Below are 72089 nucleotides of genomic sequence, written 5' to 3' on the forward strand. Positions count from 1 at the left end.
CTCTTACTATTCTATACAAAGTCACTTTATTAAAAAATTTATCTCTATTTCTCTATTTTCTCCTCCATCCAAAGTCCTCCCGTCCCCTCCCCTCCCCTCCAAACAAAATCTAGGGTGTGTTTGAATGAAGTAATCAGAAATTTTAAGTAACTCAAATGTCACAATTGAATTTTCTATTTTTATAAATTTTGTTGTTTGAGTAGAATAAATGTTTATTTAAAGTTGGGTTATTTTCATAAATTTAGGGTGAAAGTATAATTATCAAAAGAAAAGTGTTCACATTGTAAATTGAAAAGTAGGGTCAAAACATAAATTTTAAAAAATTTAATGGACCAATTTACAAAATTTAAGATCCATTTGAAAAATTATAAAGAACCAATTTGCAAAATTATAAATATTATAGGGTTAATGTGAAAATTTTGAAACACATGGGAGTAAAGTTTTTAATTTTGACAAAAATATAGACACGATTTTAAAATTCATATGTTATAAGGTAAATAGATAACATTAATAAGTTGTTCAAAATAGTTTGATTATTTAATTTTTATTCACCAATATTAATTGGGGCTGTTGCTTTATTACACTGAAATAGATACCTCAGTCTCTAGAGAATGACAGGCTTAATAATATTAGGGAATGTTTAATTGAAATAACTGAATTGGATATACACATATACTTGCACATTAATGTCTTAGTCCCGAAAGATACTCCTAAAATGTTCTAAGCCACTATTGGCATATAAATTTGTTATTCTTACATATATCCTTCCAATAATATTTCTTGTGATTGTCTATCTATTTATCAAAGAATATGGAAGTGTCATTTAATAACTTCCTGCTGCCTTTTTTGACATATGTTCCCTTAATTTCATTGTAATTTGCATTTTTTTATTTTATTTAAGAAATAATATTTATTCATTCAAATTAGAAGAGCACATTGATAAAAACATAACATGTGGATAAATTCGTTATAAATAAAAAAATGAATTTATGAATAGACACTCAACATTCGAATTAATAGCATAAAACGTTAAAATATTTATATATTTGACAAAATTAAAGTGACCAAAATACTTATGTATCTGAATCTGCAACATTGATAACGCTGAAGTGATTGATTGAATCTGTCAGCATTGGACCAAATTAAATCTAAACAAAATGAATACCACAATTAAACAGGAAAATCGAACAACGTCACACTTTAATTGGCGAGATAACAGAAAAAACACGAAGAAAAAATTGGTTTTTGTGAAAATACTTTATTTAGGTAAAATGATAAAGGAAAAATGACGTGCATAGGTAATTTCAAAAGAAAAAATTGTCTTAAATCACCATTTTTTATAATGAAGAAGATAAAACCAAAAGAGAAATAGAGAGCATATGACGGTTAAGCATAAAAAAGAAACACTAACATTTTCTATTATAAGAGTAATTTGCGAGATTTTTAAGAAAGAATACATGTCTTATTTAAGCCATCAATAATAACAGTATTTATTTTAAAATAGAAAAATATCTAAAAAGTATTTTTATCCCAAACTATTATTTACAGAGTTTTTCTTTGTTATGTCTATTGATCATATATAATTAAACATCATTTACTCTCAATATAACGTGACACAAACGATAAATATTTTAATTGTTTAATTAAAAATTTGATTTCTAACCAATAGAGAGGTTACATTCTTCATCTTTTAAAGTAACTATTTTGTAATCTTTTTAATCTTATATTAAGTATTGTAATTATAGAGAAATAACATTTACATCAATTAGACATTAATAATATTTTTTTTTACATAATAACTTTAAGGAGGAAATTTATTCGGAACTTCCCTCCAAGCTCTTAGTTTACAAACTAAAGAAATCCATTTACTCTTAGAGAAACTAATAGAATTTAGAATAATAAACTCACTTTTGTCAAACAAATTCAGCCAATTCGTCTCAGCATCCATCAATACACACTATACATCAAGCAGCCACTTGCATCATTCACTATTTCAAGAGCAACTTGATTTGATTTTAAGGGAAAATTTAATTTAAATGTGGTTTTACTAAATTATAAACCAAGTTGGAGAAAATATCACAAACGAACCACGAAAAAAAATTAAATTACATAAAGATATAAATTATAAAGTAGCCGGAAGCTATATAAAAATGCAAAGAATGTTATGTTTAATCCAATTCAGAGGGAACAAAGTAAAGTGCCCAATATGCTTGTTTTCATCTTTAATCTAATCTTAACATGAACAAATGGAACTACGATTATTATTAAAAAGATATATTGATTGTTATTTATAATACCACATTTAGTAACCTAAGTTTCAGATAGATGCTAACCTAGTTAATAAAGATTTTTATTTTATATAGTTCTTAATTTAGAAATAGAAATATGTGAACCGGTCTTATATAAATGATATATATGTGGGCTCCTTAACCACTAGGCCTACAACTGAAGATAAGACTTAGGTTGCAACTATATATTCACACCTCCTTTTTCACTATTTCTCTTACTTTCTCGTCCTAATATTTTTTTTCTCAAAGTAACTTCATATAAAAGTCACAATACAAACTAGGAAAAATTGGAGCTTATTGGTAATTTAAATTTAAATTTGTCATTCTTATTGGTAATCCATGTTGGAGCTTAACATATTATGCGTTGCACTTTTTCAATCAAGTTTCTAATGCGAGAGTTGAAATCAAAAGTGAAATGATCAAATTAAATCAGTATAGTGTGGATTATCGTACCCACACTTAGAGTTGTTAATAATGTCTAAAGTCTTGCTTAATATTTTGTTAATTGAGATTTTTTTTTGAACAATTTTAAAATTTTATTTTTTTGAAAAATATCAAAAAAAAACCTAAAATATTTTTCTTGAAAATTTTTGCAAGAAAAATAAATAAAAAAATTCTTTAAAAAATTGATTTTTTTTCTCAAACTAAAAAAATTTCGATAAAAAATTATTTTTTATTGAATAATTTTGAAGAAAATTTTGAATTTTTATTTCAAAAATATTTTGAATTTTTTAAAAGTGGATCTGTAGACCCTACTAAGTCTACAATAATTAGTTTTGGAGATATTTTTAATTATAAATTTTTTTAATCCCTCCAACATGTGGGCTTGAGCCAATAAGTAGTGGGCTTTAGTTCAAAGAAAAAATAAATTAAGTGCCTATTTAAGTAGTGATACAAAGTAATTATGGTACTAATTATGACAGTTTGTTTTAGTTTTTTTTTCTTATAAATAATCAATTTCTCTTACAAAAGTAATCACTTTTATCCACTTGTTACGGCTTCTTAAAAAAAATTGAATTTTAAAAATAGTTTTTGATATTTTTAAATATCAAATCAAATCTCTAACCTAATTTTTAAATATTTTTAATTAATTTTTCAAAAAATATATTTTGAATAATTGATTTTTTAAGATATTATATTTATTATAATAGATAAACACAAAACGAATTTTATTTTTTTAATTAAAAAAATCTATAACAAAAAGACCTATATATGAACAGAAAACTAACACTTGTTGAGATAAGGGTTAAATAAATGTGAGTTCTTTATTTGATCGATTTGTTGTTATTGTTGTTAGAGAAGAAAATATGAGTTTATTTAAATTTTGGAGTTATGAATTTTATTGAAGATGATAATTAATTTTCTTAGTTATGTTTGAAGATGATGATGAATTTTATGTGTTTATGTAAAAAAATGATAATATTATTGACATTTTAAGACATAAATGATTAATTATTACTTAAAATTAAATAAATGATTAAATAAAAAAATTATTTTAAATTAAATTAAATAATTACAAAAAATGTTTTACTTAATAAATAAATAAATAGAGGCTATAACTTTTCGAAGAGCTTGTAAAAGGTTGAAGCACTTGAATTCTTTAATATTTATTTTTGGTCAACTAAATTGAATTATTTAATATGTTTCGGGACAAGATGGTGTTCATTGTGACAAATAACAGGGCAAAGTCCAAAAGTATGAAAGTAATAACTTCACTCTGAAGTTTGGAAACATTACAAAAAAGCAAAATAATGCACTTGGACCCTATTTTGGCAGAAGCTGACCTTTTTAAGTACCACTCAAATATTTCAGAGCATATTAAAATATTCGGTTATTTTTATAATATATTTGGTAAATTTTGATCAACAAAATTACTAAATTTTAATTTAACTATTTTTCATAAAAATAATTGAAAGAAATATTAAAATTAAATCATGATTTTGGTTTTTAGCTGCTATAAAGAGTATTGAGAAAATTGAAACTCCACGTTTGAAAATAAATTACAAAGAGATACACTATTTATTTTATACATCGATTATGTAAATATATGTTAAGATTTAATATACATTTTTTTTTATGATATAAGAGTTTGTTGATTTCATAAAAAAAAAATTATCAATTTGGGTCACAAATCAAACATAGATGTGAAAGGGTAATGAGAAATATAAATTATTTTAATAAATAATTAAAGGTATAATATAAATAAGATAAATAATTTTATCTCAAAAGTAGCAATATTTGAGTAAAAGAAAAAAGAGTAAAAAATAGCAAAACTTAATGATTTTTTTAGTTTGTATAAATAATTTTAAAACACCAGTTAAAAAGAAACAAATGTAAAAGTTTTATTTTTTCCAATAACTAATATAAATATAAAAACAATCGTAATATGACATATAAATACATATAATATCAACTATTAATTAATTAATCGTTATATTTTATACTTTAATCACTCTAAAATAGTTAAATTGTTCAAATTGAATTTTTAAATACACATAAGTTTACCTCTAGTGGGTTTCTTTCATCATATGATTAAAGATTTGAGATTCATCAACCACTTTAAAACAATTTTTATATTTGAATACCTTTAATTTTCATACACATTCAACATCTAAATTTTTTATCTCTTTTTCTATCACATGGTCAACATATCATATATATATATCTCATTATTATCTCTCTCTCTCATGATGTTAAATGAATATTTGAGTTCGAAAAATACTTTACGAGTTTAAATGAAAACTTTATGTAGACTTTTACAATACATTTACAAATTGAAGTATTGTGGTATATTTGTTTTTTTTATAAATCAATAAATTAACTATTATTTCTATAAATCAAATAATTATTTGTTGACTTTTTTATTTTTAAAAATATCATTTCATAAAAAAATTATTTTGTTATTTATAAATATTATACTAATTTTTTAAATTTTATTGTAAAAATATTCAATGTTCACTATTATAAATAACAAAAATTAAAAATAAATTAAATTTTATTTTGCTGATATTTTGATAAATAAAATTTAATTATTATAATTATATAAATAATAAAAAATATTCATTTTAAAAAAAATTACTTAACTATTAATTTAAACACTAAATATATGAAATGATATCTAATTGACTCGTGTATAATAGAAATTCACCAACAATTATAAGCACTTTTCAATTCACCCAACAAAACTTTTTATTTATATTCCATGGTATCATCGTGCACAGATGATGAATCTTTATGATGAAGACATTTTGATATAGAAAATAGATTCTCTCTTTTTAGTTATTGAAAAAAGAAGAATTAGAAAAAGCTATATAGAAACAAAAAAAAAAAATCTCTTGAAAGCATGGAGGCATCATTTCATAAGCCATGAAAATAAATGGATGTGACTATGAGCAAAATCATTGCTTCCACTCCCCATATTATACAGAATCAGTGTGGGTCAGTTTCTCCACTTCTCATGATGCTTTTAATTATTTGCTCTTAGGATTGATACACCAAATACAATTATATAATTAAGCTATCAAAGCTTGATTATATGGTATTGAGAAAAATCTAAACCAACATTGAAAAGATATAAAAATTTATAAAAGTTTATAAAATATGACACTCTTCATTTTATAAGTTGGTTTTACGATGATGAATTAGGTCCAATATAAAAATATAAAATAGTTGGTATTGGAGTTTATAAATAGGCAAATTAGAAATAGAACTCTATAGGTTTTATGATCTTATTATGAAAAAATTTATTAGAAATTGTGATATTAAATTCGTAGAAGACCAACATTGATATAGAAGAAGTTTCATAGTGTAAAATCAAATAGTGCAAATATTTCTTTTGAGCCAAGACAAGAATTAGAAATAGTTGAAGTTCTAATAAGCCAAGTAAAGTTAACGCTGATGATCCAACTGATGGTGAAAATTGTTTCGACGAACATATCCAATCAGATGTTTAATACACTACTAAAAGGTGTGATGTTGTGATTAATGATGAAACATCTACATTGATAGAAGATACAATTGATAATGATGTTGATTTGTTGCTTTGGTTGATAAGTTCTATTCAAAATTTACAAGAAATAGTTGATTTCACAAACTACAAATATTTTGTTGTGTGTTTTGATCTTAACAAATCAAACCACTTTTTTTATTTATTAGATTAGACTTTTTCTCTCAAAAATCTCGAATCAAAGGTTCGTTACACACCCTAAATGTTTGTTTAATAGACTCAAAACTTATTGAAAAAAATGTAAGGATGGATATATTATGATTTGATGTTTGTTTTAAGTTTTAACAAATTATATCTAAATACTTTTTTTCTTATGACAATGATTTACTCGTACATTGATGACTTTTCATTCCAATGTCAAATGATGAAAATCTTACATTCTCCTGAAAATAAAAAATAATCAACCATAACTAGGGATGGACAAGAAATCCAAACCTCCTGATCCGCATTGCCCAGGTGCAAATGGGCGGGGTTAAATGGAGTCAACAGGTTTGGTAGGCAAAGTCAGCAGATTTTAATTCATACATTATTGACGGATGGGTGTTGGTGAAATATTCTTGACCGTCAGTAACTGAACCAGAAACATTGTTATAGTGTCATATTAATACAAGTCATCTTACTCTACACAATCTAACCCAAATCCATTACAAATGAAAGGAGACCAAAATACAAACCCAAAATGTTTTTTTCCACTATAAATACGTGTCATGATACAAATAATAACCAAGAAAAAATTATTGGCCTCTAGGGTGACATTAGTCTCCTACTATAGAGCGACTTTAGTTTCTTTTTTATTAAATAAATAAATAAATTAAGGTTTACATAGTATAAATTGTGGTTAAATAGTAATAATAAGGTTCAGATTACAACAATACCTCTAAACTATACAACAGAGAGCTATTGTCTTCGGCACCCCCTAGTTGATCTAATAACAATCAGTTGAGTTAAATCGTCCACTTAATACTACCAATGAGCCATACTCAACAATTTCTAAAATCCTTGAACTTATTTTTAAGATTCTTAAATTACATAAAAAAAAAAAAAAAAAAAAAAAAAAAACTATACCCCATACCTACACATTTAGTATATTTTTCATTTATATCATTTTTTTTTCCTTTAAAATTCTCTGTTACACCTTTCAATGAAACTTATATATCAAAATACTTTACTCTTTTGATCTTCAGAAGGTCACAAGACGGAAATATTTTTTTTCTCGCATTCTAGGGATATAGCCATTTATTGTCATTTTTTTATAACAAATTATTAATTGACTTTATTAATATAATTTGTTTTTTTAATTATTTTATTATTTTTTATTTATTAAATTAATAATTAATTATTTGTTATAAAAAAATAAATAAAAAATGACAATAGATGTTCGCATCTCTATGATGCGACCTCTTGAAGGTAAAAAAAAAAGTAACGTATATATAAATGTCAATCTGGGATATACGAGAGTTTTAAATGAAAAGATTATATAAATGAAAAATATTAAGACATTTATATCTTTACCCACATTTCACCTAAATTATTCATTTTACCATTTCATTTTTTTTAAAACAAAATAACTTCCTACCTCGCCAAATTTAATTTGGGTTTTAGAACACAAAACTATTTTAAAAAATTCAAACAATGTGTTCTAGAAAATTTAAATTTATGAAATAAAAAATGTGTACCAAAAAATTTAAAGTTTGAATTTTTTAGAACACAAATGTCTACCAAAAAAACTCATACTTTAAGGTTTTTAGAACACTTTATACTCCAAAAAACATAAATTAAATTTTTCGGTACTTCAAAAAAAATTCAAATTTTCCTTCCCAGAATCATGTCCCAAGTGTATCAGCTACATAGTTTTCTACCGTATCAACGATGATTGAGGGTGTTTTTGTGTTATTATTTAGTTTAAATTTTTATTAAATAAAATAATAAAATATTTGAAAGAAAAATTGGTCGGCATGGAGCATTGACTTGCATAGTCCATATCGGACGGGTTAATTTTCATAAATTGCAGTCCGATAACAAAGTGAATCAAATCAAACTGACTCATTTATATGATCATGTCCTTCTGACCTGAGTAGGTCGAACAGGCCAGCTCATTTGCCTCTCTTTCTCTTTTGTGTTATTGTGTATAATGTGAGACCAACTATTCTTCTAGTTTGATTGATTACTCGAAGACATATACTCTATTCGTCTTAAAATAATTGACTTATTTGCAAAAAAAACAAAATCTTAAAATGAATGACTATTTCAATTTTTAATTGTACATTTTAATTAATACTATATGTGTCATTTTTAATGCGATATCTTTGACTATGCATTTATGCTATTGATAATGTATCAATACCTAACAAAGATAATTTGGTAAAAAAAAGTATTATTTTCCTTTCATTTATTCATTTTTCTTAATATGTGTAACATGATCAAACTCAATCATTTTGGAACGAGGGGAGTAGTATAGGCCTGTTTGTTTAAGATTTTAAAAACGTGATTTTGACTTTATATTTTTAAAAATGATTCTAATGAGAACTTATTTTAAAATAGTAGAAGTTGTTTTTTTAGTTATTTGTTATTGATAAAAAATAAATTGACATTCAATAACTTAGACATTGACTATTAGATATTTTAACATGATAAAAATCACATTTTTTTTCAAAAAGGTATAGTTCAAAAATGATTTTTATAAAGAATTTATCAAAATAATTTTTCATTTTAATCATTTTTTAAAAAATTTATCATTCAAAAAAAGTTATAGCAAATAAATGAAATATTTAAAATAATATTTTAAGATAAACTAGTGAAATTAATTTTTATTTTTATTTTTAATTTTAATTTTTTTAAATAAACGGACCAAATATATATATATATATATATATATATATATATATATATATATATATATATATATATATATATAACTGTATATTATCTATAATAATAGTTATTTCCTCTCTAAAAATAAATAAATACGTAGAAGTTATGTGGTTGAGAGGTGTGGATGTGAAACTAGTTTCTATCGTTCAATAATTGACTTCGCAGGTAGCAACAACTAGCCAGGACAATTATTTGCTTGAAACAACGTTTTCTTGAGTAATGTTATTAAATTTGACATAATATAAATATAATATTTTGTTATATTAAGAATAAAATGTGATTATATGATATTGTATTTGTGTTTTATTTTATGCTTCAATAATATTATATTTCTTATATATGGGGAGTACATCAAATGAGAGGATGAATTTTATAATGAGATGATTAAATCTTGACTACACAACAACATATATAAATGATCAAGATTAGAATAAAAAGTCATGTGACTTTTTTAAGTGATTATGTGTCACTTAAATAATTTTTAATTATAATCATCTAAGTTATTCAGTTTAATAATTTAATATAAACGATGAACTTTATTATTTCATTGATGTTATTATGCATATTAAAAATATATTGAGTAAATTGCGGAATTCAATATTGATATTTAAGGATTGCATCGGAGCATGAAATGTATCCAATTTGAAATAATAAGGGATTGTTAATAATTAAAATAATTTGATATGAATCAAAATAAATAGATTTTTTTTTAATTCATTTTGAATTGGCATAAAAAGTTATGGATATAGAATGATTGAATAATTAGTCTTCATCGTGTGCGAATATTCGTATCTAAGTTGGGTGTCAATAGTTTAGCACACTTTTGTTATGATTAATTTGGCTAATGATTTAGCTAGGAGTGTCATTCTCAAGGACATAGTTTTTAATTTTAGTTTTCTATTTCTCGTGTAAAAAATAAGACTACTTAATAATTTTTTATCCCATACAAATATATACACCACTTGATGACCTCTTTTTTTTGTTTATATGATCAATAAATCAACACTTAATTTTCATCACTTTTGTACTAATATGTTCGCACAAAATAATTGTGATTATCAAATGTAACATCTCTTAAAACTAATTCTTCAAAGACACTCTTAATTTTATTTTTATTTTTTCAGTCTCTTACCAACAAAACAAAAATTATTCTTTGGCATTGTACAAGTCTGAAGTTAATTTCATGTGAAAATGACTAGCAAATGTCGTCATGCATTTATGCCTCAATTAAATTTAGTAGTTGATTGTTATTAGATGAATGGTCATGGTCATATATGTCAAACTAACTTAATCCATTATATTTTTTAGGTGTGACGAGTGTAGTCACTTTAAATAAACTCGTACGTATGGCCACGTGTTTGTATATACATTTTATGTAATTATATTGGTAAATTCTTTAGTAAATAATAACTTGATATCATCACGCCAAAGGTGAAAATAATTTAAAATTTGATTCGTATGGCCATGTCCCAATATCTTGTGCTAAGAGTCCATTGATCATCATTTATAGATACGAGGCACTTGACTTCTTATTTGAAAAGTTTTTATAAATTGATTTTAAAGATGTTGTCTTTTCTTTTAGTTGTGAATAAGATGGAATGATCATTTTATTTTTAACCACATTATTGAAGTATATATATATATATAACTAATTTATGTTAAGTTATGCTTTAAACGTTCAACAAAATAAAACATAATTAATAGCATGTAAAAAGTTTATGCTAATATGTTCAACTCCTGCTATGTTACATTTCTATTAAATCTTTAAAAGTGGAAGCTTTACATTTTGACCTTGAGAGCAAGAGATTTGTTTCTCTTTGTAGAGCATCATCTTTGTTGAGCTTAAGATTCACAAAGATATCAGTAATTATTTAAGTTTTAGGATATTTAGATATTTTGCTTCTTCTATTGGTATGATCGTAGATCTTCATTTTCTAAAAAGACTTATAATTTTCTCACTTTTGTGGAATATTTATTTTCATTTACTTGCAGAATATATAACAATTTTAGAATATTTCAAACACAACGTCAATAGATTTATCTTTTTCCATTTTGAACATTTCGTATATTTTACTTTTAATTTTTTTTACAAATTATTAATATCATCCTTTTCTCATGGTACATATCAAGTAATCTCCAGATTTTTGATCTAGTGTGTATTGCCCATTTTGTTCTTTGTTGAAATATTGTGTAGAAATAGTTGTGTCATGGGTTGAGTGTAACCATTTTCAACTATTCCCCAAAGTTCAAATTGAATGGACAATAGGTTTTTATTTTATCCTTCTATGTTCTAATAGGCATAGTATATTTTGTAAATAATGGTGAACATTGTATACTATTATTTGTTTAGGTTGAGTGTTGATTTTGTTTGTCACGATAAAATGGATCTTTTCTCTGACACTATTAAGTGTTAAACTCAAATATTGGACATTAGTATCAACTAAAAGTGAAGAAAAAAAAAATACACACATTAAGAGGAGATTGAATTATAGTTTATAAAATTTGTCTCAAAAACATTTATAAAAAGTTCTTTTCAAAAGATTAAGTGATGAATCCTTAATTTAGATAAAATAATATTTTTAAAGATTTTAACAAAAACAACTTTATTGAAAAAACGTCTTAGTAATTAATAAATCTACATGCAGAAATAAAAAATTAGAAAGAGCATAATAGATATGCACATCGATTCATACTAGTTCACATAGTCAACCTAATAGATACCTCTAATCTCTTCTCTATTCTAGAAGAATTTTTCCACTATTCAATTTTGATTGTCTCTCAACCTATACCTTGCACCTACTAAGAAACTTGCCTTCACTGGACAATGATATAATTATTACATCAAAAAAGATTATTTAGCTTCTTAATTTGTTTTAAAACTCTCAACATGAGTTGTTTTCAAACAATCAGAAAGTTTGTTCAAAATTTCTAAGAGTTTTTTACATTTTACATGCTTTAAGATGAATTTCAACAAAGTATTATTTATATGCAATTGATGATTTTGAAACATCAAGTCTTTAGTGGTTTTTAGACCCTTTCCAAGGCAATAATAATATTACTCACAACGTCCTTGTTTGTCTTTGATTTTGTCTTCATTAAAGTAGTAAAATCACAATTTGTACAAATTTACATAATGTGGTTGTATGAAGTAAAAGTTGTTTCAAGAAAATGGACTGTGATAATTGAACACAAGCATCAATTAAACAAGTTGGAGATGCTTCTTTGAAACTTCATTAATCTTAATGTGTTTACTTCTTCAAACCAAATGGTTGTTCTTTAAAGAGTCTAAGTCTACTGCCATGTCTTCTATCACAAGCATGCTTTTGTTCTTCATAATAAGAGGAAAGATTTTGTTCTTATTAACTTGAGGCAATTTTCTTTTCTTCTTAACCAAAGGCAAGCATTTGTTCTTTTCTTGATCAGATGAATACTATGTACTAATTGCAAAGTGATTATTTATTTTCCTTTTTGCTTGTTTAGAAGTTTTTGTCCTTCATGATTATTTTTTCATGGATATGACCATCATATGCAAAGTGATGGTAATCATTGTCCTTCATGATTTCTTGAGGATCTTCTCAATTGATATGATCATTTATACACTCAAGGAAATTTCTCACATAACATATGATAAATTGTTCACTTAAATATATGAGTTATTATTAAAATTAATTAGAGGCTAGAATATCAATTCTCTTTGATTCTAACATTGTCTTCATCTCATATTATGTGTGTCATGTAGAGTGTGCACATTTTTTAATAAAATAATTAGGTAATTTACATCTACCAATTTTTAGTACAAAATAATATGTCTAAACTAAAATATTATTGTACTTTATTTATTATTTGTACACCATTTCCTTGCTATTACTTTACTCTATTACTTTTATTCTTTCAAAGTATCTATTATAATAATTAAAACAATTAAAACAGAAGCTTCCAAAAAAATTTATCTTGGATAACTCAAGAATATATAAAGTTGAATATATGGTACTAGTACTGGTATATGTCTATTTTTCACTCTTTCAGCAAGCACCAAGTGGCCACATTCTAATGGCAATTAATGTGGGTATGCTAGGGACAGTTGAAGTCATTAAAAGTATCTCAAATTTGGTAGTCAGTTGGAATTCAACCATACAACCGACTATATCTATAATTCATTCCCCCAGTTCCTAATAATTAAATAATAAAACTATCTATATAAATTATGTGTGAGGCCACTTAGGGATCTTCATTCTATCTTGCTTTCCTATAGTTCGCTAAATTACTTTCACTTACCATTTAGTTGGAGTTTTTTTTTAATTTCCACTATGGAATTTCCTTATCTATCCATCTTTATATCACTCAATGTAAGCATCAATTTCCAAACTTATATTCTAGCATATGCCTAATATTATTCCTATAGTTTCTTCTAAATTATTATTTCTTTTTTTGTTAATAAAATATTTTTATTATTTTATTTATTAAATATGATCGTATGAAATATGTTATATTGCAGCTTGCACTTGTAGCAACCCATGCTGCCATACCCCCTGAATTGTACTGGAAGTCCAAACTTCCCACAACTCAAATGCCAAAATCCATCACAGATCTCCTTCACTATGGTTAGTATATATTTCATCCTTTTTTTTTTATTTTAAAGAAAAAAATTTATTTCTATTTACTTGTCATTTTTAAATTTCAAGCTTATATAATAACTACTTTTTTCTTTGTTAATTTTATCTTACTTTATCAATTATCTTGAACAAAAGATACTTTTGGCATATAAATGAACATAGGAACTACTAAAAGAATTCAAATAATTACACTTAATTCAAATAATCTAGAGGGTTCATAAACCACTCATATTTTTTACATAATCAAGGTTATTTTATAGTTTAGTTATGTTAAGTGACTTATGAGGTAGGAAAAATTATATCAAACTCTTAAATTTTTATGAAAAAGTTATAACAAATGTTATGTCAAAAAAATACTAAGAAGGATAATTAAATTGGTAAAGATATAAATTTGATTCTTAATGTTGATGTGAAAATTTTATTGATAAATAATATGTAACTATTTATAAAAATATTTTTTGAATCGTGGGATTTTGCTTGACTATATAACGTATCTATAAGTTTGCTTTAACTTTTTTTTCATTAATTTATGCTACAAATACATAAATGTTTCTTCTTATTCTTTTAGAATTATAAAAATAGATAACACATAAGTATTTAAACTACATGCACTTCATAACAATTGTTTAATCAACTACCTATTTGGATTGATTTATTTTGTAGGATAACCATTTCTAAGATTGTTTGGGACACCTTATATAATAATTTTATCATATGCCCTTAAGCTAAATAGAAAGTTGCCTATCAAAATATTAATAATTTTACTTTACTTTTTTTATTATATAAATTGCTTATACATAAACACTTTTATAATATATCTTTATGTTATTAGTATTTAATTAAGTTGGTTATCTAAACAAAATCTAACATATTTACACAATTTAATTTGGCATATTATACTTAGGGGTGCGAATAGGTTAGTCTTTTCAAGTATCATAGGTCCATTTTTAAGGTCTACCATGGCATTTTTGAAAACTTGACAAGGCCTAAAAACTTATTTAATAGTCTACTTCACAACTTTTTTTCTCAGAATCTACACCACTCATGCAATAATCGGTGTAGGCTCTAGTAAATAACTAACAAGATGATAAGTCAATGAAATTAAATTCTATTTTGAAATTTAACATGACCTTTCAGATAAGCTAATTTTAAGTTTAGATGATATTCTATTTAAATATTATTTTATACTAATGCATTTAAATATATCAAAAATTGACGTAACTCAGTATGTTTAAATTACATAAAATGTTAATAAAACTAAAAGACTTTTTCGATGGTATGAAATCTGAGTTTTTTAGTTAAATAAAATTCTAAAAAGTTTTGATACAGTATATTTTAAAATAAAATTGGCCAGATTTAGGCATTATGCAGGCTAAACCGTAAGCCTCTATCCGTCGCCACCTATTTCTGCCCCTATTAATATAGAATGATACAATATGATTTGGCTTATGATGATCAACACAAACTATATGAATGTGCAGATTGGACAGAAGACAAAAGCACCTCAGTTAATGTAGGAAAAGGTGGTGTCAATGTTGATGCAGGAAAAACAAAACCAGCAGGCACCTCGGTTAATGTAGGAAAGGGTGGAGTTCATGTTGATGCTGGAAAAAGAAAGCCAGGAGGCACAGCAGTTAATGTAGGAAAAGGCGGTGTTCATGTAAATGCAGGTAAAGGTAGAAAACCTGGTGGAACAACAGTGAATGTTGGAAAAGGTGGTGTAAATGTACACACAAAAGGAAAAGGAAAACCAGTACATGTTGCAGTTGGAAATTCACCCTTTAATTATAATTATGCTGCAAGTGAAACACAATTACATGATAATCCAAATGCAGCCTTGTTTTTCTTGGAAAAGGATTTGCATCAAGGAACAAAATTGAACATGCAATTCACAAAAACATCAGACAATGAAGCAAAAATTTTGCCTAGAGAAGTTGCTAATTCCATACCTTTTTCGTCAAACAAAATTGAAACCATCCTTAACCACTTTTCCATCAAAGAAGGATCAGAGGAATCTGAAATTGTGAAGACCACAATCAATGAATGCGAAGAAACCGGTATTAAAGGAGAGGAAAAGCTTTGTGTAACATCATTGGAATCAATGGTTGATTTCACTACTTCTAAACTTGGTAACAATGTTGAAGCTGTTTCAACAGAAGTGAACAAAGAAAGTGATTTACAACAATATAGAATAACACAAGGAGTTAAGAAATTGGGAGAGAAGAACAAAGCTGTTGTGTGCCACAAAGAGAATTACCCTTATGCAGTTTTTTACTGTCATAAAACAGATTCAACTAAGGTTTACTCTGTGCCTTTGGAAGGTGTTGATGGAAGCAGAGTTAAAGCTGTTGCTGTGTGTCACACTGATACATCACAATGGAATCCTAAACATTTGGCTTTTCAAGTACTCAAAGTTCAACCTGGTACTGTTCCTGTTTGCCATTTCATCCCACAGGATCATGTTGTTTGGGTTTCCAAGTAAAAACAACAATTTCATCCATAGTGGTATCCTTGAATAATAGCTACTATATAGTAGCTACTTCAAACCTTTAAATTATAATACTTGCGTTATAAGTTAAGTTATTTAGTGTATCCTAACTAATATAAACAATGTTTAATTATGTTATATGGTTATAAGTTTGTGATGTCCATGATGTATTATTATATGGACAACATGTTTTATGGTTTGTACGACTTGATGTAACGGGTAGGAGTTTCTCTTGAATTTTTTTTAATAAAATTTTCTTATAGAAAAAATATGTGGAAAAAATCTTGTGTGCTTATTATATGTACATATAGCAGCACTATATCTGTTCTAAATGGAATACAATATGCAATAGTGAGACTTGCCTCAGTTGCTTTAATTTGATGACATCTCTGTGTTTTAGGGTGCAGCTAGGTTAAAACAAAAGAGGGAAGGAAATTTTTTTATTATTATTGAAACTGAAATAGTACAAACATATACATATACATATATATATATATATACAATGATGTCAGCTATCTAATGAATGCAGAGAATAAAAAAAATTAAGAAATAAATCAAATCAGAGTCATTTGATTCTTTTCCAAAATACAAACAAACTTAAATAGAAAATCAACTAATAAACACAATCATATCATATCTAATTACTCTATGTCAAACTCAATAGCAAGAGATGCCTTCAAACTTTTTATTTCACTGGAGTCATCCCCAAGGATAACAATATAGCCATTTTACGTAAACGGTCAATATAGCCATTTTACCTTCAAAAGAATGTTTGACAAACATGGTGTGATCGTTTTGACACTGAGAATATCCCTGCTTCTTAACAAATTGGGTGAATTTTTCAAACCACGCTCGAGGTGACTGTTTCAAGCCATAAAGAGACTTCTGAAGCTTGCAGACCTTTTGGTTGAATTTAAAATCAAACCCCAACGATGAATCCATATAGACTTCCTACTCTAAATCTCCATTTAAAAACGCATTTTTTACGTCTAGCTGTTGTAATGGCCAATCCAAGTTAACAGCTAAAGATAAAAGAACTCTAATGGTGTTAAGTTTTGCAACAAGAGCAAACATTTCGAGTAATCAATACCATAAGTTTGTGTAAAGCCTTTGGCAACTAATTTGGCCTTATACCTCTCTATTGATCCATCAACCTTGTGTTTTATGGTGAACACTCATTTACACCCCACAGTTCTCTTTCCTCTAGATAGATCCACCTCTTTCCAAGTTTGAATTTTTATAAGAGCACCCATCTCCTCCAAGACATCTTCTTTCCACTTAGGAACCTTAGAGCTTGTTGTATATCTCTTGGGATCTCTATTTTTGTCACTTCACAAGTAAAAGCTCTAAAAGTGGGGGACAATTTGTCGTAAGATATAAAGTTAGAGATAGGATGTTTTGTACAACATCTTATCTCTTTTCTAACAGCAATTGGTAGACTAGAATCATCAAAGGTAGGTTCTAAAGGGACAAAATCATTGGGAACACGTTCAACAAAAACAAGATTATTATGATCAGAATTTTCAGAATTTTGAAAGGGTACAACAGAATTAGAAAGACTCTGACCTGTTGGATCTTTGGATGTTTGGCAGTGTTGAGGTTTTCTTCACTGAGGCACTTTCTTCCTTAAGTATATGTGGTCAAATAGTTGGATACCTTTGTTACCAATCTCCAAGACATTTTCTTAAATATTATGTTCATGGCTTTCTTGACTAGATTCACCCAAGGATTTTGTTTTGTAACTTTCCTCAATTTCTAGTAGTTTCAAATAGGATTCTATTATGTTACTTTTCTCACAATCTGTTTTTTCCAAATTGTTTAGAAAATCCAGATTTCCAATTTTAAATATTGAACATTATCTTCTTCTAGTATCCCCCCTTGGAGATGATTACCAAAAAAAGGAGTTTTTCCAAAAAAAGTGGCATCAATAGTCTCAAAAATCTTTTCGGAAAAAGGTTCAAAACATTTGTATCCTTTTTTATTAGATGCATAGCCAATAAAAACACATTTTCTTGCTCTAGGCTTAAGTTTTCCTTGATTCGGAACATGAATATGAACAAAAATAGTACATTCAAATATCTTTAAGGGTATAGTGTATGAAAGTTTATTATTAGGAAATAAACTTGTGAAAACATCAAACGGAGTTTTATAATTTAAAATTTTGGTAGGTATCCTATTTATCAAATATGTTCCAGTGAGAATTGATTATCCCCTAAGATACTTTGGAACCTTATTTTGAAACAACAATGTCCTAGCAACTTCAAGGAGATGTTTATTTTTTCGTTCAGTCACTCCATTTTGTTGTGGAGTATCCACACATGAACTTTGATGAATGATACCTCGTTGTAGGAAAAACTCATTTAAGTGTTTATTAAAATATTCCCTTCCATTATCACTACGAAGAATTTTGATTTTTACTTGAAATTGGGTCAAAATCATTTGAAATATTTTTTTGAAGATATTTTCAACTTCAGATGTTGTTTTCATTAAGTAAACCCAAGTTAATCGAGTGTGATCATCTATGAAGGTAATAAACTATCTTCTTCCATTAGGAGTAGGATCCCTACAAGGTCCCCAAACATCACTATGAATTAATGTGAATGAACTAGATGGTTTATACGCCTGAGGAGAATAGGAAGAACGATGATGCTTTGCAAATTGGCAAACTTCACAGAAAAACTGATCTAGATTTTTATTCTTAAAATAATCGGGAAATAAGTGTTTCAAATACAAAAAAATTGGGTGTCCTAGCCTATAATGCCATAACATTATTTCTTCATTATTATGAACCAAAACTGAATTGAGACAATTACTATGAAATTCCTCTTTAAGATCAGCCTCATCATCGAAGAGATAGAGACCATTAACCTCTTTAGCTCTGCCAATCATCCTCCCTTATTTCAACTCTTGAAATTGACAATTAACTGGGTTAAAAATAACCAAACAGTTAAGATCTTGTGTTAGTTTGCTTATGAAAAGCAAGTCACATGACAAATTTGAAACATGGAGGACATTGTGAAGAGTTAGAGTTTTAGAAATAGAGATATAACCAACTCCAGCTATGGTGGAAAAAGTACCATCAACTATCTTTACCTTTTTATGACCTACACAAGTAAATGGAAAACAATTTTGAGCAATCTATCATATGATTAGTGGCTCCAGAATCGATGGTCCATGGAGTTTTTTAATTTGGTTTGGAACTCGAAAGAGCATAAGCGAAAGGTCGTCTACAACAATGATTTCCAACAAGTTTCCTTAGTGTGCCATGGTCGTTTACAATGATTACACCAAGGTCGTTTTTTTCTTTCTCCATCTGTTTCATATCCCTTTGCAACCATAACAGAACTCTCTGTTTCTTGCACCCTTGTACTATCAGAGTTTTATAGCATAACTTTCCTTCTGGATTCCTCCCTCCTTACTTCAGAAAATACTTCTCTCAATGAAGGCAAAGGTTTTCTGTCCAAAATTTGACCATGGACGTCATCAAGTTTTAGATTGAGTCTTGCTAGAAACATATAAACCCTATCATTTTCTTTTTTTACCTTAAATTTATTTGCATCTTTCGAATTCTCCCAATCATCCTCATAACATTGGTCAAGCTCCTACCAAAGGACAACCATGACATTAAATAATGTTGTGACATCTTTGTGACAAACGAGTCTTAAGTTCATAAATCTGTGAAGAGTTCTCCAAATCAGAATAGCAATCGCGTACAACTTCCTACACCTCTTTTGCAATGGAAATGAATAGGTAGGGCTTTCCAATGGAAGATTTCATTGAGTGGATCAACCACCCAATTATTAGGGAGTTCACTAACTTCCATTTTTTGTAGCCTGGATTGGTCTTCTCTAGTTGAGGATTGTCTCCAGTCAAGTAGCCAAACTTTCCCTTGCCATCCAAGAGCTAACTTTACAGTTTGGGCCTATTCAACATAGTTTTTGCCATTCAGCTTTTGAATTAGAAGTTGTAAACCAGAGTTTATGGATATCGGATCATTTGTGGTAGAGGTTGACACGATTTTAGGGTCACCAGAATTTTTTTCTGGTATTGTAGTAACGTAGGAATCATTTTTTTTTCAATTTATTGTCAGGACATGATGAGTTGAAACTAAAACAGGTAGGTTAAAACAAGAGACGGAAGGAAATTTCCTTATTATTATTGAAACTGAAACAGTACAAACACACACACACGCACACACACACACATATATATATATATATAATGTTGCCAGCAATCTAATGAACGCAGAGAATAAAGGAAAAATATATTAAGAAATAAATCAAATCAGAGTGATTTGATACTTTTCCAAAATACAAATAAACTTAAATAAAAAATCAACTAATAAACACAATCATATCAGATTTGATTGCTATATGTCAACACTCTCAATATGGTCAGTTTACAAGTCGATTTAGCATAAGCAAAACAAGTTTGCTTAAACTCTCGATTTTGCCAACCTTGATCGAGAGGATAGCCACTCAAACTCACCTCCTACCTGAAGATCATGTTTGGATTGCCAAGTAGAAATAAACAAACCCCATTGGTGACATCCAAGAATAGTTATGCAGTTTTAATAGCATAAAATAAGCTATGAAACTGATTCAAGTATTTTATCTCCCACTTTGTTTTACTCTCAGTTATAGATATGCTTATTTGCTATGATGTATTATTACAAGTGTGCTATATGTTTTAATTTTACAATTTTATGTATGCTATATTTTCTATGATGTGTTACAGAGTGTACTATTTCACTTCTTCACTATAGTGAAGCTGATTTTATTTTATTGGAAACAATCACATCTCAAGAAGCCAGTATACCCTTCACAGATTCAGAAACTCTTGTTCCTATGGATTAATTATTTGTAAAATGACCAACCTTCAAATGTTTCTGATGGTATTTCAGTTTAACTTTACTTTTTTCTTTGATTGAAACAAGAACAATAAATTTTATATCTTAACTACAACTTTAGATGTAAGGTCTACGAATCTTCCCACTTACATATCCCCCACTGAATGTTTTACTATGCTTAACAAATTAAACAAAATTTTGAACCACGAATTATCTACAATAAAATTCCAAAACAACTCACTAACAGATCAAGTTAAAAAAATAAACCTTTTCCTCCATTTTTTTCCATTGGGAGATCCCGTAGAAAATTATGAAATAATTTGAATAAATTAATTTAAATGGAAACTTAATTTGTTATTTACATTATAGGAAGACATGACCACATACGTCATTTTTCTTTCCAACACAGCCTTACAAGCCAATTGCTCGAACAAATATATACAGCAAATCCCAACAAAATTTTGGTTTTCCTATCCTATATATCAAATTGCATCAGAAAAACTATATATAAAAAATGGTGTAAAGAATGGTAGATGATAGCAGTATTGCACCTTGTTATGCATTGAAACTTGTTTCGCTTATTACTTAACGATGACTCAGTTATTATAAACCACATGCCTCATCATCATGATTGAGTCTTCCGGGCGCACTTAATATTTCCACTGCCTTCCAAGATTCAATTCTCTAAATCAATTATGGTGAATGCACCACCCAACATCAGCAAATATCTTTTTACACTGTCATGAACAAAGATAGTCTGGGTGCTTCAGGATTCAACTATGGGAGTGTCAACCTTGAATTTATCTGGTGAAAATGATTCCAAAGATCCCCATGTTCTTCCAACCTTTATTTTGACATTCAGAGGAACTGCAGACGCATACATGTAAACAACGAATACGTGATTTGACCATACAGTCAGAACCTCAATTACTTTAACCAAACTATATTTTCAACCAGAAAGAAATTCTCAAGAATACTTTGTTTATGGAATACATACCAAGAAGTGAGACTGCGTTCTCCATGCCGGTCTGCAACAGTAGTGCAGCTTCTTTTATTACAGAGGGGTCGACTTCAAGCACTAATTCATCATGTACCTAGTTAACATTCACTGAAATGATTAAAACAAAGAAACAAACAAAAAGTAATAAGAGAATACAAATCCTCTAAAATTATTAACCTGTAACAGAATCCGGCAACGATCTCTAAGCATGTGGAACTTGGTTGGGACTGAAGAACTTGAATCCAGGCTATCAACTCCAGTAACAATTTCAGAGTAAATTTTAATCATTGCAATTTTAATTATGTCGGCAGCAGATCCCTGGGAGGGAGAGGGAAAGGAAACAACATTAAAAATGAATACTGATAGCTCTGAAGGAAACGTATCCCGATCTGGAAGAGAAAGAGCAAATATATTACACCTGACAAATGGAATTGACAGCTTGCCTCTGAGCTCTTGATTTTTCTGTACTACTGCCAAATTTTATTTTTGACAAAAATCGTTTTCTTCCTTTGAGAGTCTCCACATATCTGGAACATGTATACATTGACGTAAATTACGCGATCCAAGAGACCAAAACTAAAGCCCACAAGTAAATCGAGTTTAGCAAGAATGCATTCATTAGCACAGTTTTCTACATCATTAAATATAGAGATCCCAATATAAAGAAGAAAAAAGCGGTGTCATTTACAACAGAGACAGATATTTAAAAACAATCAACTCGTCAAAGAAAAAGACAAATACTTGTTCAAAACAAAGAGTGTCCAATGCTTAGATAATCTTCATCATTCTATCATTGCTAAAGGAATATGAGTTAGGATGAGCAAAGTTGGCAAAAGGTCTCCTCACCCTTTACTAGGAAAAAATGCAACTGATTCGTGAAGCCAAGAAGCAACACCAGGAAAAGTGCTTTTGAAAAAGATAAATTATTTTTCAAAACAAAGAGTGTCCAATGCTTAATCTTCATCAGTGCATCATTGCTAAAGGAATATGATTTAGGATATGCAAAATTGGCACAAGGTCTCCTCACCCTTTACTACGACAAAATGCAACTGCTTCATGAAGCCAAGAAGCAACACCAGGAAAAGTGCTTTTGAAGTTACCAATCTTTTCAGCAGCTTCATCAGAAGTGCAATCCAACTGTTCAGCAAGGCTATTTGGTCCCATGCCATAAAGAATGCCGTACACCATCTTTTTTGTATGCTCTCTCTGCTGAGAACCCACAGAAACCTCGGGACACCCAATCCATCTTGCTGCTATCATTGTGAAGACATCTCCATCCGGCTTACTAAGAAGTTCAATAAGAGAAGAATCTTTAGAGAAATGTGCCATCAACCTCAATTCTATCTGAGAATAATCTGCTGTTAACAGTAACCAATTATCCTGCAGTCAAAAAAGATAAATAAGAATACAACACAAGTAAGCAAATACAACACATAAGACAAAAAAACAATCAAAAAGAAAAAGAAGATAACAGAGCTTCTGAATGAAAAATTCAAGAATCTAGAGTAGGTTTACATTAGGAGGTGAAAGTAGAATCCAGGGATATTTTGTTAGCATGTGTGACAGGTGTCAAGTTGTTGGTTTGTGGAGAGAATGTGTCAGGTTATTATTGATGATTATTTGATGATACAAAAAACTAAGCACTAAACCTAATTTATACTAATACAAGACACCAATCGAAATTAAATAAGGAAATAAATCATGATTAATAACTACGAAATATGAAATAATCTATAGTGTTCTAAGTTAATATTTAGATATAAGATATTTTCATACCTTCTAACATAACCCTTATATTTAAAAAAATAAAATGAGCCCTATTATTAATATTATCAACTTTGTATAGATTAAATAGACCTATTTGAAAACTTAGATAAACATGAGCTGCAATAACTTTTTGGAAGACAACATAGTTGAATTAGTCTTTATTCTTCATTTGAATTTGAAGAAATGATTATATAAATTGATAGAAGTTAACAATCATTGGGGATTAAAAAGTATGAAGACTCTATTAAAAAATGTTAAACTGTGAGGACTTAATTGATGAAAATCCGATGAAACAGTTGGGATTACAGTATAATTCAACCTGAAGTTAAATTTTGTTTCAAAGATATGCCCCAATACGCATTTGGTTGGCATGACATCAAGAAAACAGCTTTAAAATAATAGCAACCATCAAATAATTAAAAAACCAGTGTTAAAGGCCTATGTCACCTGAGTAGGAACAAAGAAATCACGAGCATTGATTCTACAACTCTCATCAGAATCGCCTTCATTTTTGTCTCCTTTCATTTTGAAGTCCACTGCGTGCTCAACACACTGAGTTGCCCAACAAGATAGTACATGACATTACATTTAGCAGTTAGCTAAGAGAAAAATAAAACAAAATAAAACATATGATAAGATAACCCTGATAGAAATTGAATTAACGCAAACCTGAAGATTAGGTTCCTCCATTGAAAGTCGACCAGTTGCTGTGGATGTTTGAAGCCAACGACCATGTAATGTGTACTTTTGTGTGCTAACAGATAGCCTAGCCAAAGAACAAATTGATCCTAGTGTAGAATTCAGCAGCTTTGCCAATGTTCGATGCTCCTTGATGATTGGAACAATGGGATGTTCGTGCCTGAAATAACAGTCAATTATCCAAATATCTCAGAACACATGTTTGCAAATAAAGAATATTGTATAATATTAATACGTAGACCTACTAATTTTAAAACTTTAACATTGTACAATAAAAACTTGTGCAACATCCATCTTAGTAAATATACACTATCTGATCCAATATATCAACATTGCAGCTATTTTAAGATATAATTTAAATATTAAAAAGGAAATTAATTATCTTTCTACAGGTATAATCAGTAATGAATTGTTCGGGAAAATTAGAGAAGGCTCAATGTAGTAATCAAATTAGAGATAGCGAGGCACCAAACTTTTCAATCGTATTTTTTTTGTTGCTCTCTTTTAATATTTTCTGTGGTCAACAGTTTGAATGATATTATACTTAATAATCTTACTCGAGAGGTGATTTTTGTCTGCAAGTAATTTTCTTAAGGATATGAAAACTGGTCAAAATGCTTCTTATAGATTTTTTGCATTTGAATGTCAAACACTAGACTGTAATTTCTGGTTGTTTAAATGAAGAACGCCTATTACTCCATGAAAGGGAAGGCAGAGATATGCAGAAGTTTCTGTATCTAAAATGTTTCTCAATCATAAATGATCTAGTAAATTCACTCTTGAGGATAGGTATTATTGAGATCCCCGATATCCGACCTGCATTTTTCCACGCTTTATAGTCCTTTTGAAATAACTCAAAAAGGGCAGTAATTGTTCCTGTAACTTTTTTTTATAGTAAAAGAAAATATACACAAGAGTGAATATACTCCTCACAATCAGCAGAATACCAGTTAAAAACTATGTTTTCCCAAAGATCCTTTCTAAAGGGAGAGATCCTTTATTTACAGGTTCTCTGTACACTTGGGATAAGAGGGGAAATGACCAATTCAGCAACAGCCCTATAAAACAGGAAAAGAACTAACATCCCTTATAAAACAGGAAAACAACTAATAGCCCTATAAAACTAACTAACACAACAATCAACTACTTTAACTACTCTAGTATCTACTATTATATATCCTAACACATTCACCGATGTTAAAATGGATTACAATGTAATACTTATTAATCGCTCAGAAGTGGTAAGTGCAGATTTGAAAATAGAATTGGAGGATGGTGTAATTTACTCTTTTCTAAAATACCTACTAAGGAAATGGCAAAGCATAAAAAAAAATTATAAGATTCTAGTTAATATGGATTGAAGAGCAACAAAAGGGAAAAGGAAACTTCCTCAATACCTTAGTGCATCCAAACAGTGTTTGTCAGTACTCGGATGATGTTTCCCCTTATTTTTACCATCAGGTATGGGCAGCTTCAAGTGTTCGTACAGGACCTTTGCAATATCTGCTGGCATATTCAATGAAAATGTCATTCCAGCCAGATTATAAGCTTCCTTCTCAAGTTGCTTCAGCCTTTTCACCAACAACTTCCGAGCATGGATACATCTCTCCAAATCAACACCAATTCCCGAAAGCTCCATGTCAGCAAGAATATTCACCTAACAACATGTGTGAAAGTAGTATCAAACACTTCATGAATGTAACCTATTAAGATCCCACTTACCACAAATTAAAGTACAAAAAAGAGTACAACAACATATATAAAGAGATAAAATGAGTTTCTCAAATTATAACATTGGATAAAATGTTTGTACCATGCATATCATTATGCCCACAAAATTTCAAACAAATCCTTCCCTATTTTGAGCTCTATATAAACATCTTAAAATTAACATAAAATGCACTTTCCAAATAAAAGCCAATTTCACCCTTATTCTTGTTCAGTCACGTATTTATTCTTGTTCAATTACATATTTGTTCAATTTGACTTTTACTGAAGTTTTCATGCAACATTAACATGATATGGTATTTGATTTTCGAATTGTATCATATCTTCATTTATTTGGAAAATACATTCTACACGTTGTGTTTTAAATCCATTACAGTCCCTCACAAAACCCTTCGGCTTCAAGTGTAGAAAGTGCATATAAGCCCACCTATATTGTATTGAAATTCAACTTTTAATTAGTAGAATAGGAGAAAAAATGGTTACTAAAGTTTAAGCAGTTAGATGAAAGCCATATAAGTCTTTACATCTAACATAACCTATTTTGGGTTTTGCACTTGATGCAGGCTTTAGAAACCTTAAATATAAAATTCACACAAAAAGACCAACTTGTGTCAAATGAATGATGAAGATATCTTCAGTTTATAAGTGAATCCAAAAATTCTTCAATACTCGTTTTGTATTGTAAATATTCGATATTAGAATTTATAATTTATTTTGTGACATGTATTGACAGGTATTGAAGCTTAAGAGGGTTTTAAATAACATCAGACATGACACAACACTTCTTTAAGTGTACTGAAGCTTCACAGATTCTTACCAGTGGAATTTCTATTCCCATAAGCACTTCTACAAGTTCCTCAGAAACAAGCAATTTCCAGAGAACAGAACATAATGCCCGTGTTTGAGCAACCCGACGGCAGCAACCATTATGAGCAGCTTTTCGCATCTGATTCCTCCACCTGCCACACTGATTAGCTGCTGCTGCATCCTCGGGGGATAACCTTTTCTTTACCTCCTGTGTTACCAAATGTGATTGTTAATACTAGTACACTAAATCATCAAATCATCACATATTGACATAAAAAATGTGAATATGTGTGTGTACACCTGAGTATGAAGTAAAAGTGTAGAACTACATATGTTACCTTATCCAGGTTTGGACTAGAGTTACTCTCTTCATCAGGCCAAAGAATCCAAGCCACAATGCACATGTCAATTGCGGCTTTAACATGGATTGGGGGCAACAACACATAAGAACTGTCTACAATTTCAAGGTCCATATTTTTATCAAGTGTGTCCAACGAACCAAATCTCTGAACCGAAACTGAAGGCTTTTTTAGCACCTGAATCTGAATCTTCAAATTCCAGGTGAACTTTCTTACATTTTTTTTACCTATTATTTTGCTAATCCTGCTCCATCTATTCATGGCATTAATCAAATCTTGCTTAGTATTAGATGATGGAACTTTCTGCTTATTACTGCATGCACTCAGGGAAAAACCATCATCTTTTCTATTGTACGACAGCAGAATATCCCTAGGAAGATTAATGTAATACATGGGAGAGTTTTCCCAACAGATGGCAATACCGTGTACTTCAAAAGGAGCAGCAGAGTGCAATTCCAATCGTTTGATGTAATGGATATCAAAGTAGAACTCTGGTATTGTATCCCATAGATCCAAAAATGAATCAAGCCCACCAGGACTACTAACTGCATTAATGGGCCCTTTCCCGCTGGAACTATCCATGTTACCACTAGCCACATTCTCCTTATGATCTTGTTCCCCTGAACCATGAGCATGGCATCCACCATGTATACTGGATTTATCATTTTGTTTCTGTGACTGAAGAGACAGGGTGGTAACATCAGGAATTTTGACAGGGCCAAAAGTTGTACTGAGCTCATTTGTAGTAGGTACTACAGCTGGAACAGTAGAAAAGATACATGGCATTGCACTGTCTGATTTTCCTTCTACAGAAGACAGAGCACCATTGTCAGATGATTTAATCAAATCCTTTTCTTTTTCTAAAGCGACTATCTTAGAATTATCAGTGTGATTTGCATCAACAAAGCTATGACTAGTGTCAGCTGTGTCACTTCCAGAGGAGCTCCCAGCTTCTTTCCTGATAAAATCGCGTGCAGCAGTGGATATGGGTGGAGCTAACTGTGGGACATTGTATCCAAGTGACTTAAAGGCTGAGAAAGCAGCAATCCTTGCTTCTTCAGCTTTATCAAGAACAATCCTGCGAGCACCATTCTTTATCTTCTTTGCTACACTGAATTGTAAGCTCCTTTGTGCAGAACCTTCCAATTAAAAGATTGGCATAGTAAATTTAGTCGGTGAAATAAAGAGTTAAAGACAATAACCAAGGATACACATGGACAAACTAGAAGTATAACGCACTGCTAATAATATTTCACCTGAAAGCTCCCTCAAGAAAACAGTGGCGAAAAAATGTAGCATAAAAAATATGTTATGCAATATGTTAGTTCTGTATTTACTGTATATATAGTTTCAAGAAACAAAACACTAACAACACAATATCAACCCTTTTTGCTGCATAAAAGTGTTAGAGTAACTACAGACAATTTTCACAAATCACCTTCTGTGGCCCACGATGAAGATTCAAAAAGTGCTTTTACTATTTCAGGAATCGATGCTTCAGCAATTGCAAGAGGTGTCCGTAAACCAGCTTTATAAAGTGCTCTGGCTCGAGAGCCCTGCAAATTGAATGACAGAAACAGGGGAAAAGAGTGAATACTTCAACAACAAACCATAAGTTATTTGAAGGAGCGTGTAAAACTGACATGAAACTTGAGGCTACTTACTTTAACAAAAGGAATGTTGGTAAGCTCAACAACTTCTGCTCTAACTCCAAATGATACACGATTTTGAAACTTGGCGACTAAGCCTTCAAGGTCGTTCCACCCCAGCCTCTCACAGAACACAGCAACCATAGATGCAAACCTACCAGCGTTTTCTTGCAAAGCTTGAACCATTCCTCTAGCAACTTTAAATGCTTCACAAACCTCACCCACAGGAGTTTCCTTCATAAGATCACATTTATTCATAAAATTATATAAGCTCTAAGCCTCTAATGATATTTTAGAGATTAGATGGAAAAGAGAAAAGAAAGATAGGGGAAGGAGCACAAAAGCATAATTTACTAATAAAACTCTTAATACTTACAAAACAATGAGCCTATGGCCCTAATTACATTTTACATTAATAATGTGGGCTACTGAAGAAGTGCAACTGCAGTACAATCATATCCGAACCCTAGAGCACCTACAAAAGTAATCTTAGCAAAAGATGCCCTAATATTTTAACTCTCATTCTCAAACTGAAGTATGAAGCCTAAGCTCTAAGCTTGTTTTTATTGTAGTTATTCATGCATTAGAATTCTTGTTACATCAGTAGTTCCTCAAAACGTACTACTGGACACAATTAATTGTCTACTACACAGTCACTGTTTCTGCTGGTGACCCTATGGTTAAAACCTCCTGTTACCACTCTGACTCCTCCTGTTGAAAACTCTATGACACTTCACACTAATGAGGGCAGGGAGAAATAGTCAATGCAAAAAGATGTGGCACAGACAAGGCACGGCTCTTGGCAGACTTTTATGCCAAGGGACACATGAATGAACCGAAGTCACGTAGGATCGGGAAGGATCCTGACACTATATTGGTATGAGACTGAACAATTGAAGGAAAACATAAAAGAATTTATAGTATTGCTACAGTTGGATTGATAAAAAAACATATGGTATCTGATGTTACTAACAGTGTAATGATCCTCAAGTCTTCTACGAATGTAATTTGATCTCTAGCCATACATAGATATGTATGTGGCATAAAAAATACAAAATTAGAATTTTATTAGTTTCAAGTTCTTGTTTTCAGAGAAAGAACCATTGCCCCCTGAAGTGCTGTGATATAAACAATTGTTTTCATGGCTTGTCTTTAATTTTCTTCATATGGCTTCTTTTTGGAATTTTCCGTCGTTAGACGAGCAAAGAGATTGGAAAGCTCTTAGTGTTTGTACATTTTTCCTTGTTTGTGGTTGTTGACCTATGACTTTTAACCGATAAGTACCTTGTATCATCCTTTTCTTTTTATTCTATTAAATACTATTTTATTAAAAAAAAAATTATTCATTAAGAAAAATTCACAGTAGATATATTTGAGTCTATATACTAGAGAAAAGCACCTGTACTAAAAGCGATAAAATGAGAGCAACATAGAATCTTCTACAGACACGAAGTGTTTGATCATCTGAGTTAACAGTTCCCCCGGAGATTCCATGTTGATTTCGCTGTTTGTTATGCAACCATCTTGTACTATCTCTTGACTTGCTTGAATAACGCATCGGTCCACCATGTGCCATACGCATCAAGAATGGTTCTGTCACACCTACTCGATTGCCAACGGACTGCAAACATATTACTATTACAGTTAACAATATTTACAAATATTTAAGATTACATTACTATTTCAAATCTACAAAGTACAAACATAAAAACTAAATAATAGATATCTATAGAGGTGGAATGACAATTCAAATTGTACGCTTTTTACGTATAGGTGATTCTTATTACAAGAATGACACAGTTGTGTACATCTTTCTGTAGAAAACTTTGAGTTCTTATAAATTAGTTTTTAACAAAAAAAGTTGGCATATCAAATGATAGTAAACATGTGGTGAACTCTAACCAGGTTAAATAACATTGCTGGCTGAAAACCAAGGGGGATTTTTATTTTAACACAAACCCACCTGATCAAGAGGAGACAATTTCACAAAACGCTCATAGTACAATTCCCAATCTGGCTCAACATCAACATTGATTGGCGTCACCAAGTAAACCAAATGCAAGTCAGATGCAAGAACAAATCCTTCCCTTGCTCTTGAAAGATCAGCTAACACAATCTAAAAAATCAACCACAATACGGGTTAATGCCAATCAAACATGATTATACTACCTCATTTTGTTTAGCTTAATTCAAACCATTCATAGAACAATCAAAACCAAACTGAAGGAAATGCCAGTATGGTAATAAACCCAAAGCTGATTAAAAAGAACAATAGCAATGAATAAAAGTATAGACAGAAACACTTACAAGTGATTCTTCCGGACAGAGAGAACTGCCAAAAGCTGCACGTCCAAGAGGTGTGGTACTGTAGAGTTTAGTGTCTTCATTCCATTCAAGAAATTTTCTTTGGCACAACCATCTTAGGGATTCTTGAGCAGATTTCACAACTTCCAGAAATGGTTTTGTGGAGTTCAAAAGAGTGCATCTAACATACCGGTTAATGTCATTAGCAGTTTGAACTATTCCTCCAGAAACCACTTCTAAAATTGCGTGAGTCATTCCATTTAAATCTTCTGATAAACAAGAATGTAATGGCGGACAACTATCATTTAAAAGTCCCATAACTTTTTTTAACTCTTCTGGTTTGCAGATGAGTACCTGTGCAAGTCACAAAAAAAAAATTTGTCTCAAACCAAATTAATTAAAATAAAAACGGCAGTAAAAGCCACATACATATGGCCAAATAAATTATGATATCAATGTAAAAAGGTAAAATGAGAGAAAAAGGAAAAAAGAATCACATGGCATGTAGAAGTAAAACTAGGGGAGAATACAAAACAAAAAAGATGCGAAAAAAATGGTTGTGTAATATATAAAAGCATAGAAACTCTCAACAATCATGCAGCATAGAAAAACCGCATATAACAGAAAAAGTCGTACACTTTCTCCTTTTGTATCGATTCCAGTTCGACCAGCACGACCAGCCATCTGCATGTACCTCGTCCCATCAATAAAATCACAACCAATTCTAGGTTGGCGGAAAATTACTCTCCTAGCTGGTAGATTAACTCCGGCTGCTAATGTTGATGTGGCAGTTAAGACACGTAAAAGGCCTTTCCGGTAACAAGTTTCAACAATCTCTCGTTCCTCAACCTATTGATTTTAGAACAGTAAAAACAAAATGGGTTAGGCCATGAAGGTAGGTATAATAAACCCAACATTTCGATGGTGATCAAATATGAACTTCTACTCCCAAAAGATAAGTCTAGTAACAGTGTTAGTGGAAACCATAACACAAAAGATTGAAATTACCGTAAGGCCGGCATGGTGATATGCAACACCTGCTGGAAAAGTTTCTTCTAATACAGGGTCCAACCCAGCTGGGCACTTTCTCAATGAGTTAATAGCAGAAGTAATATCAGCAAACTCACAATTATTCTCATTAATATCGACAGTAAAGCTTTTAAGGAACTTTGCAACGTGTCTTGCAGTTGATTCGCAACCCTTACGGCTAGAACAAAATATTAAAACTGAGTGTCCCTCTTGAACAACCTGAAAAATATCCATTGTTCAAAATGGTTCATTGTTCATCTTGCAGAATTACAAGGTGTAGAAGTTGTGGCTTCAATCGCCTACCTCGTTACATAGTTCAACAACATGATCTGGATCTTTACCACCAAGGTCAGCTCCTTTTCGAATTGTTCTAGAAAGTTCCATACTCTTGTTATAAATGGAACTACCAACTTTAATATATTCTTCTAAAGGAACTGGCCGGAACTCTGTCTGGTATAGTGCTGCCTTGATACAATTTAGGACAAACATATTTATAAGAACTTGAAGAGCGAAAATTGAATAAATATTAATTATTTATTTTACAAAGACATACATCAAAAAGTTTATAGACGGGCTAATGTATATATATGCTACTAATTTTTATCCTAATGTTAAGGAAAGAAAATCTGTCCAAATAATGAAAATTCTGAAAAACAGTTGCACAAAGTAAATAAATCTATATATACAAATAAAAGGAAATAACGGAAAATATTTTCCTATAAAACAACATATGATGATCATCAGAAACAGAACCATTTGTACAAATAAGGCATTGTCCAATATGCAAACAATAAATAGTCATTCGTTGGAAATATAAAATGATAAAGAAATAATTCACAAGAGAACAGCATGCTTTAGAGAAAACCATGCATCATAGATCAAAACAATACACTAGACTTGGACTTTAAAAGAAGATCATGCATCAGATACAATATCAGAAGGTCTATGCAATCTAAACACCAAGATTCACAGATCTCATTGTCATTGAGTAGCCTGAAGCATAATTGATATTCTTATATTCCTTCGTGAATGATCTTCCCGTATACAACAGTCTTCACTATTTGTCAAAAATCATTAGGCAATTCTGATCAGTTGATTTCTAATCATTATCCATTTAGTCGGAGTACAACATTTACGCATTGCAAATACATTGTGCCATCTAGGTAATATAGCATTTTCCACATCTACATTTGTAAAAAGCATTTTCTAGTTATTTTAGAAGCCAAAAAGACAGTATGATAGTATAATCCATACTCATCCAATTATTAAGTCAAAAGACTGAGCAAACTCTAAGAATAACATCATCCACTGTTTTGATGATATTACTCTTGGTATTCTTAACATTAAATCATCTTTCAAAATTGTTAACTGTGAGCTAAGTGTGTGGATAAAATATCAAGTCAGGCATAAGAAGATCAAGTATTCTGATATGTATTCAGAATAGTGGGGCCGTGATACTTCAGAGTTAAGAATATCAAAGGACTTAAGAAGACTTGCAGATTACTCCCTCCTCATAAGACTTTAGAAAAGAAAGCTGGGGATACATTAGAAGTGATGATGACTTCTTGATATATCAATCTCCTGTGTCTTCTCCTTTCTTTGTTTCATCCATAATCCCAAATAAATCACTTATATCACTCAACTAAGTTTTCTTCTAAACCTATAAACCATGAGATGGATAGTACATTCAATAATCCTCTATTTCAAGTTTTAATGTTCATTAATTAATCATTATATTCAAAGTTATATTTCTTTTAGATGAAACGTATAATTCTGAGTGCTAAACATGTATGTATTTTTCTGCTAAGCTAACATAGAAAATATTAGGAGGATTCAGGTTGTTGAATAAGAGAAAATGAGAGAAACATATGGTGAAACCGTGTGTCTGAACTACACAACGGAGTCTGTTTTATATAGGCTCAAGACAATAAATACAAAAATAAATATGGAAGATATTATCCCTATTTACATGATATGTAATAAATATAAATATATTTTCAACACTCCCCCTCAAGCTGGAGCATATAAATCATATGCACCAAGCTTGTTACATATATAACTGATTCGAGGACCTCTCAGAGACTTAGTGAATACATCTGCCAATTGATCATTGGAATTAACAAAACTAGTGGTGATGTCGCCTGATTCGATCTTCTCCCTTACAAAGTGACAATCTATCTCAATATGCTTGGTCCTCTCATGAAAAACTGGATTAGAGGCAATGTGCAATGCTGCTTGATTATCACATATTAATGTCATTTGTGTTGCCTCTTCAAATTGAAGCTCTTTGAGTAACTGTTTCAACCAAATGAGCTCACAGGTCACTAATGCCATAGCCCTGTATTCAGCTTCAGCGCTAGATCTTGCAACTACACTTTGTTTCTTACTCTTCCAAGATATTAAGTTTCCTCCAACAAGTACACAATACCCAGAAGTGGATCGCCTATCAATGGGAGAGCCTGCCCAATCGGCATCTGAATAACCAACTATCTGAGTATGTCCTCTGTTTTCATAAATTAGACCTTTTCCTGGAGCACCTTTAATGTATTTCAAGATTCGTATCACAGCATCCCAGTGTTCTTGACAAGGAGAATTTAAGAATTGACTTACCACACTAACTGCAAAAGAAATGTCTGGACGGGTGACTGTGAGGTAGTTTAATTTACCAACCAATCTTCGGTATCTCCCTGAATCTAAAAATGGCTCCCCATGATGAGGTAGAAGTTTGACGTTTGGATCCATAGGAGTGTCAACCGGTTTGGCATTCAACAAACCTGTCTCTTCAAGAATATCCATAGCATATTTTCTTTGTGAAATTACTAAGCCGTCCTTAGATTGGGCTACCTCAATACCCAAGAAGTAGCGGAGCTTGCCAAGATCTTTAGTTTGAAACTGATGAGATAAATGTTGTTTCAATTGGAGTATGCCCTGTTGATCACTACCAGTTATGACAATATCATCTACATAGACAATCAAGTAAATGCACCCTTGGGTTGAGTGACGATAAAAAAGAGAATGATCAGCTTCACTTCGAATCATGCCAAATTGTTGCACTACTGTGCTAAATCTACCAAACCAAGCTCGAGGAGACTGTTTAAGACCATAGAGAGACCTCTGAAGTCGACAAACCATGGTAGAGGACTCCCCCTGAGCAACAAACCCAGGTGGTTGCTCCATATACACTTCTTCTTCAAGGTCACCATGCAAAAAAGCATTTTTAATGTCAAGTTGATGTAGAGACCAATGTCTGATGGCTGCAATAGAGAGGAGTAGTCTAACAGAGGCCATCTTAGCCACAGGGGAGAAAGTATCACTGTAATCGAGGCCAAAAACTTGAGTGTACCCTTTTGCTACCAAACGAGCTTTAAAACGATCAATCTTACCATCAGGACCAACTTTCACCGTATAAAGCCAACGACATCCTACTAAAGACTTTCCCGACGGTAAAGGAACCAATTCCCATGTACCACTACTCTGAAGTGCACACATCTCGTCAATCATTGCTTGTCTCCACTCTGGGTGAGATAAAGCTTCACCTGGAGATTTAGGAATAGAAACAGAAGACAGGGAAGACAAACAAGTATAATGCAAAGGAGAAAGACGATGGTAACTCAAGCCAATGTAATGAGGGGATGGGTTACGAGTAGGACGTATACCTTTACGAATAGCAATAGGAATATCAAGGGTCGGATCCGATAAAGAAGGAGGTGGCGGTGAAGGAGCGTCTGGAGTGACCTCGGTATCAAGAACAGGTGTAGGGACATGTACAACCGATGGTGGTTGACGACGACGATATGTCTGAAGAGGTTGTACAGTTGGAGGATCAACAAGAGGAGTCTCAAGTGGGACAGTGGGAGGGGCCACAGGAGGTGTCTCAGGTGGGGCATACGTAATAGGCTCTAATGGTAAAAGAGAAGGTGAAATAGACTTTGGTAGGTCCAGAGGAATAGTTGCAGACAAAGGATCAGGAAGCGACTCATAGTATGTAACAGACTCAAAAAATGTGACATCAGCCGATATGAGATATCGTCGAAGAGTAGGAGAATAACAACGATAACCTTTTTGGGACCGATGATAACCCAGAAAGACACATTTTAATGATCGAGCTGAAAGTTTGTCAAGACCAGGAGTGAGATTGTGGACAAAACATGTAGATCCGAAGACCCGAGGAGGAAGTGAGTGAAGAGGGGTACCAGGAAAGAGGATCGAGTGAGGGACTTTGTTATCAAGAGCAGACGAAGGCATGCGATTTATAAGATAGCACGCCGTTAGAACAGCATCGCCCCAAAAGCGAGATGGTACATTACCATGAAGAAGGAGAGTACGAGTGGTTTCAATAAGGTGCCGATTTTTGCGTTCGGCTACCCCATTTTGTTGAGGTGTATGAGCACAAGATGTTTGATGAAGAATGCCGTTAGAGGTCATAAAATTTTGAAATTGATGGGACAAATATTCACGGGCATTATCACTGCGCAAAGTGCGAATGGATACACCAAATTGAGTTTTAATTTCCTTATAAAATTGTTCAAAAATAGAAAATAATTCAGACCTATTTTTCATTAAAAATAACCACGTACAACGGGAAAAATCATCGATAAAGGTAACAAAATATCTAGACTCAAGTGTGGAAATAGTACGAGAGGGACCCCAAACATCTGAGTGAACTAAAGCAAATGGGGAGGAAGCTCGTTTATTAGCTCGATCAGTGAAATGACTACGAGTGTGTTTCCCTAATTGACACGACTCACAATTTAAGCTAGATATTTTGGTTAGATTAGGTACTAATTGTTGAAGTTTGGGAAGACTCGGATGACCTAACTGAGCATGTATAGTAAGAGGAGAATATGTGGTAGGGCACGCTGTTGATGGGTTTGAGAGATAATAAAGACCATTAGACTCACATCCGACACCAATTTGTCGTCCTGATATTCGGTCTTGCAAAGTAACATTGCAATTAGTAAATGTGACAACACAGTCATGAGAACGAGTCAATCGACTGATAGAAATTAAATTAAATGGGCATCCAGGTACATAAAGGACATATTTAACTAATAGAGTAGGGAGGATTTGGACAGTGCCAATCCCTTGAGACTGTGTTTGGGAACCATTGGCTGAGACTATCTTAGGTAAATAACCAGATGTTGTGAGAGAGGAGAAAAGAGTCTTATTACCAGTAATGTGATCAGATGCACCAGAATCGAGAATCCATGGGCTATGAGAAGGTGAGATGCAAACAGGTGAATTACCACTTTGTGCGGCGGAAACAGCGGAACTCGAGTTTTGACAATACTCTTTCCACCGAAGAAAATCTTTATAAGTAGCCATAATCAATAAGTAGTTACCTAAAAATCAGCAGCGAAACAATGGCGGAATATGGTTTTTTTTTTTTTTTTTCCCGATGAACAGTACCGCGTGATGAACAGTGGATTGATTTGCTGGAAAAACAAAATGAACGAAAAGCGACAAAGAAAGGGTAAACCGGAATTGAGACACGGTTTACCGAAAAAAAATCTCACCGAAGGACAGTGGGTCCCGGGGTAATCACAGTATAGGGTTGTCTCTCTTAATAGGCTCTGATACCATGTTGAATAAGAGAAAATGAGAGAAACATATGGTGAAACCGTGTGTCTGAACTACACAACGGAGTCTGTTTTATATAGGCTCAAGACAATAAATACAAAAATAAATATGGAAGATATTATCCCTATTTACATGATATGTAATAAATATAAATATATTTTCAACACAGGTCTTATAAAGGCTAAATATCAATTTCCTATAGAAGTTATTCAGATCCAATTTCATCAAATTTAAGCAACTATACCACCTAGTGGATAAGGCTTGGTTGTTGTTGTTTGTTATTGTTGAAGCAATTATACCACCTAAAGTCACAAAAAAAGACAACTGGCCAAGAGAAAGTGGATGCCCAATAATTTATGTCTGATATGGACTAAGTGATACTCATAATTATTCTTACTTGAAGCCAGTCAGCAACTGCTGCAACGTTTGGCATTGTCGCACTCATTCCAACAATTTGCAGACCTTGAGCAGGATCGGTCTTATCACTGCTTCCACCTGAACTCTCTCCATCGCTTGATTTTGAAATGCCCTCCCCTGCTGCATAACGTAGCTTTGTCAACATAAGTTCTAGAAGATAACCTCTTCGTGGATCACCAACCTGTTAATAGATGTAGAGAGGAACAAGCCATGAGAACCTTATAGTGTACCTTTTTTGTTTATCTTTCATAATAACCAAATACAAAAATGCTGGAAGAAATAGCATGTAATAGAATTGATGACAATAACTGCAAAAGTAAGAACTGGTGATACCATATGAAGTTCATCTATCACAATGATTCCCAATTCTGACAGACGGCCCTCTTCCAATAATCTATTAATTAGTGAGTTTGCCTTTTCTATTGTGCAGACAGCTACAGAAGTATCTTTAGGAAGTGTTCCACCACCTTGGTTCCCATAATAACTACGAACATGTTTACCAAGTGGCTCAAGAAGCTTTTCAAGATGTTCTGCCTGCAGGAATAAAAATAAATATATAAAACAAAATAAATTTCAATTTTTTAAATATTTTAAACTGGATCCCATAAACGGCTCTGCTCTGACAACCAAAAATCTAATTTTTAGCAGAAAAGAGGATAAAAGATAATACCTTTTCTGCACAAATTGATACATATGGAAGAACAAGTATTGCCATTTTTCCAGTTGTTATCACCCTCCGCAACATTAAAATCTCAGCAACAAAACTCTTTCCAGCACTGCGGGAAAAGAAAACATTTCATACATGTGATCCTCAAATAAAAGACAAAAAGATGACAAGAGAAGGACAGACAGAAAGAGAACAGAAAGTGAAATAAAATGACAGGTAAAAATTGGCAGGATAATCGTATCAAGTGTAAAACACTAAGGAAGACATACAGCAGAACTTCAGAAATAAAAGAGACAAGAATATAAAAGCATCTGTTAATTCAAGAGTGTACAGTCATAAACACATATAGTGGTCAGTACCAATATTAAGACTCTAACTTTCTCTCCAAGGGAAATCCTTATAGTGGAAAATGAAATTTATTATGCACAAGTCCGCTTTATTGGAGACGAAACCCAACTCCCCTTCTCGTCCCCAAATTCATGTTCCACTCCCCTAATTCTTTAAACAATATATCAACAAAAATATAAAAGAAATATGACATAAGGTTTGCGGTTATTGCTGGTTAAACGAGAGAATACCTTGTAGAAGCACAATATACAAGATTTCTTCTTTGTAGGACACCGTTGACCCGAAGGCAATCAACCTAAAAAGTGGAAGAAAAAAAACCACAAACTAAAATCAAATAGAGACCTAAGTAGGCCTCAAAGCCAATACTTCGAAAAAAGAAAGGTAAAATGGTTGAAAAAATAGGAAGCAAGACTACAAAAGTAAATCAATCAATCATATAGACAGAAAATACGGTACAATAAATTAGTATAATGACGTAAAAAGCATCTTCCAATAAAATGTATCCCTACCTGCCAATTGTAAAGCTTTGAAATTCCTTTCTTTCTATATATGCTGCATATTTCAGGTGGAAGCCAGATATGTAGGTCTAAATGATTATCAAGTGACACACGACTTGAAGGCGTTGTGGCTTCAAGAGATGCATGTGTACTAATTGATGTCCTGGCCTCATTGTTGGGTGAATCAAAATTATTATGTGTCATACTGAAATTATTCTTTTTCACTCGTTTGCCTAATTCATCTACCAAAACTTTCTCCTGCATTTCATTTGTCTGTTCATATGTATGACTTGCCACAGAAGTAGACTCATACGGCTTTCCAGCCCCACAAGTAACATTGACCAGATTATTCACGCGACAATTTTGAAGGGTATTTTCACCCATATTATTGTCCTCATACGAAAAATCAAAATGCTTAACAGGAAGGCTGGAAGCTTCTTTCGTAGAATCTTTTGTGTGCATCTCAGCCAACCCTGTGTTTTTACTTTGATCCAATATTTTCCTTGCCTTGCCGTCGTAATTTTGTAAATTACATGAGTTCTTCATCTCAACTTGGTCTCCCACCGCATTACTTTCTTCTATAACTTTAGAAGAATCATTACCCATGGGAACAGCCAAACCATCAGCAAGTTGAATTGCTTCATCCCAAAAAGCCTCTCCAGGCGAAAACATCGAGCTTCCGCGTGTTGACTTTGGAGTAGTCCCCTTAACGCATGCTTTAACAATCAAAGATCCTGGTGTATGGCACTCAGCCATATTCATAGACATAGGTGTATAACTACATTTTCTGAAGCTCGTGTCGAAGGCATTAGTATCACCACCATCAGACACCTGCCACTCAAAAGGCAAAGCATTAAAACATCAAAATATCAATATATAATAACTTTTGTAAGAATTTAACTAAAACCTAAACTTGTAATGAAACTGGTTTCAACCTTTGCAGAGCGGCCTGGAACACTTTCCATAGTATTTCGAACACCACCAGACTTGATGTCTACATATATCTTGCCGCTCGAAATGTTTTCACAAACAAAATGTGGCTCACTAGTGTCGTTACACTTCTGCAGTATACTACTATTTTCCCCTACTGATGTCAGAGACTCATTTCTCTGGTGGCCTTTCAATCTGGTCTCCATTGGTGAACTAATGCCCGAGCGCAATTCACTGAATGTAATAATAGTTTAAAATTTCAACAACAACAATAATAATAATAATAATCAAGATTGCACATCTCCACTTGATACTCACAAATAGATAAAATTATGAATTAAATTCAATCAAAGTTAAGTACCTGCAATAGAGAGACAAAAAATCAGCTTTAAATTGTTTGAGCTCTGATTTTTCACCCCCTTGTCCAAAATCACTCAAGTTGTTTACCTGAACAGGATCATCAACCAAAAGCATTTCATTTTCAATCCTTATCCGAGTATTCGGAGAATCTCGAACCCCTTGAATTGATTCAACAGGCTGCTTATCAACATAACTACCAATCTCCGACGCCAAATTTCTCCTAACCGAATCCGGTCTCACCGACTCGTCACCCTGCGACGGAACCAAGTAAGTTTCCAATGAGCCTTTAGCACTTGGAGAACCATCAAGCACAACAAGCCTTGCACCTTTCTCAATTCTCTTAGAAACAGGTGAAACCGCTTTCCTCTTCTTGGTAGCATAAAACTGTTGCACACAAAAATCCACCAATGCAAGTGAAAAATCAAAACAAACAACAAAAAAATACAATTTTGCTAGTTACACCCTTTTATTTTCAGTTACACCCAAATAGCTTAGCTGAAATGAATTCACGTACATGAACTTAATTAAAAACATACATGAATTAAAAAAACAAACAAAAATTCAAATATGAACTAATTAACTTGCGGGTGCGAAATAATTGAACGGGATGTGAAACGGTGTCGTTTAGGGTTTTGGAGAAGTGGAAATAGAAATAGAGATGGACCTGGTGGAGGCGATTGCGAGGAGGAGACATGGTGGGAGAGGAGAGGAGGAAGGGAATGTAGATTGTTGTTGATCGTCGTGGACTAATGGTGAGTGTGAGAAGCCATGAATGAATGAATGAATATAAGGATGATGTTGAAGAATGATTTGAAGGCTCTCTCGCGTGAAGCGGAAATTTGAAAAGAAGAGGATGAAGCGGTTTACACTGTTGGAGACTTGGAGTGGCGCTGGATGAAAATTATATAATTGAAATTGAAATTGAAATTTTCGTTGAACAATACCGTTTATATTATTATTTTCTTCTCAAGAATTTGTAAATCAATATTGCCAAATTTTGGCGTCAAAAAAAAATATTGCCAAATTCTATGGTTTTTCTTTTTTGAAATAATATGGCAAATATTAATGTGATTAAAAATAATAATTTGAAATATTGCCAAATATTGCCAATACTTTTCCGAACAATTAATTAATAATTTTTATTTTTTACCGTTAAAACGATGGTCGATGTCAAATCAATTGATTGAATTTTAAAGTATATCATCATTTTACTTTATCTTTATGAAATTGACATCGATTGGATTGAGTTATTGTTTTGAAGAACCGTTAATTTATATTTTCAATGAGTATTGTTAATATCATTAGAATTTTAAATGATTTTTGTGAGCACAAATCATATAACTATAATTAGTTATGTTTTAGTGTTGATTATAATTGAATTTGGTCAATTTAATTATCACAAATGTAGTTATAGTTAGTTGAGTTAATGTGTCTTTAAACACTATAAATAACTGTAAATGCATTGTGTTGCATGGCTGGAAAATTAATAAAGGTCAATGCAATTGTCAAAAGGATTCATATAAATCAGATAAGAGAGATTAAGGGAGAGGGATCAAAAAGAGATTGTAATTGAAAGCTATTATTGATAAATTCTCAACAATGATAGATACTAAGATATTACAATTAATGAGACCTTAATCTTGTAAATTCAAATATTCATAGTGAATTATTTTGCTATCTTGTCTGTGACGTAGGTCTCAAGAAATTGAGGTTGAACACGTAAACTCTGGTGTTATTCTTGTTTTATCGTTCTTTAATTTTTGTTTTACATTGATTGAAAAACTATTTTTAAAACTGCACAAATGGAGAACATTATCCGTTTCAGTTCTGGATCAAGAACATTCTATGTTTTCTACAGAAACGAAGAACATTCTCTGTTTCAAATGATATTGAAAAGTTCAATTAACTCTTCTTGCAACAATGACTACTCATGAAAAGGAATGACTAATTGAAAAAGCAAAGAGTATCATCATCTTGTGTCTTGGATATAAAGCTTTGAAAAAAATTGCAAGATAACCAACAGCAGCAGCCTTATGGCTTAAACTTGAATATCTCTACATGACTAAATCAGTTTCAAATATGCTCTTCTTGAAACAACAATTGTTTTCTTTTAAAATTGATGAAGAAAAACTTCTTACAGTACAAATTGCTTATTTTAATAAGATTCTTGACGATTTATAAAATTTAGAAGTCAATTAAATGATGAAGACAAAACTCTGATCATGTTTAATGCCCTGCCAAGTTCATATAAACATTCCAAGGATGTTATCATGTTTGGAAGAGAACAAACAATTACTCTTGAAGAAGTGCATACATCTACCCGGAAAAGGGAAAGGTATAAAAGACATGAGATCAAGAATGACAATCATGCTGAAAGTCTAAATGTTAACAAATGAAAAACTCTCAAGAAATGATCAAATGGAAATAAGCATAGGTCCAATTCAAGAACTAAATTTGAAGGGAAGTATAAATATTTCCATTGCCACAAGAAAGAACATTTCAAGAAAGATTGCCCTAAAAGAAATGAATCAAGAAACTCTCAAGATTCTGGAAATGTTGCACTTGTTGATGTTGGTTATGAATTTGCAGAGGCATTGATCATTTCAAATTATGAAGGTGAAAAGAACTGGGTATTAGACTCAGGATGTACTTTCCATATGTGCCCAATAAATGATTATTTTGAATCAATAGATCTTCGTGATGGTGGAGTCGTTTTGTTTGGCAACAACAAATCATGTAAGGTACAAGGCAAGGGAACAATCAGATTCAGAATGTTCAATGGCAATGAGGTATTGTTGAAGGATGTAAGATACATACCTGAATTAAAAATAAATTTAATTTTTGTTGGCATGTTTGACATATTAACATATTCCACAAACATAAAGAATGATATCATGACTATTATTAATAAAGATGATATCATTGTTAAAGGCATTAATTGAATTGACTTGTACATTTTAGATGGTTCTACCATAATTGCACAAGCTTTTGTAGCTAGCTCTAGTTTGCATTCATCTACTAGAATGTGGCATATGAGGTTATGACATGTAAGTGAAAAATGCTTAATTGAGTTATCAAAACATAATTTGTTTAATGGTGATAAAATTGAAATTTTGGAATTTTGTGATCATTGTATTCTATGAATGTCTAAGAGGATCAGTTTTGGTGTTGGCCAACACAACACCTATAGAACTTTTGAATATGCTCATTCTGATAATTCTGATTTGTTCTTATTTCTTAACCATCATTGATGATTATTCTAGGAAAGTATGAACCTATGTCATTAAAAATAAAAATGACACTTTTATGAAATTTAAAGAATGTCATATGCAAATTGGAACTCAAAAGGAATCTAAGTTGAAATGTTTAAGAACTGACAACGACCTAGAGTATCTTTTAGAGCAGTTTAATAAGTATTATAGGGACTTAGGTATTCAAAGACATAGAACAGTTGCAAGCACCCCTCAACAAAATGACATTGTTGAAAGGATGAAAAGAACAATCTTGGAAAGGGTCAGATGTATGATCTTTAGTGCAGGTCTGCCTAAAACATTATGGGGTGAAGCTGCAATTACAACAGTGTATATGATCAATAGATGCCCTTCATTAGCTATTTGATTTAAGACACCAATTGAGATGTGGAATGGCATGCCAACCGACTACTCAAATCTAAAAGTATTTAGCTCCTTAGTATTTGTTCACACAAAGCAAGATAAATTGGATCCTAGAGCAATCATATGTGTTTTCATTGGATATCCTAAAGGAATAAAAGGTTACAAGTTGTGGAGAATTGACCAAGGTGTGCCTAAGTGTATCATATCAAGAGATGTAGTGTTTGATGAAACAAGAATGACCATGATTGACAAAGAACATTCTTCATATTAGTTATGCATAAACGGAGAACGTTCTCCATCTCAGTTATGCAGAAACGAAGAACATCAACAAGAGACTGCTTCAAACAACAATGCTGAAAGTGTTCAGATTGAAGTGGAGTCACTTGAAGATCAAAAGATTAATCATGAAGACATATCTGATACAACACCTCATTATAATGCAGCAAAAAAAAAACAGATTTGGCCAATTACAACTTGGTAAGGGATAGAGAAATAAGGGGTATCAAGCCTCCAATCAGATATGGTCAAACATATTTAATTTTTTATGCTTTAAGTGTTATTAAAGATCTTCAAAGAGATGAATCAAGCAACTACAAGGAAGCCATTAACATTAAAGATAAAAAAGCTTGGATGACAGCTATGAATGAAGAGGTGCAATCATTAGAAAGGGACCAAACCTGGACTTTGGTTAACAACCATAAAAATCAAAGGTTAATTGGATCAAAATGGGTGTTCAAGAGAAAGGAAGGCATTCAAGGACAAGTGAAGATTGAAGTAACAATGTCGATTTACAAGAAAGGGGGGTTTGAATTGTAAATGCACCTTTTAAAAAATTCCTGTTAAAACTTAAGAAAATAACTCAAGAATGATATTGGTTATGAAACAGAAAACGGAGAACGTTCTTGGTTTATGTTATAAAACAGAGAACGTTCTTTAATTAGCAGAAAATTAGTTTATATTTTATCTCAAATGATTAATGCAGTATAATAAAGAAGGAGAAAGGAAAGAGAATACCACACAAAGATTTATCCTGGTTCACCCAACGTGGGTTACGTCCAGTCCTCACACTGTGAGATTTTCCACTAAGTGTTTAAAATGAAGAACCTTCTTAATCTTACAACACCTAGAATAAATCAACCTTGATCTATTTCTTTCTTAATTACTTTCCACCCAGAAAGCAATCACAACACCTATCTAACCTTGATAGGAAGCAATCTTAAACAAACTATAAAGAAACTCTTATAGTTTGAGTTTTTACAAATGATTGAATTTGACAGAATCTGATATTGCTCAACTCTTGTTTGAGAATAGATTCTTTACAGAGTATCTAATGACAATTTCGCAGCTGATATGTGAATGTGCAGCAGTGGCTGTTTCGCGAATTGCAGAAAGTGATGTCGCCTCTGTTTTGCAGAATTTCAAGCTTAAGTGTGATTGTATAATGTTGATTACTTGGCACTTGAATTTCTTGCTTAGAACTGAGATAATGGCCTTCTATTTATAGGCTGGAGATGTACGAAATAGCTATTGGAGAGGTCATGCTTTTTTGACTAAAACATTATTTTTAGAATAAAAATAATGCTGCTTTGAAAACAGCTTTTTGACTTTTGATGTTTTAGCATTGAAAGCATTTCTGTCCTTTCTTTGACATTTCTTCATTGATCTTGGATGGTACATTATCTGTCTTGAGTCTTGAGTGTAGCTAGAGGAGGTTGGAGAAGATTTGAATCGAATTGCAGACTGAAACAGAGAGGATGCAAGGCTGCTGTTGATGTGCAGAAAACGGAGAATGATTAACGTTCTTGGTTTTATCAGTTTGAACGTTCTTGAGCTTCAATAATCATTCTGGAGTTCCTGTTTTGAATGTTCTGTATTTCCTTTGTTCTTGTCTTGTCATATACCCAGTTTGATCAAGTTTTCTTGACATTTGAATTTTGGAGTTCTTAAGCCGTCATGACTTTTGTCCATGTTTAAACTCTTTGATCTTTGCGATCAAATATCCTTTTTGAGTCTGGATTATTTGTACTTGTTCCTTGTCATGTACTTGTTAGATATGAATGATTTCCAGAGCAGATTCTTTGATAACGATGTAGATAAATTTTGAACAACATGCTGTGATAGATAGTTCGGTGAAGCTGAAGATCATTCTCTGTTTATGATGCAGAATGATCTTGTTGTTGTCTTTTCTTGTATTTGCTTTATTCTGCTCTTAATTAAAACCACTCAAGAACACAAGTTAAATTAACATAACATTTAGAATCATAATTAACATTCTTAATTAACCTTTGTTTATTTTCATCAAAACTTTAAAATCGAGAGTTTGTCTCAACAAAGATAAGGTTCAAAGCAAGATCAAGTGCAAAAGGATTGCAATTGAGGAGAATCATGTTGATGCCTTCACCAAATCACTTTCACAAACTAAGTTCAAGCATTGTTGGGCATAGTTGGTTTATGCAAAGAGTAAAGTTGTGGCAGTGGCAACAAAGGCAATGAATGGATTATTCTGATATTGAGTCAAGGTGGAAAATTGTGAAGATATGCCTCAAAGCATATAACTAAAGTTAGTTATGCTTTAGTGTTGGTTATAACTGAATTTGACCAATTTGGTTATGACAAATGTAGTTATAGTTAATTAAGATAATGTGCCTTTAAACACTATAAATAACTATAAATGTGTGTTGCATGGCAGGAAAAATAAGAGAGGTCAATGCAATTGTCAAAAGGATTCATAGATATCATATAAGAGAGATTAAGGGAGAGGGATCAAAAAGAAATTCTAATTGAAAACTAATATTGTTGAATTCTAAACAGTGATAGATACTAGGAGATTATAATTGATGAGACCTTAATCTTGTAAATTCAAACCTTCATAGTGAATTGACTTGCTATCTTGCCTGTGATGTAGGTCTCGAGAAGTTGAGGCTGAACACGTAGACGTTGGTGCTATTCTTGCTTTATCATTCTTTAATTTTCGTTTTACATTTATTAAAAATCTATTTACAAAACTGCACAAACGAAGAATATTATCTGTTTCAATTATGGTCAAGAATGTTCTCCGTTTTCTGCAAAAACGAAGAACATTTTCTGCAAAAACGAAGAACATTCTCCGTTTCAATTTCTGATTTTGCAATTGTTTTTTGTTTTTTGTTTTTTTTGTTAATTCTTGTTGCAGATTTTATCATTGTTTTAACAACTTTTAAACATTTCTATATAATAGATCAAATATAAAAGGATATAATGTAGCATCCACCAATAATAATATATTATAAGTTGATTATATTGTCAGTTCCTTAACTTCAATTTAATCTTACAACTTTAAATTGAATTATTTTAGTAGATTTTATTTCCTCATATATTCCCTTTTAAAAGAAAAAAAATTAAAATACTCCACTTTAAAACTAATATTCCAAATTTTTTGGACCTTCAAGCAACATGGAAATGCGACCATATAAAACATATTTTGTTTCCTCCTTTAGGAGCTCGTATCTTAGAAATGCGACTATATAGGCGTAAAAAAATTGTAACAAATGAAAATTATATCAAATTAATACATAAAAAAAATCATTATATTAATAAAATCAAACAAAATATATTAAATACAAAGTTTAATTAACCATATCTATCTAAATGTCCATAATCCTACATATAGACGGTCATCGAACTCGTCTAACTCTTAGAACAAGTTGAGGTCGTTCTAGTTTATCTTCATTTTGATCATGTTCCTCGTCGTCGTTCTCAATTATTGAAAGTTTATGCAACTCAAATTCTTTATAATTTGTGTGTGAATAATGTTGGACTTTAGTCCTTTTAATCCTAATTTTGACATAATTAACAAACATACAATGTTCATACATCATATGATAAATCTAACATTTTAACTGAGCAAGATTTCAGGAACAACAACTCAACCCTACACACTTGAGACAAATTGCTTGGAACTCAAGAAATCAACAAAAGTTGAATATTCATTGAAGCAAATCGATTGGGAAATCGATTTCATAAAAAGGGTTGTAAGGAAACATAACTGTTTGTGGTTGTATAATCGATTAGGCAATCGACTGACACATTTAGAAATAAACATTGCGCAAGTCAGTGGCAACCTGTTTTACAGGCTAATCGATTGGCAAATCGATTGTGCACATCACAAAGTAAAACTGATTGAAACAAATCGATTGGAAAATCGATTGGGAAAGTCACAGGGACAATCCATTTTCTAGGCTAATCGATTGCCAAATCGATTGCTTAAATAATATTTCAAAAATAACTTGACCTGTGACAAACACAATCGATTGGACAATCTATTGTGAAAATTTCAATCATGTTAAGTTTGGTTTCAATCGATTGGGAAATCGATTGAACTAAACATCTGGTAAGAACTTTTTAGGCAAATACTACCAAATCGATTGGCACTTCGATTAACATGAAAATAGCTAAGTCACTGTTTTAAACACAATCGATTGGCAAATCGATTGAAACAAATATTTTGAAATCACAGTGAACTCTCAGTTTGTGGCCAAATCGATTATGTATATTTGTAAATCGATTATGAAACTTAGTAAATCGATTAAGTAATCGATTGGTGTGATTTTTATTGGAACAAAACACCTGACATCGATTATGCAATCGATTCATATAAGTCTGCACATAATTTACTGAAAAGTGTTTTTAAAAGAATCGATTGGGAAATCGATTGGTTTATGTAGTTTCAAGATTCAAGAAAAACAAGACTCGTGATAATCGATTGGCAAATCGATTAGGACTGTTTTATCACTTTAATGAATCGATTGGTAAATCGATTTATTAGTTGTTTATCAGAAACTGTATAAACTGTTTTCAATCATTCTCTCAATAACATATTGAAAAACATTTTGAATATACTTCAGAACACTGAAGAACTCTTAAGAACATATTGTTAACATTCTGATATTGCTTTTTCAGATCAAGACCAAAAAGATTATCCATAATCATTGAGAGAGCTGAAAAAGTATTCTTGAGAGAAAAGACAATATTCTCATAAACAATCATTGAATAACCAAATTCGTGTGAGATACATTGATCAAGATTGAAGACACTTTTTGTACTTCTTTTATTTGTTTGTAACAAATACTCTGTAAAGAAACGACTGCGAAAAATCCAGCTACAAACTGGTGGCGATCTTCTTGGGTGAGAGGCCTCATCAAGAAGGAGTCAGACTTGATCTTGTGTGAGTCTGCCGAGTGACTGCAAGGATCAAGGGGTTAAGCAATAGGAAAGAGATTGTGTTAGATAGATAGGTTTCGAGGAAACTGGACAATCTGTAAACAAGTCACAATTCTTTCTATTGGAGAAAAAGCTGAAATCCAGTTGGATTGTCAGGACTGGATGTAGGTTGTCTTATTGACAACTGAACCAGGATAAACCTTGGTGCATTCTATCCCTTATCCTTTTACTTTTAATTGTTAATCTTGTGTGCCGCATTATAATTCCGTTGTGTGTATGAATCTGAATAAATCTTGCATCGTATGATTGTATGTTCGATCTTAATTGTATGCTAGACGTATTCGATTTTCTATATTGCTTTAATTTGTTAAAGACTGATATATTCTGATTATTTCGAGGTCATAATAATCAACAAATAAGAGTTACTACCATCTGTCTCCATATAATTTAGAGCTCTTGAGCTATAAATAGAATCAAAAATAGCATAAAATAGGTTTTGCGTAATTCTCACGCTCACGCCTCATCTCGACCTCATGATAGGTTTTCATGTCATTTGGTGGTTGTTGTATTTGTTGATGTAAGTCAAACTAAAGCGTGACCCTAACCAAAATTATGTTGTTTTTATTTCATGTATAACCTATCATGAGTAGCTCTAGTCCACACACAAATTAACAGGGATTTAAGTTGCATACACATTCAATAGTTAGAAACGACGATGAGAAACGTGATCAAAATGAGGATCAATCAGAACAACCTCAAGTCGTTCAAAAAGCTAGACGAGTTCAGTGACCGCCTATATGTGGGACCGATGCATTTAGGTGGATATGGTTAATTAAAATTTGATATATTTTATTCTTTGTTTAATATATTTTGTTGGATTTTGTTAATATAATATAATTTTTTTATCATATTTTATGTATTCGTTTAATATATATTTTCATTTGTTAAGAAAACAGTTACGCTTATATGGTCGCATTCACAGCATGTGACCTCTTATCTTTTACATGATCACATCTTCACCCTACAACCTTCTAAAAGGGGATGTATGAGAAGAAAAACAATTATTTTAACCCCTTAAATTACCTTTGTTAATGCAACTCGCTCATTTCTAGCGAATTAGAGTAAAACAGTGTCAATTGTGAATGATCTAGCGCCTGATAAAGTTGTTGGTTGATGATTCCTCCAATCAACTTGGTCATTTCTACTCAAAATTTCATCTTCATTTTTCTTCTTCGATTTCTAGTTGTTTCTAGAAAACCGCAAATGTCAAGTAATATAGTAAGTTACTTGTCTTCTTCAATACCAATAGATTATTTGAATAATGTCTCGCAATGGGGTTCACACGGGTCTTCTTCAAAATCGTACGATGTAAATCGTGGGGAGTCACGACCGCCTAAGTGTTGGTGTGGAGATATTATTGTTGTTCGTAGGACTACAACAATCGTCAATTTTGGCAAAAGGTTTTATATAAATAGAGTAAAATTTGTCCAAATTTTTAGAGTAAAGTATTTCTTATTTTCTATTAAATTTCATTTTTTTTATAGACAAATCACAAATGTTAGAAATTAGTGTATGTTAGTTTATCGGGTTTGAACCTAAAACCTCTTTTTTAATATTCATTCGACATCTCTTAACTCGCCAAACAAGTTACCTATACCGAACATTAAAATCACAATTAGTGTTCATTTATTTGTAGTACACTTAAATCACATTTTTCTTTATCCACACCCATTACAAGGGGGTGGATGCAGTTATTTGGATTGATTTTATGATGAGTTAGCTGATGAAAATTGTATGTTTATCATGAAATAAAAACAAATATATGAGATGTTGATGCAAACACTCGAAGAAGAAAAGCAACAATATATTCAATGAACAAGTTCAGAATATTGATTTGCAAAACTAAAAAATTGTGTCTCAAAATCATAATATTGTTGAACTTAAGATGGTCCGAAAACTATATGAAATAGATCAAAATTTGGAAGAATTGTAGTTTGGGACTATTAAATGTATTGTTGTATGTGTTAGTGTAATTTGAAGAAGAAATGTAATGTTCTGAAGTTTCTTTTGTGTAATGTAATGTTGTGAAGTATGTAATGTGTTAGGCAACATTGTGCTTCAATTTATGAAATTGTTGTCTGAGTTGTTTACTATGTGGAACTGAATAACTTATTTATAGAACATGTATGTAATTTGATTTTTATGCAACTTGTATATTAAAATAATTTTATACAATTCATATTTAAATATAAGAATAATACTAATAATACACTTTTTAACACACATTTTTTAATATTTTTGATTTGTTAAAATCCATATGGGTCCCACCAAATTCATATGAGATCTATATTTTTGTGTGAGATTTATGTCAATTTTAACTAATCAAAAAGAGTTTCTTAAAAAATGTTTTAGATAGTGCGTTGCCTGTAAACATAATATAAGTGATTTAATTTGCCAAAATACAACATATGTAATCCATAATCCGTCATTTATAATTCCAAATACTTCATGTTGATATCCATGATCCAAAATACATACATCAAAAAGGGCAATTGATATTCATAATCCAAAAGTGAAAATGATGTTCAAGGCAACAAATGTAATAGTATCATAAATAGTCTCCTAGACAATCTTCCATGGAACTCTTGGTTGAGTTGTTGAAATCCTTCTACACTTTCACTTTTGCACTATAGGTAGCGGTTGGTGCATGGGTTAGAGCTGTCAAGATAGGTCGGTCAATCGATCCCAATTTAATTTAATTTGGACTATACTTGAGTCAAGTTGTACTACCCTTATGGATTTTCGGCTTGACCATTTTTAAGAAGGAAAAATTTAAATCAATTTTTTTCTTCTAAAAACGAATTAAATTTCTTCCTTTTCTTTCTCTTCTCATTGCCAATACATATATATAGATATATTAATTTCTTTGCTATCTATTTTGTTATGTAAGACTTTATTATATATATATATATATATATGAAGTTGGACTTTGTATGAAATACTCAAAATTAGACTATATTTATCATCTGACTTATGTGATGTTATGTTATAATTTTATTTATTATCTTTATTGTGATTAGTGGTGACCAAGAGTATTTTAGTGTTATAAATTATTATTTTTATTAATAAAAATAGAAAAATATTAAAAGAAAAATGTGTCATTGTCCCAGAGCCCATATTATTAATAAGTAGATAAAGAAACAATGGCCAACGTTATTTGTTTCTCTCGCTACTATTAATAGGTCACATTTGAAAAATGTGTACCATCTTTTGTTCTATCATGGTTCCGTTTCTTTAGTTTTACTTTTCCCACCGTGTGAAAAAACGAGAGAATAAGATTACTGGTTTCTTTTATTTGAGAAGATGAAAATGTTTCTTTTTGTGATTTTGGTCCGTAATAGAGTGGGTTCAAAATTACTGATGTCAATTGTGTCATGTGTGGGTATAATGTATTAAAAAACTAGCCATTTCATCAAAATTGAGATAATTGTAAAAGACATTTAATGTCAATGACTAACAAAGTATTCATGGATTTTAATTTTTTTTTTCTTTCTGATAGACTGTTATGACAATGCTAGTCACATCGGAGATGAAAGTGTGTTTTACTATGAATTTGAAAGCCTCATGGTGTTTCTATGGAACGTTATGTTATGTGGCATATGTACTCCTTGGAAATATATCACGTAAGGAAGTTCTGAAATTGCAGAAATTCTACGTGAGTTGTTTGGGTTTAAGTGTACATTCTTTACCTTCCTTTTATTTTTCGATCATCTAAATTTTGTTGCAATATAGTTTGGAATTAATGTTATGTTGCCGTGCCATTTTATGCATAAAGAGATTGAGAAAAGTGGATGTGAATATTTTGATTGGTGCGGTGATTTTGTTACAACTGAATCGGTTGTTTGTTGTTACTGCAACTAAATCATATATTGTTGGTGTGACAACAACTATTCAAATGATAAAGATGTTGTCCGTAGATTCTGAACATGCAAAATTCATTGAATTGTACTACAATATTGAATGTTAGCATTGTTGCTTATATATTGATGATAAGAATCAGTTTACTTAATGTGTTTGATGATAATTAAATTAGTAATGGGAGGGATCTCTCCTTGTAAGTAGTTTAACTGAAGTATAAAGTACAAGATTAGAAGAAAGTTCTAATTAACAACCGGTTGTTTTTAGTGATTTATTTTTGTTTTTTGAGGCAACATCTGATTAGTCTAGCAAAATAACTAAGATTAAATTGAAATTTTATTTGAAATAATAAATTTTATAATCAAATGAATTTAAAATAATATTAGCAAAAGTTAAATTTATAATATAAATAAAGAATCATACTAACATTTACTTTAATGATACTTGTTAAAGAAATTAAAACATTAAGTTTTATATGAAAAATATTAATTTTTAAAATTTTAAGATGTTCAATATACAATTTTTAAAATCATATTTTCATTTTTATTTGTCAACCCGCATTTTAAAGATATTTGGTAATATTTTTTAAAAACAAAATAATTAATTGTCAGTTAGTTTGACAAGTTTGGTATTGTCCTTTCACAAAATATTATTTTTCTTTTTGTTGAACTCAAAATTATTTGACTATTTTATATATATTAAATTTTTTTTATCAATTATCTTTATTAAAAATTGATGTATTAATGATGTTATAAATAAAATATATTGAATTAAAAATAATGCAAATATTATTAGTTAAAATTAGTAAGAAGTGAATTAAAAATTGAAAAGATAAATTATTTTGGAACAATATACTTTTAAAAATGTCAATTATTTTAGAACGGAAAAATTAATTTTTTTCAAAACAATTACATCCCGTATGTGAATTAATTTATTCATGAAATAAAAAAATTAAATAGCCAATTGATAGCTATTCTTTCTCTTCATATTTGAGGAGAAATTGAAGAGATAAATTTTTTTTCTTAAAAGAAAATAGAAAATATTTTCTGCCTTTTATTCAAAGAGTTGTTAGATAATAAATTTAGTCGATTATTCGTAGTTGTGAATAGACGACGATCATTGTCACATATTTTTGTTATGCTATAATTATTATTTTACTAGTTTTTTATGTTAAAATATTTATTTAAAAAATTGAAGACCATAACCTTTGAATTTTTTCTCGGTTTTATCCTTTGTTTATTTTAATGATCTTTGTTATATAGTATGTGAAGTAATAATGTCGATTTACAAGAAATGGGGGTTTGAATTGTAAATGCACCTTTTAAAAATTCCTGTTAAAACTTAAGAAAATAACTCAAGATTGATCTTGGTTGTGAAAACAGAAAACGGAGAACGTTCTTGGTTCTAACCAGAAAACGGAGAACGTTATTGGTTAGTTAAAATCAGTAATTCAATTTATGTTTTTAACTTGATAATCAATCAAACTGAAAGTAAATAGATAAGGGAAGAAATACCACACAACGATATATCCTGGTTCACCCAACCCGGGTTACGTCTAGTCCTCACAACCGTGAGATTTTCCACTAAGTGTTTAAAACAAAGAACCTTCTTGATCTTACAACACCTAGTCTAGATCAACCTTGATTTGTTTTAATCTTTATTACTTTCCACCCAGAAAACAATAACAATACCTATCTAACTTTGATAGGATTCAATGTACTCTAAACAAAATATAAAGAAACTCTTATATTTTGAGTTTTTACAGTTGGATTGTTTTTTGACAGAATCTGAGATTTCTCAACTCTTGTTTGAGAATTGATTCTTTACAAAGGACCTAATGATAATTTCGCAATCTAATATAAGAATATAGATGAGCCTCTGTTTTGCGAAAAATCAGAACTTCAAGTATATATGTGATTGATTTGAGGATTTTTTCAGCACTTGAATTTCTTGCTTTGATCCTGGATATTGGCCTTCTATTTATAGGCGTTTATAAGCCTTTAATGAAGGTAGAAAAGAGTTGTTGGTAGTGCTCTGAAGTTTGACTGAAGGCAATATATTAGATTTAAAATAATCCAGCTTTGAAAAACTGCTTTTCTTCTTTTTTGACTTTTCTGGTTTAACATTAAAGCAGTTTTGTCTTCTAGTTAAAAAGTCTTTGACGTTTTTCCCTTGATCTTGAATGGTACAGTCTTGATCTTGAGTCTTGAATGTAGCCAGAGGAGTTTCGAGAAGAATTATAAGCCATTACATAAGAGAATGCACAGCTGCTGAAGTTATGCAGAAAACGAAGATTGATTATCAATCTGGGTCTGTCAATTTAAACTTTCTTAAGATTTGAACTTTTTGGATGTCTTTTGCAATGTCTTATCATATATCAAGGTTGATCAAACTTTCTTGACAATTTGATTTTTAGAGTTACAAACTGTTTTGATTTTTGCCTGACTTTGAGTCCTTTTATTTTAGAGATCAGATAACCTTTTTGAGCTTGGATGAATCCTATTTGTTCCTTGTCATGTGCTGATTCTATATGAATAAATTTCCAGGGCAGACTCTTTGTTAAAGAGGTAGAAAAAGTTTGATCAACAAGCTGTGATGAACTTTTTTGACGCTGGAGATCTTTCTCTGTTTTAATGTTCTTGTTGTTGTTTTCTTTGTTTTGCTTGATTCTGTTCTTAATTAAATTCACTCAAAAGCACATGTTAAATTAACATAACATTTTAGAATCATAATTAACCTTTGTTTATTTTCATCAAAACTTTAAATATGGAGTTTGTCTCAACAATATGTTTAGAGTTTGATTTATTTATTAGTTATAAAATATTTGAATATTGCATTGATGTACCCTTGAATGTTTTTTCCATGACTTACGATAAAATGATAAATGATTTTTAAATATGTGTTCAGAAAGTCGTTGTTATAATTATTAAATCGCTAATATTATTTTGATTGAAGAAAGTTACCCGTTACATGGAGTCACCCATATGAGAGATATTTTATCCTTACAAGGAGATGACTAACAACAAGATGTAAACTCTCCAATTGATGTGTTGCGAGATTGAGAGGAGATGATTATCCGTTAGATTATTGTCTTCTCACTAAGTATTTGTAACTTACCCCTTTATGTTTATTTTTTTTCTTCAGATTCATGTACAAAATAAACCGTTAGTAGATTCAAGTCTCAATCACATTTTTTTTATGGATCTCTATGATCAATAATCGTTTTGTTAAGTATCTTTTGAAACGTAGTGTATTTTACAACTATTTTGAGTCTAAAAAGTCATTTGAAAATGTAGTAAGTATTTAGATTCGCTCCTTTGAAATATTGATTGGGTTAAAAGTTTGAAACAAGATTTATATTTGAAAACATTAAAATTACATATAACACTCTGTCAAAATTTTGAAAAATATCATATATTTTTTTAAATGGTTTTCTACAACTATTTAATTGCTAAATCGTTAAGTTAGTTGGTAGATTTGTCATGATAGGAGTATAGCTTGTGTGTCGGTCACGACATTCAGGTTTTAGGTCTTGACAAATATCCTTTCAATTTTTTTTTTCAAATAAAAATAATCTATAAAAGTTACAAAAATATATTAATTAAAAAAAGATACTACATTTTTTAACTTAAATTTCAATTATGTGTGTTTTGAGTTTCTTTTAAAAATATAAAAATCAAACCAATGATCTGATAAATTTAAAAATATCAAAATCAATTAAATTGAATTTTTTTATGTGTTCGATTTCAATTTGAATCAAACCAAATAAACTAAATCTATGTTGATTTGAGTATGATTTCAATTCATTAAAAATCTACCATTGATATCTAAATAAAATCATTAGACTATATCAGTAGTGATATTTTAAATGTGTGTTGTATTTAAAGATTTTTTAATCATTTACATATTATTTTTTTCATGTAGTTTAAAAAATATTTACGTTATTATTTTAACAGTATAAAAAAAATATAGTATTTGAAAAAGAAAATTTTAAATTTTTCAAATAAATATGTTAATTTTTATTAATGTTAATCTGATTGAATTGAACTAAATCAATATGCTATTTATCGGTTTGAGTTTCATTTTGTGAGAAAAATTGTAAAAACTCAATAAAACTAAGTATCTTTTTGGTTTAGATTTATTTTCCTCTCCAAACATACAAATCAAATGAATATATTATATCTATAATTTCTAATCGGGTGCAACTTTTCAATCTAATTCGTCATCTTTTTACGGTTGTGTTTGCAAAATTTTATGAATATTTGCATTACAATTTACACCTTAAAATTATAATATACAATACAATACTATATTTAATTATCAATTAAAATTTTAAAAATTCAATATCTCTAAAATATTTGTTCAAACTCCATCACTGAAAACGATAATGAAAATATAGAAATGAACGATAATGTATGAATAATGGTAGGCATGGAGATTCAGATCTAGGACCAAACTCCCTTTTTTATTCCTTAAATGTTCTATTGATAGTGTTTTTTTGTCTTTGAGTCAATTCTAAAAAAGAACAAAGGTATAAGCCCCAATAGATAAAAACACCCTTATAAGAATATCTTCAAAGAAACTAATAGTCAATCGTACAAATTCCAATTCAACACAACACATGAATGTCTTCTATTTTTCTATGCTGAATTATCTTGCTTTAGTTTATAGTCTCATTTAAGTTTATTTTTCTCTTGCACAACAACAAACAAGTAAAGCGTAACAAAAACAAGAAGGAAATGCTTGGTGAGACAGAAAAAGGAAGCAGATGGAAAAGGAAAATGTTTCCAAAAATATCCACATCCCATACGTTGTCGCGTAGTTGTGTCTATTTTGTTTGTCTAAATAACTCTACTTTAATAGTAGTTATATTTTAAAATCATCTTAATGTTATTTTAATTTTTTTGGTGTAATAATTATAATAAATTTAATTTTTTTTTACAACTAACAATATTAGTCGGTCAAAAAAATAATATATAACATTAAAAAAAAATACAAGTAACTACGCTTTTAATTGAGAAATTCTTTAATACATCATGTACAATTCAACATGTGTCAATACATTTAATTTTTAAATTTAATGCAGACCCTAAGCATGTCTAGAGTGTAGGACTATATAGAATCATAAAATGTTAGGACACTAAAATTTTATTTTTATAGTAAAAAACTATATAGTAAAAGTATCAAAATTTAAATAGTTTAATGTTTTTTTTTAATAATTAGTAGTCTTGAATTGTTGGGTCCTCAAAGTTGAGTATTCATAAAAAATTATAGACATTTTTTTATTTTTATAACAAAATTAGAATCGTTGACAAAAAAAAAGTTTTATTTATCAATTTTATACTCTTGTTATTCATTGTTTCTTAAAATTTGTAAAAGAAAAAATTAGAAAATTCAGATGATTTTTCAACAGTTATTTGTTTATATTCTAATATAAAAAAATTAGTTATTTTGTTGAGACAATTACCAATAAATTATTGTCATACATTAATACTAGTCGCATTAAATATAATAAAATTTATTATTTTAATTATAAAATCTAAAAGTAATTAATTAATGTATCTAAAAAAATTGATTAATATCATATCATGAATTTTATTATTATTATTATTATTATTATTATTATTATTATTATATAAAAAAAGAACCTACATAAAAAAATAGGACACTAAATTTAAATTTGATAATTGGTATGTAATGTGTAAAATAGAATCCAGTTTATAAACTTATAATAATTAAATATTATTTTTTAAAATTATCAAGAAAATAAAAATTAATTTTTTTGAATTTATATTATCCATAATAATAAATATTAAATATCTTTTACTATAAAATATAAAAAACTAATATAACGTCTAAGGATAGTCAATTTTACTATAAAATGTAAAAAATCACACGAAAATAATTTATTGTTTTATATAACAAATTTACCGATAAATTAATTTCCGTGATTTTGTTGCTGCCCATCCTATATTTTCGTGATCACTTATAAAAATGCAGAAGCTGCAGCAGCGGTCAAGCTGCGCCGCGCACTCTAGAAATTCACAACACATTGTTAGGGTTTGACTTCAATAGTTTCTCTCTCCTCTCTGCCACTCTCACTCATCAATTCATGGCAACACAACAACCCATCCTCGCCGTTGATCAAAAAGAAGAAGAAACCATCGAATTCAAATGGTTAAAAATGCGTGGAAAAGGCGGCAAAAGGAGAGACACACAGTTCTACGAATCGTTCACTTTCGACGGCACCAATTACGAGCTATTCGATGTCGTTTATCTTCAAAATGGATCTGCTCCTCACTCCGAACCTCATATTGGAAAAATCATCAAGATATGGGAGACTCCTACTCGTGAAAAGACTAAGAAAATTAAGATTCAATGGTTCTTTCGTCCTCGTGAGATTTCCAAGTTTTTGAGTGGGATTGAGATTTATTATAATGAATTGTTTTTTGCTGTTGGTGAAGGCACTGGACTTACCAATATCAATCCTTTGGTAATTCTATTTTTTAATTGGTTTTTGTTTGTTTTTTCATGATTTTATTTGAGTAATTAAATGATGGTAAGATATTATTAAATGCATGTGGATTCATTGGTTTTAAATTGAAGTAGACTAGATAGGGTTTAGATCCTTGTAATTTAGTGGCATTTAATTGAATTCTTGTGAATTTTATTACTCAATTGTATGGTGAGTGTTGGAAAAAGATTGTTAGAGAGTGTGTTGCCAGCGTGGTTCAGTAGGGTAAGTAAAATTTATGTGGACTCCACTTTTAAAATGAGTACTGCTAGATATCTATGTCAATTAGTGGAATTTAGTTCGAATCCATGTGAATTTTACTCAATTATATGGAGAGTGTTCCAACTGTATTGTTAGAGAGTGTGTTGCTAGGGTTCGTGTGTATGGTAAGTTTAATTTAGGTGGGCTTCTCCATTTTTAAAAAATGAGTACTACTATTTTAGATTCATGCCATTTAGGGGAATTTAGTCTGAGTCTGTGTGAATTTTATTTGATTATATGGTAAGAGTGTTTGAAAGAGACTGTTAGAGAGTGTGTTGTTAGCTAGGTAAAAGGTAGTCGCTTGGTAATGTTGATCTCACTAATGAGTGTGTTGCTTTTGTAACCAATTCCTCATTTGGGTATGTTATTGAATGTTGCTTGATTTGAATTGTGGAGCAGGCCATCAAATTATACACTTATTGAATTGGGTATCTTTTGTATGATGTGTTAGGAATCTATTATTGGGAAATGCAACATTGTTTGCATTTCTAAGGACGCTAGAAATCCACAACCATCAGATGAAGCAATTCGGAGTGCTGACTTTGTGTTCCGTCGTTACTTTGATGTGGGGCAGCGTAAAGTGTTGGATGAGATAGATGACAAGATGGCTGGAATGGAAGGTATGTGGGACTGATCCTAGCTAATGTGTTTGATTGTGTTGGGGACTAGTCAGTAGTCACTTCTATTCTTTGAATTGTTGAATATCTTATGGTATGTTCTTTTCTTGAATTATTGCAGTTAAAAACATATTTAACAAAAAGGGATAGTCAAAAGCTTGCTGCTGCTGTAAAACTTTATTTATACAAGAAAGGAGTCAGTGAGGAATGCCATGAAAAACAAGGAAGTCACTTTTTTTGAGTAATAAAAAATAGTCAGCCTGTAACTAAAAGGTAGCTGGCTAATATGTTGATACATTAGTTACAAAAAGGGGATGTTAAATTTATTTGGAATATAAATAAGTGTGGAGGAAAAACCTCCGTTGAAGAATAAATATCGGAGATTCAATTATTTTTGTGGCGCAGAGGAAGTTTCTTAGACGGGTATAGAAATTCGGTGTTTGTTATTGTTTATTATGAAATTTGGTGCGTTTGAATTAATGTAGTTTTGATGGCCTGATGCATTTCGTGGCCTGATGCGTTTCGTACTAAGTTCACTTACTTTCATCGTTATTATTTAAGGGTTATAAAAATCTTTCCTTTAAGGCTAGCCTATTTCCCGATTCAAGGACTTATTACTACTTCATTATTGCAAGCCCACACCTTAGAAGAGAAGCAAGAAGAGAAGAGACGGTCTAACTATCTCTTGTGCCAGAATTCAGGCTCAATCAAGGCCACTTATCGAGACGAAAAGAAAGACATTTATCTCACTAGATTGGGCATTTTGGCAACTTAAAAATAGTCATTTGAACCACTTCATAACTTCCAATATATTAGGTTTTAGGTTTTTTTTTGGATTTGTCATTCTTAACTAATGTGGTCAATCATTGTGCTATTATTTGTCTTTGTGGATTTTATTTCCTTGTCTAATAAGTCATGTGATATCACTGGACAAGGCTTCTTTGCAAATACAATATAGGCAATTGTATTATTTATCCCTCAGTTTGTTTTGGTGAGAACTAATCTTTGATCAAGTTTTTCCATAAGATGTTTAATGAGGTAAACACATTCCCCTTCATGGAGGGATTATGAGCTTTAGATATGCTTCAAACCTTCAAGGAAAATAATGGCACACCTATATACGTTGTAGGTTAAGCTTTGGTTATATTTAAAACAAAAGCAAAAAGTGAAAGATAGTTAATAGCAAAAAAGTTTAGGATTGTTTATTTATGTTAGATCGATGATATTCACAACTTCAGTTGCATGATATGAGTTTTGGATTTGTTTCAAGGACAATAATGGCATGATTATTTATGATGTAGATCATGCTTTGGTTATATTTGAATGAAAACAAGAAGTGAAAGCTATTTATTAGCAAATAACTAAGGACTGTTTATTTATGTCACATTGATGGTTCTTCTATATTGTCATTTGGTTCCTGCTAGGTTTAGACATAATATTATGGATAGCATTTTGTGGACTCATATAGTTTATTTTGCGCACCTGGATTCCCTATAATAGGAAGTCACGGAGTCACGCAGTAGTCTGATATCGGCTGTTGGGTAAAGATTGAGCGACTTGGATTTAAACTGGCTTTTAACTGCAACATATAATGAGTCGTTGGATCTTTATCAAATGGCCGAGATCTGCAACTGCATAAATTCGGTATTTCAGGGATCCATTTCCATTTTTTTGAGCTGTAATTGCTGCCATGGTTAGTAAATCTGCTATATATCTATCAGGAGTCTATTTTATTGTTTTTCATTTTCTTTCCATTTGGCGTTTGCTTATGGTTTTTAAGGTTTGTCCTTTGTGGTTGTTATTTGCTGTTGTGTTCTTAGGAATGGATGGTATGTTATGCACCCTTGTATACTTGTATCACGACTTTCATGCTGATAAACTTTTGCACAATGGCTAAAGTTAGATTAATGGTATATATACATATAGCTTCAAATGAATTATATGATTTGTGGATGTGTCAAGGACACATGACATGACTATTTATTATGTAGGTCAAGCTTTGAATATGTTTAATTTAAATAAAAGCAAGAACTGAAAGCTAGCAAGTTATTAGCATATAAATTGAGGATTGTTTATTTATGTCAGGTTGATTGTATACACAGAGCTTCAAATGCTGTTTAGAAGGGGATTCAAGCTTATTTTTATCAACTTGGTAGAAGGAGATTCAACAAATGAAGAGATTATCACACCAAAAGAAAAAAAAAATATATTAAGAAAAAAACAAATGAAGAATGTTTATTCATCAAAGTATTTTAGGTGAAGTGGCATATTTCCATGGGAATTTACACAATTCTTCCAATTATGACTTGTTCTCAAGCTGGTGATGACCAGGAGAAGCTCCTGCCTCTTGGCTACTAGAATTGTGATGATTTGCTTCAGCTGAGGATGATTTGGCATGTAAACCACTACCAAGTTTATCAGTTTTCTTTGTTTCATCTACATGCACATCATCTTCAACTGTTATAACTACTGCCTGTTGTCCAAAAGGACCAGGCACAATGGTTTCCTTGCCCTTTTTATGCTCATCGATATGGATGATATCGGTTTCTTGTGTCTTCTTCTCCTTCCTCTTCTGAAAGAAGCAGAATAGAACAAAAGTCAGCAAAGAAAGCAAGACAAGTCCCCCGGAGAAGATGAATAAAACTACTATGACTATGGGGGGGTTGTTTGGAGAGGGAGAGTTGCTGGATTGAGTTGAGGCCATTTTTGTTTTTCAGTTGTATCAATCAATTGATGATGTTCTCAAAATGTTGATTGTGTGGAATATGTTGTGTGGCTTTGGTGCCCTTTTGAAATGTTGATTTATAGGAAATACGTTGGTATGGAGTTATGCAATTGTTTAAGTAACTTGACTCTCATTCAAAGTTTCAGAAGGGTTGTTTGCAGTGAAAAACACTTCTCTTCAGGCTTATTTTGCTTGTTGATCTGTTTTTCTTTCTTTCTTTTTTTAAATTGTAAGATCTGTGGTGTAAGTGAGGTTGGAAAAATTTGTGCATCAAGGGCAATGTATAACGATGATCTAATGTATATGTAATTTATTTTTAATATTCACTCAACCTGTTAATACATCAATAAGATAGTGTAACATCTTATGTGAGCATCTTTGTGTGCTTGTGTGAGTGTGTTAATTGTTAGAATCTCACCCTATCTAATTCATTGGGCCTATTTCTTTGGTGAATTAATGTGGTGTACTACCATGCAAGTTAAAATTATCTTTGAAGTCAGATTTACTTATGTGCTTGGTTTGGTCCAAGGCCTATTCCGGTAAAGTGATTCGGTGATTTAAATTTTGCTAATTATATCATAGATTCTACTCATGTTTCCATTATATCAGCAATTAGTTTGTCTTAAATTAAAATAGTTATATGTTCGTATTGGTGGAGGAAGCTTAATATTTATGACGTGCAATATTAATGTTTCTGCCGTATTTAACCTCAATACTTTAAAACTTTCAATTTTATAGTACAAGTATTGTTCTGGAATAGTCCTAAGTAAAATGGCCCATCAAAAAATAGATTCTTGGCCCAATCTTGATGATGTAACTTAGATCAGGAGCGTTGACATAAAAGGTCTGTCAATGGAGTACTTTGTATGTCGACAAGAATTCTATAGTTTGTTTAAAATTTTAAGAAAGTAATTTTGATTTTATATTTAAAAAAATAATTTTTACATAAAATTACTTTTAAAAATAGTAAAAGTTTTTTAAATTTATTTATTACTAATTAAAAAAAAGTAATTTTGATATGTAATATTAAATATTTATTATTAGAGATTTTAATATGATAAAAATTATATTTAAAAAAATATTATATTTTAAGGATGATTTTTATAAAGAACTTCTCAAAATAATTTTTTATTTTAATTATTTTTTGAAATTTTATTATTTAAAAAAATTATAAAAAATAAATAAAATACTTAAAATTATATTTTAATATAAAGTATTTAAATTAACTTTTCTTTGAAATTTTATTTTTAAAATTCTTTTCAAAAATATTATAACAAAAAAATAAAATACTATAAAAATTATTTTAAAAAAAATCTTAAACAAACTGACATATATCTTTTACACAATTTATTTAAAGACTAAATTTTCATCTAAAACTTTAAATTATGACATTGACACACCAACCATCTCAAATTCAACTACGAGTCAATCTATACATCTCAGTTTTTCTTAAAATTGAAGTTTTTTCCATATAAATTTACAACGCCATTTACTCATAAACATTAATGCAACACGCCACGTGATCAACACATCGTCATATCTAGATCATCGTACTGACAATATCTTTGTTAGATATTCCGGTAAAAAATATATCCTAGTTAAATATAAAACAAAATAATTAATTTTCATAGGTATATTAATTACGTAATAGTAATATACTAATATATGACATAACTTCTCTGTAAGGGACGGAAGTCTTAACTTTCCAAAGGTAAAAAAACCTAAAATCATTTTATTATATTATAACTAAAAAGTAAATTACTCACGAATTATATTGAATGTTGGTAAAAAAAAAAAAAGGAGTATTACAAATAAGGATGTAGTTTAGGGGATAAATCTTTATGGATAAATATTTAATTTTAGATATGACAACTTAGTTTGCAAGTATCTACTCAAATTCGCCATAAGATTTTAAATAAACAGACAAAAATAAGAATTAGGGGAAGATATCTATGAGTAATTTATATATATTTTAAAAATTATGAATTTTAATCTATTCTAAAAAAAAAAATATAATTTCATTATTGTTTTATTTATATAATTTTTTAATTTTATAATAAATGGAATGGGACAAGAAGATTTGATGAATGTTATGAGCGAAAACAAATGTGTAGAGGCAAAATTTTACCTCTGTCCTGTTATCATTCTTACTTGAATTTGACTTTTCAAAACTAAATATACAAAAATTAAAGTGTGTTTGAATAAGTGAACTTTATGAGGTGATATAATTTTAGAGAATATTTAAATTTTTTAATGTAAATACATACATTGTTTCAATGTTAAATTTAGAAAATCTTTAAAATGAATAAATTTTATGAAAATTAAATTTAAAGAATATCAAATTCTACATAAAAGCTAAGAATTCAAAATTCCTTTCTTACTTAGATATAACTTTTAACATGAAGTAATTTTACGAAGTATTTTGTGAAAATTAAATAAAAATACCAAATAAAAATAAAGAATTTAAAATTTATTTTACATGTGAATCTCAAAATGTACTTATAATTTTTTCAAGCAAATTGTTCCCTATACAGAAGATTATTCCATAATTTTTTTGAGGAAAAAAGAAACAGTTTGGTCCTTAAATTTTCACATTTTTCAGATTGGTTCCTAATTTTTTCTTCTAACTTTGCAAATTGATACCTTAACTTTTTGAAATTTTAGATTCAGACTAACTTATAAAATTCATATTTTAAATACTTTTCATGATATAATTATAGTTTTACCCTAAAACTTTTAAATTTTATAAAAATGGCTCAACTAGATTAAGAATTTTTTTTATTACTTTTTCCGAAAAAAAAAAACCATAAATAAAAGGGAGTTCAATTAAAAGTTTAAATTGTCTAAAATTCTAATTATTTTAAAATTTTTATTTACTCAATCCAAACAAACTCTTAAAAATTTTGTTATGTGAATCTTTGGTCCAGATTAATTAAACCTAGTATATTGTGCCTCCTTTAATTTGCCTTTGACGTTTATGCAAGTAGTGTTTGAAATAGTTTATTTTATTTTCTTGACCAAGCAAAATAATATAAGATAGAAACACATTTAAACCACAAAATGCATGGTAAAAAAAGTTAGTAGTATATATGTACATAAAGATTGACTTACAAAGAATAATGAATGACTCACCAACTAGTTATCTAGTGTTGCTATTATGTACTGTTAACTTAATGGAGTTCTAGTATTATTCAGCACTATTGAATGTAATAATAAGATTTGTTAATGATTAATGTCCTTGCATTTATGAAATGGTACATATAAAACTAATTAATTAAAAAATTCAATAAAACTAATTGTTATTGTTTAGCATTAAAATTATGTATTTTATTGTACCAAAAAAAATTATGTATTTTATTTTTCAGAGAATTTTGTTATAATTTAATAATGAAGTGAGACTTAGCTCCATCAATTGGGTGGTTGTTACTTGTTAGACTTTGGATAGCCATTTCATTTAAGAAGCCTAAATTGGAGGCTTAGCAAACCTTCCATCATCTTCCTCTCAAACTCCAATAATATAAATCCATACACTATATATGTATCATAATTAATTTCATTTGACATGCCATATTCTTACATGAAAAGTATACTCTAACTTTGCTTTAAAAAACTAATAAAAATCGGAAGAAATTGTGTACAACTCACTACAAATGGATTTCAAGAAGCAAAGGTTTAGTTCAAACATTTCAACAACTCAAACCATAAAGTTAGGTACAAGCTACACAAAACTACAATTTCAAAACTATCATGATGGGAAAAAACAAGTGTGGCAAATTCAAAAGAGACAAGAAGAAAATATTTGGCTCAATGAATTTTGATCAAGGAATTGGGTGGATGGAGCATGATGTTCTCCCTGACCCATCTAGAATCTTAGCACCAAGACATTTATTGGATTAATTAATTTATGATTAATAAAGTGTAAAAATATGTAAATGGAATTTTTTTAATTAATTTTAAATTCAATTTATTTAATTTTGTTCTCACCTTCAACACAAAGAAGAGTGTTTCTCCCCATCTCAAATAAGCTTAAACTTTATGTTTTTAAGGTCAAAATGTTTATAAAAATTAATGTCCATACCTGATTCATAATCAAATAAATGAACCAAAACTAGAGATATTCATAAAAAATATAGAAAACAAAAGTGAGTTGAAATTCTTAATTTTAAATTAAAAAACGATATCTAAGCTTCTATATATTTTTAAAATAAAATACAACTTTAATTTAGCAATGACTACTAAAAATGCACTATAAAATTTATATTTCCGTGTGGTAAAAAAACAATTTAATAAAAACGTGAATGGATCGAAGAAAAGCAATAACTAAATTTGAGTTGAGAAATTGAATAAATAAAAAGAAGTGATACAATACCTTGAAGTTACTGATAATATATATAATAGGAAGATGATCTCCCCCACCCCCATAAAACACTAGAAGTTTACATATACATTCTATCTTTCAATAATAAAAAATTAGTTGAATATCACTATCAAAAGTATATAGTAATATATATTATTTGCATTAGTGAACAAATATTGAAAGGTGGCTCAAACAATCACCTATATAATATACATAGATTTTGTTAGTAGTGGTTTTAAGTTCACGTGGGAACGATTTGCATGCTTGTGTACATTAATTTGTCCATGGTGGTGTAAATAGAAAACAGGTTGATTTAGACATAGTGCACACATTTTCATATATAGTAGAACAGCTCACAAAATTTTATTTGTTATTGTCTTTATGATAAATAAATACAACAATCTATAAACAAAAAGGTTGTAATTCACGGGTGATTTATATTTATGTTAAATCAAGTACCTTTATTCAAATTTTTGGACAATTATGACATTTCCTTTATTCAAATTTTATCTACTTTTTTCTTCCGATTTTTGGACAATTATGACATTTCCTTTATTCCTTTATTCAAATGTTATCTACTTTATTCAAATTTTAAACATCTTTTTCAAAAAAATGAAAAAATTGTAAAACACTAATTATGATTTATTCAAATTCTCTTCTACCTTTTCTTTTCCCTCCTCTCTCTTATCCTTTTGAATTTCAAATTTTCAAAACTTAAGTTTGACTACTCAAATTTTATACATCTTCTAAAAAAAAGAGAAAAAATATAATACATAGATTTTAATTTATTATACAAATTTGATACCGGACAAATATATATCATTGATTACTTAGTTATGAGAGAAATGATAATTTGATTATTAATATATCTATTGAATTTTTTCTGACTGTACAAATTATATGCAAAATGAATGCTTATCGCGATCAATTAGTTAAAAAATAATTTTTCACAGGTCAATTAATTAAAATATGAATTAGTGATTGATTATTACAATGTCACTTGAATCATAAAAATGTAAAAAAAAATTAAATTACATTTACTAACATTTATTTACAAATGTAAACTACTTTGTAAGTGCTTTGTAAAATATATGTTTTTTTTAAATTGATAATAATTTTTCTAGATTTTGTTTGAAAATGATGATAAATTTATCTGAATTCTTTAAAAAATGACATCATTGTTAACAATTGAAGATATAAAGTATCAATATCAAATCCTTACTTAAAATTAATTAAAAGATCAAATCGAAAGAAAAACTAAATGGCAAAATTATTACCTGAAATTAAGTTAAGAGACCGTGAGAGATATTTAACCTTAATTATAATTTGTCGAAGAACTCATACACTGAATAACAATATTTAAAAATTATAATACATTAGTTATTATTTCATCTTCCTTTGACAACCAATACATAATAAATTAGTTAAAAGAAATATGTTTTTGATTATATTAACATCTCTTGAGTAGCTTCCAGATAAAAGTGTAAGAAAAATTATAATATATTAATTATAATTTATTGTACAAACTATATACAAAACAAAATTTATCATTGTTGCATAAGTCCAAAAATTTATAGTTCACAAATTATAATTTAATATACTAGAACATTTGTAAGATTAAATCAATCAATTTTTAAATTAAATGATAATTTCAAACGTTTAATATTAAGTTTAATCTAACTTTTTTTATTGTTATATCTACTCCATCATTAAAATTATTTTTAAAAATTAACATTTATTTGTATAAAATGAGACTATTTAATTTACGTGCAACAACTTAAACTTGTGCGAATGTACCGATATTTTGCTAGTTTAATTATATAAAATGAGAGTAGATGATATAAGTCCTTATATCTTTTTTAAATTGATTTTTCTAAATTATTATTTGTCATTTATTCCTCTTAAAAATAAGAATTTAATTATTCTCGCTTAATTTAAAGAGTCAAAAGTGTTTGTAAAATACTTGTTATAGAAACAATTATTAATAACACTAATTTATTTTAGAATATAAAAAATCAAATTTAACATATTAAATTCATTACGTATATTCCTATTATATATGAAGAACAAAACAATAGGTGTTTATAATAGAGGACAACGGTAAACAAGTGATTGATATAAAGTGATTATTGGGTTTTAGTTAAAAATTTATTTGAGAGAACCTATGTTCGATCATACTTAAAATAAATTTTTTTCTTTAAATTTTATTTATCTTTCGATCAAATTTTAAATTATTAGGACATCATTCTCTTAGCAAGATAATTGATATATAGGTGTTCGATTCAATGATTTTTCACTTCTCAATACTCTTAATGTCCACAAGTCTGACAAAAAAATAAAATAAAAATAAATATCACTTAATTTGAAATGATATTTTTTTTCACAAATATGATAGTTGTCATGGAACAAAGTGTATTTATTTAAAAAGTAATAATAAAATTGTATCTAAAAATTCAAAATTATTAGCAAATAATATTAATTAAAAAAATTAATTAAAATTAAAAATGATTATTTATTATTTTGCGTGTGCTGATTCATGTTTCTATGCGCCAACAAGAGTGTTTATACAAAATTCTTTCATAATTTATCATTTAAAGTGACAATATTTCAAGTGTCAATTAACTAAAAATATTTAAGCAAAAATAAATAAATTTTGTATAATCCAAGCTGCCTAAAAAATTCCGTAGCCAGCAAATGGCTGCGTTTGTAAAACAAAATTTGATTCTTTCCATATATTGTAACCAAAAAAAAAAAAAGAGATATCTTTACAATTAAAGTTAATTATTTAGAACAATTAAAAAAAAGTAAAGAGAATAAAAATGAATTTAAGCAAAAATAAAAAGAATATTTAAATGATTTGAAAGAAATGGTTGAGAAATGTGTATTGACGGTATTACCTGAGGCAGTGAGCGAGCAATAGAGAAGAGAATAAACGCCCACAGTTTTGTGATCTCACAATCAAATCAGATTCAATTTATAAGCATATTCTATTGAATCTATTCTATTCTCGTGCAACCCACGCGAAACACAACTCTATAAATTTAAATCACATATAATTGCCGTTTTAGTTAAATCGTGTCGTTCAAACAAATGCAGACTCTACAACAAAAAGCTTCTGAATGGAGCGGAGTTCCCACTGCTCAAGCTTTCTCCATCGACGACACTAATCTCTTCAACAAACTTGGTCTTCAAACCTTCATTAATCTCTCCACCAATTTCTACACCAGGTTTCGTTTCTATTCACTTTTATAATTTCCATAAACAATTATTATTCATTTTATTTTATTTTACTGTTTCACTTCCGTTATAGGGTGTACGATGACGATGAAGAATGGTTTCGTTCAATATTTGCCAATTCTAACAAACAAGAAGCTATTCAAAACCAGTACGAATTTTTCGTTCAAAGAATGGGTGGTCCTCCTCTTTTTTCTCAGAGAAGAGGTACTTTCTTTTTTATTGTTTTTTCTCTTTTTTTATTGTAATTCTAAGTGATGTTGTTTCTGTCTGTATTATATATAGTTTCTGATGAGATGCAAATTAGTCATTTCATAACACATGCTATTGCGATCCTCAAATGATGTTTGCTAAGCAAAATAAAGTGGTGAGAGAAAGATAATTAGGGTATCTA

General features: G+C 30.1%; 4 protein-coding genes across 6 annotated transcripts in view; 3 read left to right on the forward strand and 1 right to left on the reverse strand.

Annotated features, from left to right (window-relative positions):
• Window positions 1-13348: 13348 nt before the first annotated feature.
• On the forward strand, window positions 13349-16361 carry LOC101502135 (BURP domain protein RD22). Its single transcript, XM_004498486.4, has 3 exons — window positions 13349-13511; window positions 13661-13766; window positions 15260-16361. The coding sequence occupies exons 1-3, from the start codon at window positions 13473-13475 to the stop codon at window positions 16258-16260; spliced, it is 1146 nt and encodes a 381-aa protein (XP_004498543.1). The 5' UTR covers window positions 13349-13472; the 3' UTR covers window positions 16261-16361.
• Window positions 16362-21368: 5007 nt separating this feature from the next.
• LOC101501811 (helicase and polymerase-containing protein TEBICHI) lies at window positions 21369-42162 on the reverse strand. Its single transcript, XM_004498485.4, has 26 exons — window positions 41921-42162; window positions 41258-41640; window positions 40902-41130; window positions 39979-40797; window positions 39700-39764; window positions 39125-39230; window positions 38788-38988; window positions 38435-38635; window positions 32761-32922; window positions 32437-32676; window positions 32065-32277; window positions 31432-31782; window positions 31088-31240; window positions 30524-30745; window positions 29140-29358; window positions 28914-29031; window positions 27455-28614; window positions 27127-27324; window positions 25979-26238; window positions 24552-24741; window positions 24330-24434; window positions 23143-23495; window positions 22534-22642; window positions 22293-22433; window positions 22113-22209; window positions 21369-21982 (listed from the first exon to the last, which is right to left on the reverse strand). Exons 1-26 carry the CDS (start codon window positions 41948-41950, stop codon window positions 21882-21884), a joined length of 6426 nt encoding a protein of 2141 aa, XP_004498542.1. The 5' UTR covers window positions 41951-42162; the 3' UTR covers window positions 21369-21881.
• A 17793-nt stretch (window positions 42163-59955) lies between these two features.
• On the forward strand, window positions 59956-64430 carry LOC101503071 (protein ANTI-SILENCING 1-like). Of its 3 annotated transcripts, none has more exons than XR_003472597.2 (4): window positions 59959-60480; window positions 61214-61382; window positions 61501-61802; window positions 63465-64430. XR_003472597.2 is itself a non-coding variant. In XM_012715213.3 (3 exons), exons 1-3 carry the CDS (start codon window positions 60100-60102, stop codon window positions 63467-63469), a joined length of 555 nt encoding a protein of 184 aa, XP_012570667.1. In that variant the 5' UTR covers window positions 59956-60099; the 3' UTR covers window positions 63470-64430. The 3 variants fall into 3 exon arrangements, 1 of the variants encoding a protein (XP_012570667.1); XR_003472598.2 differs by having other exon boundaries at window positions 61501-61652; XM_012715213.3 differs by lacking the exon at window positions 61501-61802 and having other exon boundaries at window positions 59956-60480.
• Window positions 64431-71327: 6897 nt separating this feature from the next.
• LOC101502758 (group 2 truncated hemoglobin 3-2) overlaps window positions 71328-72089 on the forward strand; it is a 2865-nt gene continuing 2103 nt past the window's right edge. The window contains exons 1-2 of the mRNA XM_004498488.4: window positions 71328-71688; window positions 71772-71902. Of these exons, the coding sequence (XP_004498545.1) occupies window positions 71552-71688; window positions 71772-71902 (268 nt within the window). The 5' untranslated portion in view covers window positions 71328-71551. The remainder of the gene's footprint in view (window positions 71689-71771; window positions 71903-72089) is intronic.

The sequence above is a fragment of the Cicer arietinum genome, chromosome 4, assembly GCF_000331145.2.
Source record: "Cicer arietinum cultivar CDC Frontier isolate Library 1 chromosome 4, Cicar.CDCFrontier_v2.0, whole genome shotgun sequence".
In the NCBI taxonomy this organism is placed as follows: Eukaryota; Viridiplantae; Streptophyta; class Magnoliopsida; order Fabales; family Fabaceae; genus Cicer; species Cicer arietinum.

Bases quoted from the DNA above. Each gene is read 5' to 3' on its own strand.
- LOC101501811 (XM_004498485.4), bottom strand. From the start codon at position 41,950: ATGTCTCCTCCTCGCAATCGCCTCCACCAG. The intron at 32,923-38,434 runs GTAAGAATAATT...AATTGTATCAAG, and splicing joins CAGTTGCTGACTGGCTTCAA to GCAGCACTATACCAGACAGA. The intron at 21,983-22,112 runs GTATGTATTCCA...ATGCGTCTGCAG, and splicing joins GAACGCAGTCTCACTTCTTG to TTCCTCTGAATGTCAAAATA.
- LOC101503071 (XM_012715213.3), top strand. From the start codon at position 60,100: ATGGCAACACAACAACCCATCCTCGCCGTTGATCAAAAAGAAGAAGAA. The intron at 60,481-61,213 runs GTAATTCTATTT...ATGATGTGTTAG, and splicing joins TTACCAATATCAATCCTTTG to GAATCTATTATTGGGAAATG.
- LOC101502135 (XM_004498486.4), top strand. From the start codon at position 13,473: ATGGAATTTCCTTATCTATCCATCTTTATATCACTCAAT. The intron at 13,512-13,660 runs GTAAGCATCAAT...GTTATATTGCAG, and splicing joins CCATCTTTATATCACTCAAT to CTTGCACTTGTAGCAACCCA. The intron at 13,767-15,259 runs GTTAGTATATAT...ATGAATGTGCAG, and splicing joins CACAGATCTCCTTCACTATG to ATTGGACAGAAGACAAAAGC.